Source organism: Budorcas taxicolor, chromosome 25, assembly GCF_023091745.1.
Source record: "Budorcas taxicolor isolate Tak-1 chromosome 25, Takin1.1, whole genome shotgun sequence".
In the NCBI taxonomy this organism is placed as follows: domain Eukaryota; kingdom Metazoa; phylum Chordata; class Mammalia; order Artiodactyla; family Bovidae; genus Budorcas; species Budorcas taxicolor.
Window position 1 is genome coordinate 28181797 of NC_068934.1, and position 72089 is coordinate 28253885.

The window sequence follows — 72089 nt, forward strand, 5'->3', positions numbered from 1 at the left end:
CCCTGTCCTTTACTATCTCCAGAAGTTTGCTCATTCCCATGTTCATTGAGTCAGTGATGTCATCCAACCATCTCATCCTCTGCTGCTCCCTTCTCCTCCTGCCCTCAATATTTTTCAGCAATAATGTGTTTTTCAATGAGTTGATTCTTCACATAAGATGGCCAAAGTATTAGAGCTTCAGCTTCAACATCAGTCCTTCCAATGAATATTCAGGGCTGATTTCCTTTATGATTGACTGGTTTGATCTCCTTGCAGTCCAAGGGACTCTCAAGAGTCTTCTCCAACACCACAATTCAGAAGCATCAATCCTTCATCTCTCAGTCTCCTTTATGGTCCAGCTCTGACACCTATACACGACTACTGGGAAAACCATAGCTTTGGCTAGACGGACCTTTGTTGGCAAAGTAATGTCTCTGCTTTTTAATATACTGTCTATGTTTGTCATAGTTTTTCTTCTGAGGAGCAAGTGTCTTTTAATTTCAAGGCTGCAGTCACTATCTCAGTGATTTTTGGAGCTCAAGGAAATGAAGTCTGTCACTGTTTCCATTGTTTCTCCATCTACTTGCCATGAAGTGATGGGACCGGATGCCTATTAGTCAGCTATAAAAGAAACAAAATTGTGTCAGTTGTAGTGATGTGGATGAACCTAAAGTCTGTCAAACAGAGTGAAGTAAGCCAAAAAGAGAAAATACATATACTATATTAATGCATATGTATATATGGAATCTAGAAAATGGTACTGATGAACCTATTTGTAGGGCAAGAATAGACCCAGATGTAGAGTGTGGACTTATTGAACAGTGAGGGAAGGAGAGGGTGGGATGAACTGAGAGAGTGGCACTGACATGTGTACACTACTATGTGTAACAGACAGCTAATGGGAGGCTCCTGCAGAGCACAAGGGGCTCAGCTCAGTGCTCTGTGATGACCTAGAGGGGTTGATGGGGGATGTGGGAGCCCATTGGGAGGGGATATATGTATACATATGGCTGATTCATGTTGTTGTATAGCAGAAATTAACACAGCATTGTAGCACAATTATCCTTCAATTTAAAATTAAAGAAAAGAAACTTACCACAGAAATAATGAAAGAATTTGGTTATGGAGCTTCCTCAGGGCTCATCTTTGTTACAAGTAATGCCTCAAAGGTCTTCAAAACAAATTTTTATCTTAAGCTTTACATTTCAGGAACAAATGTACTATCTTAAAAGGAAAATCTGCCTGTACAATACTATAAAATCTGCAATTTCCCAAGGATGAAAGATAAATCAAGATTATGAGGTGAACTGACATAAAAAGGGGATTAATTAGGGAAAAAACTAACATCATCTCAAGTCCAAAGTGTGTGGCTTAATATGCTGGAGCAGGGAAATGATTCTTAACACAAAAAAAATCTCCATGAACAAGAAAAAGTGTTTCTAAAAACAGAAGTATTAGACAAATAGAAAACAAAGATTGAAGGGATTAAATGCAATTTATAGACCATTACTGAAAATGAAAGCCACACTTTTTCTCTAAAAAGTGTTTCAGAACTTTACAAAGCCTTTTCCCAACAACTTTATTCTGGTGGCTAGCTCACATCTAGAAGGGATGTGTTGCTGTGGAAGGAGCCAAATCTAATTGTACTGACTGTACTGCCTTGAACTAATCCTGACTGTACTACCTTGAACAAGATGCTAAGTTCTCTTTTCTGGTGTTCCCCTCTCTACAGCATAGCAACAATTAAAACTGACTTGTCTGTGTCACAATATCATTCATGAATTGCATCAGATGTTTTAAACCAAGTGGATATTCTGATGTCCTGTTTACTTGATACCATTGACAACTTCATTTTCAAGACACCTTAACTTTCCACCTTTCCTTCAACTTCTGGCCACTTATTTTCATTCTCCTTCAAGGTTCCTTATTCACCTGCCCATAAATGTTAATGACAACAGATGCTCAACTTCTTTCCTCTTGTCCTACTCACTTTTTCTGAGCCATCTCATCCACTTGCTCACACTGAATGAATTGAAAGTCCAATCTATATTTCTAGGTGGGATTTTACACCTATAACACCAGCAACCCACTGCACATCTCCACCTGAATGCCCCATAGACACTTACAATTCAACACACTGAAAACTTATTATTTTCCCTCTAAAGTGGCTCCTGCCGCATTACCCTGATCAGAATATGGCGCCATTTTTCTGCTTGCTTCCTCCTCTCCATCATAATTAAATCATGTCAATTATGTCTTTTAAATGACTTATGCCAGTTGCCTGAAAATCAGTTACTGAAAATAATTTACCAACTGGACAGTTTGCTGGAAGCTAATTCACTGAATAGCCAGTTTGTAAAATGGCCAATTTAGTAAGTGTAGTTTTACTTTCAGGTTTTTTTTTATGCAGTATGTATTCATTTCATAAAATTAAGAACTATAGGTAAAGTGAAAGCTTAAATTACTGTAAGCTGTTATCTTTTTTAAGCAGCTTAAAAGAAGAAAACAAGCTTTTTTTATATTTAAACACATATTTACTATTCCCAGCAATCTTCATTCCTTTCTGTAGACTCAAGTATCCATCTGGTGTCATTTTCCTTTAACATTTCTTATAGGGAAGATGTGAATTCTCTGGCAATGAATTCTCTAAGCTCTTACTTTTCTGAAGGAAAATAAAATTTACTTCACTTTAATTTTGAAGAATAGTTTCTCTGTGTATAGTTCTTGATAGACAGGTTTTTATTTCAGCATTTTAAACTTATTGTTTCATTGTCCTTTGGTGTGTATTCTTTATGACAAGAAGTCAACAACAATCTTCATTTTTGGTCCTCTATGAAATTTGTCTTTATAATCTGGTTGGTATAACATTTTTTTAAAAAACACTGATTCTAAGCAATTTGATTATGGTGATAACTTGATGCAGTTTTCTTTGTGTTTATTCAGCTTGAGGTTCATTGAGCCTATCCTGTGGGTTTATAGTTTTCTTCAAAGTTGGACATTTTCAGCCATCTTTGATTCTAATATTTTCTCTAACCTATGCACTCTTTGGTTCCAGTTAAACTGCATTAGACCACTTGATATTGTACCACAAGGCACTGAGTCTGTTTATTTTTGAATCCTCTCTCTCTCTCTCTCTCTATTTCAGCACTTTCTCTTGCCAAGTATTCAAGTTTTTAAATTATTTCTTCAATAGTGTCTACTGATCTGTTAAGGTCATCCACCAAATTTTCTTTTCATATAAAGCATTTTCGGTTCTACGTGTTTCATTCGGTTTTCTTTTGTAGTTTCCTTTTTTTTCACTCTGCTATATTATTATTTTCCTTAACACCCTTGAGTGTGGGTATAAGGCCTTTTTAAAATCCTTGTTGACTAATTCCAATATTTATATAATTTCTGGTATGTTTCTACTGGCTGACTTTTGCCCTGGTTGATTTGCAATTTTTCTTTTTTTTTTTTTTTTTTTTTTGCTTTTTGTACTATCTACTGATTTTTATTGGATTTGAAACATTATGACTATAACATTGTTGAGCTTCTAAATTATCTTGCTCTCCTTTAAAAATTTTAATGGCTTATTTTATGGCCATTAAGTATATAAGCTTAATTTTTTTTGAAGTTTCTTTCTAAGACTTGTTAAAGCAGGTCTAATTTAGAGTTAGACAAATTTAGTACTACTCCTTGGAGAAGGCAATGGCACCCCACTCCAGTACTCTTGCCTGGAAAATCCCATGGATGGAGGAGCCTGGTGGGCTACAGTCCATGGGGTCGCTAAGAGTCGGACATGACTGAGCGACTTCACTTTCACTTTTCACTTTCATGCATTGGAGAAGGAAACGGCAACCCACTCCAGTGTTCTTGCCTGCCAGGGTAATGGGGGAGCCTGGTGTGCTGCCATCTATGGGGTCACACAGAGTCAGACACGACTGAAGCGACTTAGCAGCAGCAGCAGCAGCAGCAGTACTACTCCTAAACTATTACTTTTCATGGGCCTGTACTTAATTTTCCTTCAGGTTTCAGTAAGCTGAATAGTGTGAGTTCAGACATCTCCAGGCTTTCTGTGAGTTCTCGGAATCGTTCAGCTTCCAAATCAACAGTAATTATTAACTTGGCCTCATGGAACTTCACCATATATATACACAGTTCAGTATTAGCCAAAGAAAAAAGAGGACTGTATTCATGTTTCTGGAGCTCTTTCTCTACCTAGCTCATGTCCTCTTCCTCATAAACATGAAGTGAGAAGAAGGCTGAGCGCTGAAGAATTGATGCTTTTGAACTGTGGTGTTGGAGAAGACTCTTGAGAGTCCCTTGGACTGCAAGGAGATCCAACCAGTCCATTCTGAAGGAGATCAGCCCTGGGATTTCTTTGGAAGGAATGATGCTAAAGCTGAAACTCCAGTACATTGGCCACCTCATGTGAAGAGTTGACTCATTGGAAAAGACTCTGATGCTGGGAGGGATTGGGGGCAGGAGGAGAAGGGGACGACAGAGGATGAGATGGCTGGATGGCATCACTGACTCGATGGACATGAATCTGAGTGAACTCCAGGAGTTGGTGGTGGACAGGGAGGCCTGGTGTGCTGCGATTCACGGGGTCGCAAAGAGTCGGACACGACTGAGTGACTGAACTGAACTGAACTGAAGCCCCCTGTGTTCTGATCTCTTGATTCTACAACTAGTAGCAATTTTGTGCTTTGCTTGGGCAACCCCTCTAGTGGCAGGGTGTGATTAGACCACCAAATTGAAAGCTTGGGCAGTTATAAGACTTACCTGATTTGTTTTCCTTCCATCACAGATACCAGTCCAGAGATGCCTGTTGTCAGACATCTAAAGAATTATCATATCTACTTTACCAGTCTGGTTTTACAGTAGGAAGTTGAGTCTGGTATGAGTTACTCAGTCATGGCTGCATTAAGACTTCATTTAATTTTGACTGGATTTTAGTGACTACTAAATATTGGAGACAAACAAAAAGAAAGACCTAGAACAGTCAAAGAAAAATATGTGCATGAGAAGATATGGCTGCAACAGAGTAAGCACTTGGTGTTATGAATACTTAAATAATATCTTTTAATGTAGTAATTTACTTCCTGAATGTATTTTTCCTGTGTGTATACATAATAATATATGTGTGTATGCAAAAATAAACTCAAAATTAATTAAAGATCTAAATGTAAGACCAGAAACTATAAAACTCCTAGAGGAAAACATAGGCAAGTCACCTCTCTGACACAAATCACAGCAAGATCCTCTATGACCCACCTCCCAGAGTAATAGAAATAAAAGAAAAAATAAACAAATGGAACCTAATTAAGCTTAAAAGTTTTTGCACAATGAAAGAAACTCTAAGCAAGGTGAAAAGACAGCCTTCAGAATGGGAGAAAATAATAGCAAACGAAACAACTGACAAAGAATTAATCTCAAAAATATACAAGCAACTCCTGCAGCTCAATTCCAGAAAAATAAACGACCCAATCAAAAAATGGGCCAAAGAACTAAATAGACATTTCTCCAAAGAAGACATACAGATGGCTAACAAAAACATGAAAAGATGCTCAACATCACTCATTATCAGAGAAATGCAAATCAAAACTACAAATCAAATCAAAATGCAAATCAAAAGCAGTCAGAATGGCTGCTATCAAAAAGTCTACAAACAATAAATGCTGGAGAGGGTGTGGAGAAAAGGGAATCTCTTACGCTGTTGGTGGGAATGCAAACTTGTACAGCCACTATGGAGAAACGTGTGGAGATTCCTTTAAAAACTGGACATAGAACTGCCATACAACCCAGAAATCCCACTGCTGGGCATACACACCAACGAAACCAGAATTGAAAGAGACATGTGTACCCCAGTGTTCATCACAACACTGTTTACAATAGCTAGGATGTGGAAGCAGCCTAGCTGTCCATCGGCAGACGAATGGATAAGAAAGCTGTGGTACTCAGCTATTAAAAAGAATGCATTTGAGTCAGTTCTAATGAGGTGGATGCAACTAGAGCCTATTATACAGAGTGAATTAAGTCAGAAAGAAAAACACCAATACAGTATATTAACAGATATATATGGAATTTAGAAAGATGGTAACGACAACCCTATATGTAAGACAGCAAAAAGAGACAAAGACATAAAGAACAGACTTTGGGACTCTGTGGGAGAAGACGAGGGCGGGATGATTTGAGAAAATAGCATTGAAACATGTATATTACCATATGTGAAATAGATAACCAGTCCAGGTTCGACGCATGAAACAGGACACTCAAAGCCAGTGTACTGGGACAATCCAGAGGGATGGGATGGGGAGGGAGGTGAACGGGGTTTCCGGGTGAGGGGACACATGTACACCCGTGGCTGATTCATGTCAGTGTATGGCAAAAACTGCTACAATATTGTAAAGTAATTAGCCTCCAAATAAAACAAATAAACTAATTTAAAATATAAACCAAAAAAAAAGAAATTCTATGTGGAAACTTACAGTGATAATAGTGAAAAATAATTTGATTGTACCACTCCCTCAGGACTCATCCTTGTTACAAATATACCCTCAAAGCTCTTCGAAACGAATTTTTATCTTAAGCACTATATTTCAGGAACATATGTACTATTTCATAAAGGAAATATCCCTGTGCAAAACTATAAAATTTATACTTTCCCCAGGATGAAAGATAAATCAAGATTATGACGTGGACTGAAATTTTCCACTGTGGAAACAGTGGCTGACTTTATTTTCCTGGCCTCCAAAATCAGTGCAGATGGTAACTGCAGCCATGAAATTAAAAGACACTTACTCCTTGGAAGAAAAGTTATGACCAACCTAGATAGCATATTCAAAAGCAGAGACATTACTTTGCCAACAAAGATCCATCTAGTCAAAGCTATGGTTTTTCCAGTAGACATGTTTGGATGTGAGAGTTGGACTATAAAGAAAGCTGAGCACCAAAGAATTTATGCTTTCGAACTGTGGTGTTGGAGAAGACTCTTGAGAGTCCCCAGGACTGCAAGGAGATCAATCCAGTCCATCCTAAAGGAAATCAGTTCTGAATATACATTGAAAGGATGCTGAAGCTGAAACTCCAATACGTTGGCCACCTGACATGAAGAATTGACTCATTGGAAAAGACCCTGATGCTGGGAAAGATTGAAGATGGAAGGAGAAGGGGACAACAGTGGATGAGATGGTTGGATGGCATCACCGACTCAATGGACATGAGTTTGAGTAAACTCTGGGATTTGGTGATGGACAGGGAGTCCTGGCATGCTGCAATCCATGGGGTCTCAAAGAGTCGGATATGACTGATTGAACTGATGACAAGAAGAAATGTTTTTAAAAACAAAAGTATTAGACAGATAGAAAACAAAGACTGAAGAGATTCTTTGCAATTTATAGACCTTCATTGGAAACAAAAGTCACACACTTTCTCTATGAAATGTTTTAGAATTTTATGAAGACTTTTCCCAGTGACTTTATTCTGGTGGCTAGTTCACATCAAGAAGCAGTGTTACTGTGGAAGGAGGCAGATCTAAATATTATAAAGTAATTAACCTCCAGTTAAAATAAATACATTTATATTTAAAAAATAATAATAAAGATCTGTTCTGGATTTTACTGCTTTGAACAAGATGCCAAGTACTCTTTGTATGGTATTCCCCCATCTACAGAATTACAGCAATTAAACCTGATTTGTCTGGGTCTCATTGTTGTTGAATTAACTCAGGTTTTCTCAAACTCAGCAGGTATTTTTCAGTCCTCTTTTACTTGATACTGTTGACAGCTTCTCTTTCAGAACAAAACTTTCTGGTTTTCCTCCAACTTCTGGCCCCTTATTTTCATTCTCCTTCATGGGTCCTTATTCACTTGCCCATAAACATTGATGACAGCAGATCCTCGACTCTTTTTTCTTGTCCTATTTAGTAATACTTTCTCTGAACCATCTCATCCACTTGCTCACACTGAATGAATTGAAAGTAAAATCTACATTTCTAGGTGAGATTTACACCTCTAATACCAGCAACCCACTGCACACCTGCACCTGAATGCCCCACAGATACCTATGACTCAATACACTGAAAACTTATTTTCCCTCTAAAGTGGCTCTTGCCCCTTATCTTAATCAGAATATGGCACCATTTTCTGGCTTGCTCCCTCCTTTCTATCAGTAATTAAATCATGTTGATTATGTCTTTTAAAATAATTTATGCCAGTTGCCTGAAAATCAGTTATGAAAGACTAATTTACCAACAGGTCACTTTGCTGAAATCTAGTTCACTGAATAGCCAATTTGTGAAATGGCCAATCTACTATGTTTAGCTTTACTTTCAGGTTTTTTATGCAGTATGTGTTCATTTCAAAGTTAGGAATTATTGGTAAACTGAAAACTTAAATTACTGTAAACTGTCATCATTTTTAAACAGTTTAAAAGGGGAAAACAAGATTTTTTTAATATTTAAACACGTATTTAATATTCCCAGCAATCTTCATTCCTTTGTGAATATCCAAGTATCCATCTGGTGTCATTTTCTTTAGTTTCAGGAACTGGCTTCAATATTTTTTATAGGGCAGACATGCTTGCAATGAATTCTCTAAGCTCTTATTTCTCTGGAGGAAAAAAATTATTTCACTTTAATTTTGAAGCCTATCTTCTTTGGATATAGTTCTGGATAGAAACAGATTTTTTTCAACATTTTAAACAGTGTCTCATTATTCCTTGGTTTATATTTTTATCACAAGAAGTCAACAGTGATCTTCATTTTTGGTCCTCTATGAAATTTACCTTATCATCTGGTTAGTTCAGCATTTTTTACAAATCAATTCTAAGTAATCTGATTATGGTAATATTTGACATGGGTTTCTTTGTGTTTATTGAGCTTGAAGTTCATTGAGCTTATCCTGTGATTTTATTTTTTTTCTTCGAATTTGGAAATTTTCAGCCATCATTAATTCTAACATTTTTTCTGACATATCCCACTGTTCCCTCTTTGGGTTCAGTTAAGCTACATTAGACCACCTGATATTGTACCACAAGACACTGAGGCTGTGTTTATTTTTTTAATCCCCTCTCTCTCTCTCTCTCTCTCTCTCTCTCTCTCTCTCTCTCTATCTCTTACTAGAGATACAAGTTTTCTGGTTATTTTCCCATAATATCTATTCTTCTGGTAAGTTCACCTTGTAAATTTTCATTTTAGATAAAGCATTTTCATTCTACTGTTCCATTTGGGGTTTTTTTAATATTATCCATTTTTTCACTCTATTATATTCGTATTTTTTTCTCAGTTCATATAATCTATTACAGTTAGCCAGTCTAGGTTCAATGCAGGATACAGGATGCTTGGGGCTGGTGCACTGGGATGACCCACAGAGACGGTATGGGGAGGGAAATGGGAGGGGGGTTCAGAATTGGGAACTCATGTACACCCATGGTGGATTCATGTTGATATATGGCAAAACCAATACAGTATTGTAAAGTAAAATAAAGTAAAATTAAAAAAATAAAATAAAATAAAGTAAGGAATGGTAAAATATATATATAAATAAAAATTTTAAAAATCAAAAAAAAATTCACCAACACACCAATAGTACAAAACTAAACAGCATTATAAGTTATTCCCCCCTCAGGAAAATAAAACATACTGATTGTCAAAGCTAGACGTCAGTCTAAGTTTTAGAACAAAGGAAGAATGTGAAACTAATAACAGGAAAAAGCAATCACTCACAATGACCACGAAAAGAAAATCCAAAAGAAAGTCCATTTTCTCACAGACATTGATTGTCTTCTCTAAATTAGTAAAAATTATCTTAACATAAACTGTACTTTAAAAAAACTAGAAACTCTTCAAGTAACTAAAGATAACCCTCCAAGGCCATTTTCACAGCTTTTTTTGTTTGTTTGCTTTAAATGCCATTACAGCCAAATTAACACACATTTGACCTTAGTTTTCTTAATACCTATGAGCATATATATAATGCCTTTTTAAAGTTCCTTTTAATATATATATATATATACATAATATATATAATACATTTTAAAGTCGACTAATCTCAACATTTTTATAATTACTGGAATGTTGCTTTAGTCCTGGTTGTGAGTTACATTCTTTGACTTTTTGGAATCTCTACTAATTTTTATTGGATTCCGAACATTGTGACTATAACATTGTTGAGTTTCTGGATTATCTTCTCATTTAAAATTCTTAAGGATTTTTTATGGCAATTAAGGCAAGCATATAAGCTTAATCTTTTTGAAATTTGTTTCTAAGGTTTGTTAAAGCAGGTCTAATTTAGAGTTGGGCAAATTTAGTACTACTCCTAAACTATTACCTTTTGTCAACCTGTACTGAATGTCCTGAATATTCCTTGAGATTTCACTAAGATGGATGGTGCAGGTTCAGACATCTCCAGGCCTTGTGTGAGTTCTGGCAATTGTTCCAAACCAGCTTCCAAACCACCAGCAGTTATAATTAATTTAGCTTCATGGAACATCACCCTGTACATACACAGCTTAGTACTTAGCTGAAGGAAAAGGGGGACTGTATTTGTGTTTCTGGAGCTCTTTCTCTACCTAACTCAGGTCCTCTTCCCTATCAATTTGAAGTGACTAAGCTTCCTTGTTCTGATCTCTGATTCTACAACTAGTAACAATTTTGTGCTTTGCTTGGGCAACACCTCTGGTGCCAGGGTCTGACTAGACTGCAAATGAAAGCTTGGGCAATTATAAGACTTACCTGATTTGTTTTCCTTCCATCACAGATACCAGTCCAGAGATGCCTGTTGTCACATGTCTAAAGAGTAATTACATATACTTTTCCAGTTTACAGTTTACAGTAGGAAGGTGAGTCTGGTATGAATTTTTCAGTCAGTTCAGTTCGGTCACTCAGTCACAACTAAGAAAACATTCAGAAGTCTTTATCAATTTAGTTTTGACTGGATTTTCAGTTCAGTTCATTTCAGTTCAGTTGCTCAGTCATGTCCAACTCTTTGTGACTCCATGGATTGCAGCATGCCAGGCCTCCCTGTCCATCACCAACTCCCGGAGTTTACTCAAACTCATGTCCATTGAGTCGGTGATGCCATCCAGCCATCTCATCCTCTGTCGTCCCCTTCTCCTCCCACCTTAGGAACAGGGTCTTTTAAATTTTTTATGTTCTATTTTTTTACTTTACAATATTGTATTGGTTTTGCCACACATCAACATGAATCCACCACGGATGTATACGTGCACTCAATCCTGAACCCCCCTCCCACCTCCCTCCCCGTACCATCCCTCTGGGTCATCCCAGTGCACCAGCCCCAAGCATCCTGTACCCTGCATCAAACCTGGACTAGCGATTCGTTTCTTATATGATATTATACATGTTTCAATGCCGTTCTCCCAAATCATCCCACCCTCTCCCTCTCCCACAGACTCCAAACGACTGTTCTATACATCTGTGTCTCTTTTGCTGTCTCGCATACAGGGTTATTGTTACCATCTTTCTAAATTCCATATATATGCATTAATATACTGAATTGGTGTTTTTTCTTTCTGGCTTACTTCACTCTGTATAATCCGCTCCAGTTTCATCCACCTCATTAGAACTGATTCACATGTATTCTTTTTAATGGCTGAGTAATACTCCATTGTGTATATGTACCACAGCTTTCTTATCCATTCATCTGCTGATGGACTTCTAGGTTGCTTCCATGTCCTGGCTATGATAAAGAGTGCTGCGATGAACATTGGGGTACATGTCTCTCTTTCAATTCTGGTTTCCTCAGTGTGTATGCCCAGTAGTGGGATTGCTGGGTCATAAGGCAGTTCTATTTCCAGTTTTTTAAGGAATCTCCACACTGTTCTCCATAGTGGCTGTTCTAGCTTGCCACCAACAGTGTAGGAGGGTTCCTTTTCTCCACACCCTCTCCAGCATTTATTGCTTGAAGACTTTTGGATCACATCCATTCTGACTGGTGTGAAATGGTACCTCATTGTGGTTTTGATTTGCATTTCTCTGATAATGAGTGATGTTGAGCATCTTTTCATGTGTTTGTTAGCCATCTGTATGTCTTCTTTGGAGAAATGTCTATTTAGTTCTTTAGCCCATTTTTTGATTGGGTGGTTTATTTTTCTGGAATTGAGCTGCAGGAGTTGGTTATATATTTTTGAGATTAGTTGTGTGTGTATATTGCTTTTATGCTCAGTAGCTAAGTCGTGTCCAATTCTTTGGGACCCCATAAACTATAGCCAGAATACTGGAGTGAGTTGCTATCTCCTTTTTCGGGTGACTTTCCTGACCCAGGAATCAAACCCACATCTGCACTGGCAGGCAGATTCTTTACCAATGAGCCACCAGGAAAGCCAAAAATTGCTTACAGAAAAGCTCATCAGGTGATATTGAGAATAGCAGCAGAAACTGGGAGGAGTTTAACTCACTCCAACAGCAGGTGAATTTAAGAATGCTAAAATAATGTCTGGAGGGGGTGCCTCGTTCTGTGGATCTAGAATCTCAAATCTAATCACGTAGAACTCTTCTACAGAACAAACACCCATGTTGCTAAGAAAGAGAAATCTTAGGAGAAACCTATTTGGGAAAGGAGGAACAATTTAAGATCAAAAAGAAAAGAAGGAGAATTCAAGAGAAATTTTTAATGTCAAAGCTAGACAAAAATGATTTGATATACACAGAAAAGAACAGAAACCCAGAAATATAATGAAAGCAAGGGAACAAAACAAATACTAAAATTTAGAGTTTATAAAAATTCTCATTATGTTAACAAATAATAAAGGACTGAAACTTGTTCTGAAAAGGAACACACCATGTCAAAGAATACTGACTCAGAATGAAAAACTGCCAATCGCATTCTAGCAAAATTATTGGGCATTAAGGAAAATGAAAAGATCTTTTGAGTACCCAGACATGGATAGTGTTAAGTATTTATTTACCTTTAAATATAAGAAGGGTGGTTAACAGGGGTTGGGCATGGGGGAAATGGGGAGATGTTGGTCAAGGGTACAAATTTCCAATGCTCAAGAAAGAGTATTGGAAATAAATTTATATTTTTAAAAAAAGATCTTATGTGTGTGTATATTGCTTTTATGTAACAGAACACAATAAGAACTCAATAAGTCTGTGGAATATAATGTACAATACGATGCCTATAGTTAACACTACTGTATTGAACACCTAAAGTTTGCTAAGAGAGTATATTTTAAGTGTTCTTGGCTCACACATAAAGGTAACTATGTGAGATACGGGATATGTTTATTATTTTGATTTCAGTAATCATTTCACAATATGTATGTATGTCAAATCACATAGTATACTTACAAAAATCACATGTGCAACTGAGATGTATATAATTTTTTTGTCAGTCATATTGCAGTAAAGCTAAAAAATATAAAATAAAAACAAAAGTAATCAAGGTTAATTACTAAAGATTAAATAAAATTCATTCTATTTCAATGAAAAAAGCAGTTAACTAAAATTAAACAAGTAAGTAAACTTACTTTTTTAAGTAAGCTTAGGGAATTTGTTTTTGGAGAAATGCCAAATATAAAAGATATAAAATAAAGCATTTTTATAATAAAGACTATAAATGCAGTTCATTGTACATGTAGGTGAAAAACTAATGGTGCATACCAAACCAGGATGGCAGTGACTAACAACAATGGCAATGATATTGGTAAAAGTATGATGATATTCATGGTAATGACTGAAGTGGTCATGGTGAAGATAATGATAATGAAGCTAAAAACGTCCAGCTTCTGGGATTAGGTACCAGACTTACCAGGCAGGATAACTCTCCCAGAAAAATTAACACACCTGGGAGTTAACACAGCTTTCATAGAGCAAATGGAAACACACACTAATTGTTCATTGAGGACCCAGTCTCTGGAGCAGGCATTCCAGGAGAGTGTCTACCTAAACATAAAAATATCCAGTGCCCCAGTCTCTATGACCCATTTCTATGACTGGTTCGTCCCTTTAACTGAAAATAGATGTAAATCTTGTAGCTTTCTATTTTCTGATATTTATTTCTTGAGCACTGGAAAGCCGAGTACCTCCTAAGACTTCCAGGTAACAATGTTCCAGTTTTCCTCAACACAGATATTCAGTTATGGTTTTAAGGCAGTTGTGTAAGATGAGAACAAGGTATCTTCCATGAATTCCCATTTCGACTACAGACCTTTTATACACACCATTTTCAATCATATGTCTCCCTTCTCAGAGCTTTTCCCCTCACTTGGAAAGGAAATATATTTGCTTTTATAATTCTGATTGTTTTCATTAGCAGCAGTTCTTTGCTTCTGGTGAGCTGATAAAACTACTAGTAAGATTTTTAGTAACTAACAAGAAATTTAGGGGTCATTTATAAATTAGCTAGAAGATTACAGGAAAATATCACTGTTGCTCATGATTTTGTATTCAGTAGAAAAGGTGTTTACATTAAAAGACAGGAAATAAAATCTCTACTTCATAACAATATTCTGTTTTCTGGAACTTTGATTCCTAGTAATGAGATGTGTGTGAATTTTCTGTTTCTCATCATTTTAGGAGACTCTGATTTGAGGGAAGAAGATACATAAGATATGTTTCAAATCTCCTGTAATTATCTAGATGAAAATTGCTTATATCTTTTTCAAAAAATTGAAATACAATTCAAAATTATGTTCAGTTCAGTACTATTATTGAAAATTTAAATACCTCACTGCCAATAATTTAAGGTATAAAATTAAAATAAATAAATTTAAATTAAAATTTTAAAAAAGTTTATTATAATGCAGATTTCCTTATCTTCAGTATCAAAATGAACAGAAGTGATATTACAAGTCAGTCAGTGTCTTTTAATGCTACAGAACAAAGCAGGTTACAAACCAACATGTATAGTATGCTCACTTTGACTAAAAACTAAAAAACCTGTATATTAATGCACACATTTATAAATACATATATGCATAGAAGAAGATCTAGTAGAACATACATAGAAATTTTAGATTCTCAGTTGGTAGAATATGACAATTTGATTTTTGTCTGTGTGTTTACTTGTCTACAATACAGATATATTGCTTTTGTACTCTTAAAAAAAGTTTCTGGAGATACAGCAATGAGATCTTTCATTGGCCTTAATGTATGACATTGTTTACCTAAAATATAAAAATAAAGTTTCACAAAGAGACAAGTTATAGCCAGACAGCACAGTATGGTAAAGGCAAAACAGACTCATGGTTACAACTCCTGGGTTCTGGGTTCAGTTCTATTTTTCATAGCCATATGACTTTGGGTGAATTTGAGTATCAGTTTCCTAGAACAGGAGTTTGCTAATGATTCAGAAAGGATCAGACAGTAAATACTTTAGGCTCTGCAATCCGTAAGATCTCTGTTGCTACTCCTTAACTTCTACCATTCTATCAGGAAAGCAGTTTTGTGAGCTTTGTGTGCATGCTCAGTCACATCAAACTCTTCGCCACCGTATGGGCTATAGCCCACCCGACTCCTCTGTCCATGGGACTCTCCAGGCAAGAATGGGTTGCTATGCTCTCCTCCAGGGCATCTTCCCAACCCAGAAATCGAACCTGCATCACCTGTGTCTCCTAAATTCCAAGGGGATTCTTTACCATCTGGGCCATCAGGGAAGCCCCCTGTGACTTTTAAGGAAGGCTTAAAATCTCAGCCCTTCAACCTGAACTAACATAGTGCTGTAGGTCAATGATATATTAATAAAAATAAATAAATAAGTCAGAGAAAAGCAGTTTGATTCTAATCTTGTCTCTTTGCTATCTAATACCTCAATTCTTAAAATTTATAGTTTATCAAATGAGTAAAAGAAAATCTCAGCACTTAATTTTCAAATAGCTGATGATTTTCTAGATATCACTCTATAAATTATTTATAGTTTGTTTTGGTATGGATAAATGGTGTATGTGATTTCAGCTTTACAAAGGTATGGCGGTTTTAGTGCCCAGAATAGGTTTTATCATGAATGGGCTTTTCCACATGTAACTAACATTGCATATTTTGCTGTTCCTGTGTGGAGAGTTCCAAAAATGTCAGTTTGTGGGTATTTTCTCTGTCATTGCTAAGCTTTCTACTAGTTCTTTTAATTAATTAGAAGAGTATTGCAGTCTCTAATGGTGGACCTTATATTCTTTCTTTCTGTCAGTTTGGTTCATGTGTTTTGAAACACTGTTGATAAATGAACTCATTTAGGAGTCTCATGTCGCCTTAATCAAGTGACTTCTTTATCATTCTGAAATGTTCCTCCTTATTTCTAGTAACATTTCCTGCTTTGAAATCTACTTTGCTCACTGCTGATATAGTCTAGCTTTCTCTGCCTTGATATTTACATGGTATCTTTTTTTCTGTACTTATAATTTTAGCTATTAATGTCTTTATATTCAAAGTAGATTTCTTGGAAAACCATACAATTGGGTAATGGCATTTATCCACTGTGACAATCTCTGCATTTTCCTTAGACTATTTAAACTATTTGTATCTAAATCAGTCATCAAAATGTTTGTTAAATCTGCCATCTTGCAACTGTCCTTTATTCTACTTTTTCTTTTTCCTTCCCTTCTTTTAGACTGACAGTTTTGATGATTATATTTTATCTCCTATTATATTTTATCTCCTACTATTAGCTTATTAGCTATAGGCTTTTTATTATTTACTTGTTGTCCTACATTTTATAATATTCATTCTTTCTAGATCTGTTCACCTGGAATGTGGCTTGGAATCACTGGTACAATCATTGGGTTTATGATATATTTCTCCCTCCGCTCAGGAATCAGTTTGGTACTGCCTGTTGTCAGATGTCAGGAAATGATTGTTCATTGTGCCTTGTCTGGTTTTCTGGTTGTTTATGGTATAAATACAATTCCAGTATGAGTTCACCCTTCACGGGTGGAAGTAAGAAGCCCACTCACTAATTTTTAAGTACTTTAAATATGTTGTGAAATTTTCAGATTAAAAAAATGGAGCCGATTATACAGAGTGAAGTAAGCCAGAAAGAAAAACACCAATACAGTATACTAACACATATATATGGAATTTAGAAAGATGGCAATGACGACCCTGTATGCAAGACAGGAAAAAAGACGCAGCTGTCTATAACAGACTTTTGGACTCAGAGGGAGAGGGAGAGGGTGGGATGATATGGGAGAATGGCATTCTATCATGTATACTATCATGTAAGAATTGAATCGCTAGTCTATGTCTGACGCAGGATACAGCATGCTTGGGGCTGGTGCATGGGGATGACCCACAGAGATGTTATGGGGAGGGAGGTGGGAGGGGGGTTCATGTTTGGGAACACATGTAAGAATTAAAGATTTTAAAATTAGAAAAATAAAATAAAAAAATAATAATAAAAAAAAATAAATAAAGTGAGCTACTAAGCAAAAAAAAAAAAAAAAAAGAGAGATTAGAAGCAACTATTTCAGGGATGAGTCACTTATAGAATCAGTAACAGTTTTGTCACTCTTTAGATAACATTGATTAGCTGAAATTTCCCCAAAGTTCTTAACCATAATACAGAAAGAATTTCTTCCAGTTACTACAGTCTCAGCTCTCCTCAGGCTGAAGTTGCTTAAGAACTAGGAGGGCAAGAAATACGAACAGCTCTTAAGATCATGAGTTTTCAAATCAAAGGGCCAGAAAGAAGCCAGAGCCCAATAAACCTCGGTCCATCATTCTTTTTTAACTTGACACTGTGGAAACCACATGGTGAGCATTTAACTGGGTTACCTATTCTTAGTAGCAAGTTCTGTCTTCCATATTTAGCATATTTATTAAATCAGTACAGACCAGAAGACAAGCAGTATATCCAGAATAGTCAACATATAGTTCCGTGGGATAATGAGAACAATTGCTGGAATTTCAACAGAAATAGTCTTTTAATTGTCATTATAAATAATAATAATAATATAGGTAATTTTCTAACCAGCTAGGATGAAATCACTCAACACTGAAATTGACACATAATCTCAGTTAGAATTATAGGATCAACTTCTTAGCTGCTTGGGAATCTAACAATTTTCTTACCACTTTCAGGACATGAGCTTGAGGATTTAGAAAATTTGGTTCATAATGAGTCATAGAATTCCAGAGTCTCAAAAGGTCAAAACCAAGAAAAGCATCTATATTCAATTTCTTTATAAGACATTGATGTGTATAAGCATGAAAATGTTGAAAGTATACTGTCAATGAAAACAATAAACTACAAAACAATATAAAAAATAAATAAATAAAAAAAATAAAAAAATGTGTATCTTTTTCACTCACATGCTCATCCCTAAATTGAAATAACAAAAGCTAAGATATGGAGTAGTTTTAAATGGTTATTTCATCCAATGACCAATCATGTTTAGAATTTGGGAAACTTTAACTGGAGTCAGAGAGGTGATCTTCCAGGGGCTTACATTTACCACTGACAATTTCTCAATAGAATTTACCAAATTACTTCCAGAAGTCAGTTTACCAGAAGAAAAATACTCTAAGCTCTAATAAATTATGTTTCCTTCAGTTTTTTCTCTTTGAGTAAAAAGGAAAATTGAAGAAAAGCCATCACACGGAGATATGATATCCAGGAAATGCTTCTCAAGACCAACTTTAAACTGCCATTTTGACTTAGATGCACCAAGATTCCTTCCAAGGAGCCTCTTGGTCATCTGCATATAATGGCCATGGCTAAAAATCTTCTCTGCGTTGATCACAGGTTGACTCTAAAAACAGAAAAACCATGAGTAGTCATTTTGAAATCAACACAAGGTATAGAAAAATGATGAAGCAACAAGAGAGACTGGTTATCCTAGAGGATACATTTGGTGTGAGGAAAGAAAGTGGCCGTGGATCAGCTGGCCGCTAAGGACAGCAGGGTTTAGCAAAAAAGAAGATGAGGGAAAATGTCCATGTACCACTCAAAAACCCTTGCTCTTGATCTGGGAGGTGCACTGTATTCTGTTTCTACTTCCATCTACTCCTAAGCATGATCCAATTTTTCCTGAGTCTTTTGATGCAATGGAGAGCAATCAATCTCAACCTCTTCCTTGGGAGCTTTATGTTACTCAGGATAAACTGCTTTCAGTGCCACAGTTTCAAGCTACAAAACCATCTGATTGCAATAAACAAAAAGTTAAAGAAAAAATCTTTAGTACCTTCAGGTGAATTTTGCCACCTGCCCATAAACAGAGCCCTCAGTGTCTAGCAAATGCCAGTTGGTCAGAATGACTGTAACTCAGAACCTGACATATTGTCTTTTAAATCTCACCAGGTGACTTCTACGTGTAACCAAAACTAAAAATAAGTATCCCAGGACCTCAGGTTCAATAAAAAATTAGGACAAACTCCAGATGCCTAATGAAATTTTATATTTGTATAACAATTGAGTATTTGGAAAATATTTCATACACATTATTCCATTACATTTTTTAATTTTGGAAATTGATAATGTAACTCCATTTAATTCTCAACTGTGGAAACTCATTTGTCACTCAGTGATTGAAAGGGCTCTAACTACCAGCCCACACTATCTCAGCTTAGGATAAGGTAACCACATGTTTTCATTTTATGGGCAAGATTTTGAGACTCCATAGATACCAACAGACTTTCTCTTTCTGGAGCAACATTCAACTGTAAACCTAGAAATAAAAGAGGTTTACAGGAGAAACAGGAGGGTGTCAAAGTCTCCAGAGGTCGCTGTTTTATCCCCACCTTCATATTCTTCAAGTCATGAAGAAATTATCTGAATCCTAAAAAATATTACGAGTAAGTAGCATTCATCACTCAGTCGTGTCTAACGCTTTGCAACCCCAAGGACTGTAGCCCACCAGGCTCCTCTGGATTCTCCAGGCAAGAATACTGGAGTGGGTTGCCATTCTCTTCACCAAGGAATCTTTTCTACCCAAGGATAGAACTTGGGTCTCCTGCACTGCAGGCAGATTCTTTACCATCTGAGCCACCAGGAAAGAAGGAGTAAAGATACAAAACAATTAGGAAAATGTGAGTTCAAGATCACTCACTCAGGAACAGAAGCTGATACCTCCCCTTACCAGAAAGTCTCCTACACAGTCATTTCCCAGTATCTGCAGGAGCTGCTGTGCCATGCTCAACTTTCTTATAAGTTTGGGGGAGAGTGTTACATGTATATGTATGGCTGGATCCCTTTGCTGTCCTCCTAAAACTATCACAGCATTGTTAATTGACTATACTTCAATATAACATTTTTAGAATTTTTAAATGCCATAATACAATGAAGATAGCCTTTCGTGCCCTAGATACTGTTGATTGAATCCTCAGATGTGTCTCCAACTGATACCAAGGGCTGACTCTATACAACCTTTCACAAGCTCTTCTTTCTTATCGCCACAGGGTCCTCAAACAGAGGATAATGGTTGCAGAAAACCAATCCACAGTGACAGAGTTCATTCTCAGAGGTTTAACAAGTCAGCCAGAGCTCCAGCTCCCCCTCTTCTTCCTCTTCCTTGGGATTTACTTGGTCACCATGATAGGGAACCTGGGCATGATAACCCTGATCTGTCTGAACTCTCAGCTTCACACCCCCATGTACTATTTCCTCAGCAACCTGTCCTTTGTGGATCTCTGCTACTCCTCTGTCATTACCCCTAAGATGCTGGTGAACTTTGTGTCAGAGAAGAACACCATCTCCTACGCAGGGTGCATGTCCCAGCTCTACTTGTTCCTGGTGTTTGTCATTGCTGAGTGTTACATGCTGACAGTGATGGCCTATGACCGCTGTGTTGCCATCTGCAGGCCTTTGCTTTACAACATCATCATGTCTCATGGAGTCTGCTCCCTGCTGGTGGCTGGGGTCTATATCATGGGGCTCATTGGCTCAACTATAGAGACTGGCCTCATGTTGAAGCTGCCCTATTGTGATTTTCTCATCAGTCATTATTTCTGTGACATCATCGCCCTCATGAAGCTCTCTTGCTCTAGCACCTATGACATCGAGGTGACAACTTTCTTTTTGGCTGGATTCAACATTGTAGTCACCAGCCTAACGGTCCTTATTTCCTATGCCTTCATCATCTCCAGCATTCTCCACATCACCTCCAGAGAGGGACAATCCAAAGCCTTCAGCACGTGCAGCTCCCATCTTGCAGCTGTGGGATTATTTTATGGGTCTGCTTCCTTTATGTACTTAAAACCCTCCACAGCCAGTTCCCTGGCCCAGGAGAATGTGGCCTCCGTGTTCTACACCACAGTGATCCCCATGCTGAACCCTCTGATCTACAGCTTGAGGAATAAGGAGGTACAGGCTGCCATCCAGAAAACTCTGAGGTGGAAACACTTTGAATGTAAATGTCATTATTTCTCAGGTTGAAAGTGGAATAGAAATATAGGGGAGAAACCCTCTAAAATTCATACACACACGAATGGAGAACAACTGCTTCTCAACATGTCTGAATTTTTTTCATCTTCCCTTTCTCCCTTTCACATCTCTCATGCCTCTTGTGTCAGCTTGCTGGTTTTGAATTCATATTTTCTTCCTTTAGGGATAGTTTGGTTTTGGTTTTCATTTTTTGTTTGGTTTTTTTTTTTTTTTTTTGCTTGTCCTTGGCCCTCTGATAAACAGGCATCCATCTTGACTGGAACATAAGATAAATTAGAACTTTCAGCAATGAGTTTAAGAGGGTTGTTCATTGATTTATCCTCCTCTATAAAGAATATATTATCCAAACTAATACTAATTTAAGCCTGTAGTACACAGGACAAATGGAGGTGAATTTGAAAGTCACCAAGAAGTAGCAAATACTGTTTCTCAACCAGATTTGTCCATTTTCTCTCTTATTATGCTGCTACTGTCTACTTACTACTGCCAAAGTTATTTAAATATTCCTTCACTCAATTAATGCCATAATCACCATCATAACCATAGTATCATCATCACTACATCTAACACTTCTGGATGCTAGTCAATTGTTTGAGTGTTTTGCTAAATTATCTCATTTATTCAGATGAGGAAACTTTGATTTAGAGAGGTTAAATAACTTTCTCCAGATGACACAGCTGGTAAACAATTAACACTGATATTCAGACCAAAACCTCATCATACCCCGCCCCCATCTATTGGCCAAAGGTCTCTATGTACCCTATCAGTCTTGGCATAATCATAACCTCTCTGCTGCTGCTGCTAAGTCACTTCAGTCATGTCCGACTCTGTGTGACTCCATAGACAGCAGCCCAGCAGGCACCCCCATCCCTGGGATTCTCCAGGCAAGAACACTGGAGTGGGTTGCCATTTCCTTCTCCAATGCATGAAAGTGAAAAGTGAAAGTGAAGCTGCTCAATCGTGTCCAATTCTTAGTGACCCCATGGACTGCAGCCCACCAGGCTCCTCTGTCCATGGGATTTTCCAGGCAAGAGTACTGAAGTGGGTTGCCATTTCCTTCTAAACTCTCAGTTTCAAACTTTTCCTGACAATACCTTTTGTGCAACTATTTTCCCACTTCTCCCAGACAACCAAGGAATATTCGACATTCCTGTACTCTTTTCTCCTTCATCAATAATTGACATTCTGTAACACCAGTCAACCTGACTCAGTAAATCCAATCAGCATGAGATAAAATGTCTTCCACCATTTGATCAAAACAATATCAGGGATTCATGTTAAAGAATTAATTCTCTTGCACAGCAAAAGATTTGTGGGCATTATTTTAATTGTAACTCATAATTATTTTAAGGTAATAATAAAATAATGATTAGTTTTTTGTCATTTTATTTTAGGTGCAATACCTCATTCCTCACTCAGACATGAAAAAATGAATTCTGAGTTTCTCTGAGATTTAACAGTCTGAGATTAAAATGCTCATAGTAATTTTTTTGCTTTGTTTAGATTTTCTATATTAGGTGCACAGAAAAACTGAGCAAATGATACAGAGATTTCCCATATACCCTCTGACCCCGTGCATGCACAGCTTCCTCCATTAACAACATCCTCCATGAAAGCGGTATATTTGTTACAATAGATGAACACACATTGACACATCATTATCATCCAAAGACCATAGTTTACATTAGGGTTCACTCTTGGTGTTGTGCATTGTGAGTTTGGACAATTATGTAACGACATATATTCATTATATGTATGAACACTATATACTGGTCATTACTAGAGTTTCACTGTTCTAAAAACTCTCTGTGCTCTACCTGTTCATCCCTCCCTCTGCAGAATCCATGACAACCTTTGATCTCTTTACTGTTTCCTTGATTCCTTGGTTTTGCCTCCTCCAGATTGCTGTAGATTTGACTTATATCACTTTGTACTATGCATTTAAGTTTCCTCCGTGTCTTTTTATGGCTTGATAGCTTATTTCTTTTGAGCACTGAGTAATATTTTATTGCCTGGATATACCACAGTTTATTTTCCATTTACCAACTGAAGGACATCTTGATTATTTCCAAGTTTTGACACTTAAGAACACAGCATGAGGAGACAATTGTGCAGACATAGGTTTCAGATCCTTTGGTTAAATACCAAAGAGCACAGTTTCTGGATTGTGTGATAAGAGTTTGTTTAGTTTGATAAGAAACTGCCAAACTGTCTTCCAAAGTGACTGTGCCATTTTCCATTCTCACCAGCAGTGGATGAATTCATGTTACTCTGCATCCTTACCAGCACATTCTAATAGGTGTGTAGTAGTATCCCACTCTTGTTTCAACTTGCATTTCCTGATGACAAATGATGTGGAGTATCTTTTCATATGCTTATTTGCCATCTGTATATCTTCTGTGTTAGGTGTCTCCTAAGATCTCGGGCCCATTTTTTAATCAGGTTGTTTCCTTACTTTCCATATTTTTGTTGAAATATATTTGACATACAACATTGTGTGAATTTAAAGTGTACACATGTTAGTCTGATATATTTTATATGATTGCCATTACAGCAATAATTAGCACCTCTCTCAAGGAAGCCTGGTGTGCTACAGTCCATAGGGTCACAAACAGTCAGACACCACTGAGTAACTGAACAACAACAGCAGCACATTGTATAGTTATCAGTTCGTTTTAGTGCTTTAAATGATTGCGTTTTAGTCTCTCAGCAAGTCTGAGGACTGTAATACAACATTGTTGCCTATTTTCACTGTGTTGTACATCAGATCTCTAGGACTTATTTACCACTTACTGCAAGTTTGTACCTTAAACATCTGTCCTATATCCCTACACACCACCCCCCAAGTAACCACCATTTTACTTCTACAAGTTTGATGTTTTTAGATTCCACCTGTAAGTGATATGCAGTATTTGTCTTTCTTTGGCTGACTTACTTATTTAGCATAATATACTCAAGGTTCATCCAAACTCTGTATTAAATATTTTAGATAACAGTTCTTTATCAGACACATCTTTTTTTAATTTATTTATTTTTTATTTTATTTTATTTTTTTTACTTTATAATACTGTATTGGTTTTGCCATACATTGACATGAATCCACCACAGGTGTACATGAGTTCCCAACCCTTATCCCCGCTCCCACCACCCTTCCCATATCATCTCTCTGGGTCATCCCAGTGCACCAGCCCCAAGCATCCTGTATCCTGTGTCAAACCTAGACTAGCAATTCATTTCTTACATGATAGTATACATGTTTCAGTGCCATTCTCCCAAATCATCCCACCCTCGCCCTCTCCCACAGAGTCCAAAAGACTGTTCTTTACATCTGTGTCTCTTTTGCTGTCTCGAATACAGGGTTATCATTACCATCTTTCTAAATTCCATATATATGTGTTAGTATACTGTATTGGTGTTTTTCTTTCTGGCTTACTTCACTCTGTATAATCGGCTCCAGCTTCATCCACCTCATTAGAACGGATTCAAATGTATTCTTTTTAATGGCTGAGTAATACTCCATTGTGTATATGTACCACAGCTTTCTTATCCATTCATACACTCTCCGACATAAATCAGATATATCTTTTGCAAATATTTTCATGTAAACTACAGCCTGTCTTTTCATTCTCTTGACAATGTCCTTCTACAGAGTAGAAATTTTTAATTTTATTGAAGTCCAGCTTCTCAATTCCTTGTTTTATAAATCATTCTTTTTGTCTTGTACCTAAAAGGTCATTGCCACACCCAAGGTCATCTAGATTTTTCCAGTTACCTTCTAGGAATTTTACAGTTTTGTATTTTACATTTAAGCTTGAGATATTTTAAGTTAGTTTTTGTGAGCAATGTGAACTCTTGTGTGATTCATTTTCTTACATGTTGTATGGAACCATTCTTTAATAACATTATCTTGGCTCCATTGTTTGTTTGTTTGTTTTCTTTACAAAGGTCAGTTGTCAATGACCAATTGTCTATATTTATGTGAGTCTATTTCTAGGATCTCTATTCCATTGATCTCTTTGTCTAGCCTGCCTACAGTACATGATTACTATCACTTTAGATCAATAGTAAGTCATGATATTGAGTAGTATCAGTCCTCCAACTTTTAATTCAGTTCTACTTCTTCAGTGTGCATTGGCAATTCTGAGTCTTTTGCCTCTCTGTATAAACTTTGGAATCAGTTTGTCATTATCCACAAAATAACCTGCTGGGACTTTGACTGGAATTGTGTAGAATCTATAGATCAAGTTCAGAAGTGAAATTGTGACAATATCAAGTCTTCAGGTTCACACACATGGAGTAACTCCATTAATTTTGTTATTCTTTCAGTTATTTCATCAGCATTTTGTAGTTTTCCTCATAAAGAGTTTGTATATACCTTGTTAGATTTATTTAAAGTATCATTTTATGGGCTGCTAATGTAAATGGGATTGTGTTTGTAACTTTAAATTCCACATGGTCTTTGCTGATACAGGAAAGCAATTGACTTCTGTATGTTAACTTACATCCTTCCACCTTGTTATAATCACTTGTGGTTTCAGGAGTTTTCTTGTTGATTCTTTTAGATTTTCTGCATGACATCTATGCCATCTATGAAGAAAAACAGTTTTATGTCTCTCTTCTTGATCTGTATACATTTTATTTCCTTTTCTTGTCTTACTGACTACCTAGGGCCAACACTATATTGAAAAGCAGTCATGAGAGAGTGACATCCTTGCCTTGCTCCTAATCTTAGTGGGGAAGTTTCAAGTTTTTCATCATTAAGTATGATGTTAACTTTAGGTTTTGTGTAGGTATTCTTTTTCAAGTAGAGAAAGTTCCTCTTTACTGTTAGTTTACAGAGAGTTTTTATCATGCATGAGTTTTGGACTTTGTCAAATGCCTTTTCTGCAACCATTGGTGTGATCATGTGATTTTTCCTCCTTAAACCATTTATCAGTTGAATTACATCAACTGATTTTTAAATGTTGAAACAATCTTGCACAACTGGAAAAAATACCACTTAGTCATACTGTATATTTTTTTCATATATTGTTGGATTCTACTTGCTGATATTTTGTTGAAGATTTTTGCATCTGTGTTTATGAGAGAGATTAGTCTATAGTTTTTGTTAGTTTTTCTCATATACTGTCTTTGTCTACTTTTAGATGTAAGGTAATGTTGACTTCAAAGAATGTTCTTAAAAGTAATTACTCTGCTTATATCATCCAAGAGAAATTTTAGAGAATGCATATCATTTCTTTTTAAAATATTTGATAGAATTCACCACTGAACATATGTAAGCCTGGAAAGGATGGCTAGAGTGGGCTGGTGCTAAGGTGCTTAGTTGCTCAGTTATGTCCAACACTCTATGACCTCATGGACTGCAGCCTGCCAGGCTCCTCTGTCCATGAGATTCTCTAGGCAAGAATACTGGAGTGAGTAGCCATTTCCTTCTCTAGGGGATCTTCCCAACCCAGGGATCGAACTCACGTCTCCTGCATTGCAGGAAGATTCTTTACCATCTGAGCCACCAGGAAAGCCATCAGAGTTGGCTGGAGTAGAGTATTTCCTTTTCTCTACATGGAAGGTTAAACCCAGCTGGAGCTTTCCCCTGTAGCCTGCCAGGCCTGCGAGGAAAAGTCTTGTAATCGTTAATGCTCCAGTTCAAAAGATCACACATAGATATTTGCTTGGAGCATGACTCTTCAGCTTCAAGGGTCTATTCAGGCCTCCTCTATGAGTCCATTCTTCCAGCAGCAGACACAACTATACTGTTGATGTGTTCACTCCAAGGGGAGATCAGGCAGAAACTGTATGCAGGGGATGAGGATGAGAACTGGGCACATGGACTGGAGGTGTTTATGCTGTGTATGTGTTGGCCCCTCACATTTTAAGAAGAGTGGAAATAAGGAGCAGTGAGAGTAAGCCGTGGCCCATGGGCAGGTGCCTAAGAACAGGGTGGCTCTCCATGAGCAACTGCCTTTGGCTTGGAACTTCAAAGCATCTTAGGATTCAAATCAGGCCTTCCAAGGTTGTTAAAGTAGTTTGTCCAGGTAGGAAATGAGAACATAATTTATTTAACACCATATTAGGTTTATTTTTTATTTACTTTTAATTGTGGTTAAAAAAACACACACATAACATAAAATTTACTACCTTAACTATTTTAAGTGCATAGTTCGGTTCATCAGTGTTAGCTATGTGTACACTGTTGTGAAAAAGATCTCTGGAAATTTTTCATCTTGTGAGTCTGAATCTCTATTCGCATTACACAATGACTCTCCTTTTCTTCCTCCCTGAAGCCCCTGGTAACCACCATTCTACTTCTCTTCTTAAGAATTTGACTATTTCAAATAGCTTATATAAGTGGAATCATACAATATTTGTCTTTTTGTGACTGGCTTACTTCACTTAGCATAATATTCTCAGGTTCATCCATTGTAGCATTATGGCAGGATTTCCTTACTTTTTAAGGAGGAATATATATTTCATTGTATGTATGTATCAAATTTTCTTTATTCATTCATCATTGATGGACATATGGGTTGCTCCTACCTCTTGGCTATTGTGCATACTGCTGCATGAACACTGGCATGCAAATCCTACTTTCAATTTTCTTAGATATATTGCAGAAGTACGATACTGGATCCTATAGTAGTTCTATTTTTATTCTTTTAGGAAACTTCATATTGTTTTCCATAGTGATTGCTCCATTTTACAGACTCACCAGTAGCACACAAGTGTTCCAATTTTTCTATATCTTCACTTATACTTGCTGTTTTCTGGATTTTTTTCTAATAGTAGCCATTATAGTAAGTTTGAGATTATACCTCATTGTGACTTACTTTTGACTTACATTGTCTGGTGTTTAGTAATATTGAACATTTTTTCAGTTGCTTGTTGACTATTTATATGTCATCTTTGGAGAAAGGTCTATTTAAATCTATCTTAGTTCATTGCAGTTGCTATAGCAAAATACAATAGCTTGGAAGCAACCTAAACCTCCAGCAAAAGAGGAATACATAAAGAAGATGTGGTATATATACACAATGGAGTATTATTCGGCCATAAAAAGGAATGAAATTGGGTCATTTGTGAAGACATAGATGGACCTATGAACTGTAACAGAGTAAATAAAGTAAGTCAGAAAGAGAAAAACAAATATCATACATTAATGCACACATGGAATCTAGAAAAACGGTACAGGTGATCATACTTGCAAAGCAGAAGTGAAGACACAGATGTAGAGAATGATGTATAGATAATAAGGAGGAAGGTGGCGATGAGAGGAATTGAGAGATTGGAAATGACACATATACACTGTTGATACTCTGTAAATACATAACTAAGGAGAACTGATTGTGTAATACAGGTAACTCAGTGCTCTGAGGTGACCTAGATGGGAAGAAAATCCAAAAAGGAGAAGGATATATGTATATGTAGCTGATTCACTTTGCTGTACTGTAGAAACTAACATAACATTGGAAAGCAAGTATACTACAATAAAAATTAATTATAAAACTAAATAAAATAGATAGCCAACAAGAAACTACTATATAGCACAGGGAATCTCCTCAATACTCTGTAATAGTCTAAACAGATACAGAATTTGAAAAAGAATAGATAGATGTGTACATGTTACTGAGTCACTTTGCTCTACACCTGAAATTAATGCAAAACTGTTAGTCATCTCTACTCCAATATAAAATTAAAATTGAAAAATAAACTGATTTTCTATTAATACAAAAAGTAAAATAAAATAAAAATTTTTGTGTGATAATTACACAACTGTGATTCTATTAAAAGTCACTAAATTGGAAAAAAAAAATCTACTCCACTTGTGTTTGTTGTGAGAATCAGTTAGAAACAGTAGCAATTACCTAAGAGAAGCTCTTCTCAAAGCAGAAGCATGAGAGGTAAGTCCAACCTTGCAAACGCATCCCTTGCACACACATCCCTTGCACCTGCTTACATCGCATCTGTTAATGTCTGATTGACCAAAATGGCTCATGTGTCCTAGCTGATCATCAGTGAGGCACAGAAATATATGCTACCTAAAGATGCTTACTCGTTGGAAGGAAAGTTATAACCAACCTAGATAGCATATTCAAAAGCAGAGACATTACTTTGCCAACAAAGGTCCATCTAGTCAAGGCTATTGTTTTTCCAGTGGTCATGTATGGATGTGAGAGTTGAACTCTGAAGAAAGTTGAGCGCCGAAGAATTGATGCTTTTGAACTGTGGTGTTGGAGAAGGCTGTTGAGAGTCCGTTGAACTGCAAGGAGATCCAACCAGTCCATTCTTTTTTTTGGGGGGGGGGGGTTGCAAAGAGTCAGACACAACTGGTATTTATTTATATGTGTTGATTTATTTTTAGAAATCCAAACAAGCACGAAATATTGGTTTTTTTTTTACCCCAAGCATACTTGAATTATTAATTAACCTCCACATTCAAAATTAATGACAAATAGAAATTTACAATATCCAAATATATATATAAGGTAACTTTGGCTTTGGACGAAAAGAAAAGTTTTTTTATGCTTAAGTAACTTAAATCATTCCATTAAAACAATTAAAATGCCATCATTTGCGTCATTTGCTCCTTCTCTTTGTTGACAAGTCTGGGTGAATTTTGTTTTATTCAAAGTGCACAGTCAGGGGTTCTGAGTGCAGTGAAGTGTTTTTTCAGGCATTCTCACAACTTTGTACTTTGATCCTTTCCTTCTGTTCTCTTGGCCAAATCCTTTTCTTCCTTTCATATTTCACAATATTTGTTTCATATATGAGTCCTTTGAAGTCAGAGGCAAAACAAGATTAAAACAACTTATTTTTATTTTTTTTATTTTTTTTAATTTTAAAATCTTTAATTCTTACATGCTTTCCCAAACATGAACCCCCCTCCCACCTCCCTCCCCATAACATCTCTCTGGGTCATCCCCATGCACCAGCCCCAAGCATGCTGTATCCTGCGTCAGACATAGACTAGCGATTCAATTCTTACATGATAGTATACATGTTAGAATGCCATTCTCCCAAATCATCCCACCCTCTCCCTCTCCCTCTGAGTCCAAAAGTCCGTTATATACATCTGTGTCTTTTTTGCTGTCTTGCATACAGGGTCGTCATTGCCATCTTTCTAAATTCCATATATATGTGTTAGTATACTGTATTGGTGTTTTTCTTTCTGGCTTACTTCACTCTGGATAATCGGCTCCAGTTTCATCCATCTCATCAGAACTGATTCAAATGAATTCTTTTTAATGGCTGAGTAATACTCCATTGTGTATATGTACCACAGCTTTCTTATCCATTCATCTGCTGATGGACATCTAGGTTATTTCCATGTCCTGGCTATTATAAACAGTGCTGCGATGAACATTGGGGTACATGTGTCTCTTTCAATTCTGGTTTCCTCGGTGTGTATGCCCAGCAGTGGGATTGCTGGGTCATAAGGTAGTTCTATTTGCAATTTTTTAAGGAATCTCCACACTGTTCTCCAAAGTGGCTGTACTAGTTTGCATTCCCACCAACAGTGTAGGAGGGTTCCCTTTTCTCCACACCCTCTCCAGCATTGGTGGTTCAGTGGTAGAATTCTCGCCTCCCAACCAGTCCATTCTGAAGGAGATCAGTCCTGGGTGTTCTTTGGAAGGACTGATGCTGAAGCTGAAACTCCAATACTTTGGCCACCTCATGAGAAGAGTGACTCATTGGAAAAGACCCTGATGCTGGGAGGGATTGGGAGCAGGAGGAGAAGGGGATGATAGAGGATGAGATGGCTGGATGGCATCACCGCCTCGATGGACATGAGTTTGGGTGAAGTATGGGAGTTGGTGATGGACAGGGAGGCCTGGCGTGCTGTAATTCATGGGTTGCAAAGTGTTGGACATGACTGCGTGACTGAACTGAACTGAACTGAACTGAAAATGAAACCATGGCAAGGTGTAGATCCATAATACTACTAACTGAGTGACAGAATTCTGACCAATAATGCAAACTTCCACACTGAAGCATAGTCATCCCTCAGCATCTGCAGAGGATTGGTCACAGGACCCACCTTGGATAATGAAATATGCAGGTGCTCGGGTCCCATAATCAGTGTTTCAACACTCTCGGTTTTATAACTTCACCTTTGATGTGTGTCAAATAAATGGCAAAGCCCGTCACTCATCCAAAGTTTCCTTTTTCCCAAAAGAGAATCTTTCCAAAGAAAAACTCACAAGACAGAGATTGACTCCTCAGCTCTTAGCATGCTAACACTTTTCCAAAAAACCTTCCTTTATCACTAATATGTCATGGAGATCAAAGTGTTCTGATGTATTCTAGACACCTTTACTCAATGTTGTAGATATATAAACCAGTAGAGAGGAACGCTCTGATTCCCACACATGCCTGAATGAAAAGATCAGTGTAATCTATAGTGCCTTAAAATTCTATGGAAATGGCCTCTTCTAATAATCTTCTGCTTTTAGTACTTCCTTGATAACTAACTAGATCCCCAAATTATTTACTTCTTCATTAGAACTTACACTTAGTTGAGTATCTTGAGCCACAGTTTTCCATCATAGCTAAAACGCCCAAAATAATCCTTGGGAAAAACTTATGAAATCTGACTCTACTAGTCTTGAAATAATGTCTGAAACTTTCCACTCAGCATCTTTCTAACCGTTAAACCTACAGTTGTTCATAATCATTAGGACAGTTCTTGCAGCTGCCATGCATAACCAGGAATTACCATACTTCACATAGTATCTCAGACTTACATACTTGCCACCCCCACACCACAATTTTAACTAGCTCTACTGTCATTGGTCAAAATGCAATATTCAAAAATGACTTATTGTGAAGTAAATTAAATTACTATAAGCAGAATCAGGCTTTAATATGCTGATCAGTTCAGTTCAATTCAGTTCAGTCGCTCAGGCATGTCCGACTCTTTGCAACCCCATGAATCACAGCATGCCAGGCCTCCCTGTCAGTCACCAACTCCTGGAGTTCACCCAAACTCATATCCATCGAGTCAGTGATGCCATCCAGCCATCTCATCCTCTGTCGTCCCCTTCTCCTCCTGCCCCCAATCCCTCCCAGCATCAGGGTCTTTTCCAATGAGTCAACTCTTTGCATGATGTAGCCGAAGTATTGGAGTTTCAGCTTCAGCATCAGTCCTTCCAATGAACATCCAGGACTGATCTCCTTCAGAATGGACTGGTTGGATCTCCTTGCAGTCCAAGGGACTCTCAAGAGTCTTTTCCAACACCACAGTTCAAAAGCATCAATTCTGCGGCACTCAGCTTTCTTCACAGTCCAACTCTCACATCCATACATGACCACTGGAAAAACCACAGCCTTGACTAGACGGACCTTTGTTGGCAAAGTAATGTCTCTGCTTTTGAATATGCTATCTAGGTTGGTCATAACTTTCTTTCCAAGGAGTAAGTGTCTTTTAATTTCATGGCTGCAATCACCATCTGCAGTGATTTTGGAGCCCAAAAAAATAGATTGACACTGTTTCCACTGTTTCCCCAACTATTTCCCATGAAGCGATGGGACCAGATGCCATGATCTCCGTTTTCTGAATGTTGAGCTTTAAGCCAACTTTTTCACTCTCCTCTCACTTTCATCAAGAGGCTTTTTACTTCCTCTCCACTTTCTGCCATAAGGGTGGTGTCATCTGCATATCTGAGGTGATTAATATTTCTCCTGGCAATCTTGATTCCAGCTTGTGCTTCTTCCAGCCCAGTGTTTCTCATGATGTACTCTGAATATAAGTTAAATAAGCAGGGTGACAGTATACAGCCTTGACGTTCTCCTTTTCCTATTTGGAACCAGTCTGTTGTTATCATACTTTAAAATGAAATCTGCAAAGGCAGCAACAAAATGAAGCAAGAAAGCATAGCATAAAGGAAAACAAAGTAAATTGGTATTCAAGGAACTTGATTCCAGTCCCAACTGTGGCACCAGTTAGCTGTGTGGGCCTGGAAAACATATATAATACTTCTAAGTCTCCAACATCTGTTATTGAGGAGATTAGGTTAAATTATATATAAATTATAGATTTAATGGGTTACATATAGTTTAACCCATTCAAAATTAAATTATCAATGATTGCAGAAAATTTGCTTGGAAAATAGTCTTGGAACTCTAAAGGTGGGTCAAGGGACATGACAAATAGGTCTGTTCTAAACATAGATCTAAACATAAAGACTTAAAGCTCTCCTTCTATATAAAAGGGAAAAAAACCTGGAATTTGCATTTTTCATTGAAAACACTGAGAAACAAAGCGTTGTATCTTTTTCTTCAAATATTACTCCTTTCTCAAGAAATTAATTTTCCTCAAGGTTTTCCTCAGGGCAGCTTTGACATCCTTGTTCCTCAAACTATATATCAGTGGATTTAACATGGGCGCCACAATGGTATAGAACAGGGAGGACACTTTCCCTTGGTCAAGGGGCAAAACAGAAGGTGGTTTGAGATACACAAAAGCCCCAGAACCAAAGAAAAGGAAAACCACAATTATGTGGGAGCTGCATGTACTGAAAGCTTTGGACCTGCCCTCAGTGGAGTGAATGCGGAGAATGCTGGAGAGGATTACAGCATAAGAGATGGAGATGGTGACAATGGGCATTCCAATGTCAATAGCCACAAATATGAAGACCACCAGCTCATGCATATAAGAGCTATTACAGGAGAGCTCAAGGAGAGGTGGGATGTCACACATGAAATGATTGATGAGGTTGTCAGCACAGAAGATCAGACTTGCTATGCTTCCTGTGTGGGCCATGGCCCCTGAAAACCCCATCACATACACACCCAACAAAAGCAGTAAACAGACCTTAGGAGACATCGTGACTGTGTACACCAGTGGCTTACAGATGGCAACATAGCGGTCATATGCCATTGCTGACAGGACAAAGGACTCAGAGATGACAAAGAAGCAGAAGAAAAACAGTTGAGTCAAACACCCGGCATGCAAGATGGTGTTCTTCCTTGAGACGAAACTCATCAGCATTTTGGGGGTGATGGTAGTGGAGTAACAGAAGTCTATTAAGGAGAGGTTGAAGAGGAAGAAGTACATGGGGGTGTGCAGGCACGAGTTCAACCCAATCAGCGTTATCAAGCCCAGGTTCCCCACTATGGTGACCACATAGAAACCTAGAAACAGGAGGAAGAGGGGGATCTGCAGTCCTGGCTGGTCTGTTAAGCCTGCGAGGATTAATTCTGTCACCGAAGTGTTGTCAGCTCCCATTCTCCCCTGGAGATAAACTGGTCCATGGGGAAAAGAAAAGAGAACCACTTAAAAACAAGACCACCAACCTCCCAGTCCCCTCCCAGTCCCCAGAGATATTTGAGCTTTAGTGTGGAAGGAGGGTTTCTTCTGTTTGCTATGGATCTATCTTCATAACCCTAGTGTCTTTAACTTCCAGAGAACAATAAAGAGGCTAGATTAGGCCTCCAGAGTGAGAACTGGCACTACTTGAGAAAGCAAAAAGCAGAAAACTCATTCACAAGTAAGATAGATATCTTTTAGATCTCTAAGTCAGTCCGTTTTCTGAGTCCCCTCTCTCCTACCTTTGTTTCAGTTGCTGATGCTTGGGGACTTTCCCTGGAAAGAATCCTGACCGGCGGAAGACACTCTGACTTCTCAGAGCTCCCACCTCTGGGCCACTGCTATCACATCAAAAAAGTGAGGTGACATTTTTTCCAAAATCTCCTAACTCTAGTGGCCTTAGGTTTAATAATAATGTTTTAAGCTAGCACTTATTAAGTGGTTACTTATGTGTACTAAGAGCTATGTGACTATATCTTTATCCCCATTTTGTAGATGAGACAACTGAGTTAAGTAACTCATCCAAGTCCCAAAACTGCTGAGTAGCAGCCAGAAGGTGAACTTGGGCAGTCTGACTCTCACAGTTTGCACTGGTAACCACCATGTTACATGACTGACCAGAGCCAGGCACACACTCACCTTCCTTTAGTGTAGAGCTGTAATGCTATACTTCGGTGTCTCTTGTCCACAATGGTCCTGGGAAGAAAATGACCACATCAGTAGAAGAGGACAGCTTTGAGTTCAGAATTCTCTCCTCCCAGTCTGCTCCGGAGAACCATAACTTCTCATTTATCTTGTATCTCTCTGCCTCGAAGAGCTTGATTTCCAATTACTAACTTCCCAAAACACCCTCCAGCTACAAGGAAGAATACGGTGCCCTTTCCTGTCTCGTGGATAACAGGAGAATAGGCAGTTTTATTAGGATTGTAGATCTCAGTGACTTGATTATTCAGAAACTCCCTCAAGACCATTTTCTGAGAGATTACTTTCCCAGGGGAAGAAATGTTTGCTTATACCCTTGATATTTTTTAATTTGGCTTCTACAGACAGTTTCTTTCAACAAACACTGATCTGGTACAATTAAGAGAAAAATCATTGTGATAAAAATGACTGTCATCACCATTTCTTGAATATCCAATACTGTGCATAACACAAATCCTTTACACTGAGTTCTGGCTGCCAAGATCAAAAACACCATACACATATATTATTTATTTCTCACAATAATGATATTCATTTTAAAGGTAAGTTACTCAGAGAGACATTGTGTTTCAGAGCCCACATGCCTGGGTCTATCTAACTCCAGGTACTTATTTCATAATCACTAGCCCAAACTTCCTTCTGGTGAGAGCTGCTGAAATCCATAAAGCAATGTCCCTGCCTTCACAAATCTGGCAATCTGTTGGAAAGTAACAAATATGCAATGACTTTAATAAAAACAAGAAGTGTATCAAGGAATAGTAACACCAAGGGCTATTTATACTCATAAAATTTAGAGTGGGACACTCAATAATGTATTCATATTCCAATTTATTCCAGGAAGAACTGTACTGTATCTAGTTTTAACAAGGAAATTTTTGTGATTCCCTGCCCTTATCCTCTCAAGGGGTGTAAATTTAGTGGTAACAAAGAATCTCTATCAGGTAACTGCTTTCAACTTCTGCCAGGAGCAGCCTTTCTCTGAATTAAAACTCCCTTTGGCTGTCCCTGCCTTCCATCCACTTTTTTTTTAATATAATTATTTTTTTCTGTTTATTTATTTTGCTTTACAATATTGTATTGGTTTGCCATACATTGACTTGAATCTGCCATGGGTGTACATGTGTTCCCCATCCTGAACACCCCCCCCCTCCCACCTCCCTACTCATCCCATCCCTCTGGGTCATCCCAGTGCACCACCCACTATTCATTGAGTGCTCCTCTCTATTGACTTTCTAGCTTCTCAGGCTCACAGACTGAATCCTGGTGGATAAGATTCCCCAGGGCAGTGATACATCCAAATTTGTTCTTCCTCTTTGGTTTGCTTCTGTCTTTATCTTCTCCCCAGCACAAACTTCTGCCTTGTCAAAAATTGTTTATCCTTTGTCTTGATCTTTCAATCTTTTCTTACTTTCTTTAATATCAAGCCTACATACTCAGAATTTTGACCTGAAAAGACTCAGGAAATTACCAAATCCAGTGTTTCACAAACATGGCTAAGCACTAAAATTTCCTAGAGTGTTTATTAAAAAGAAATTCTGAGACAAGTGAGGAGAAATTAAGAGATATAAATTTCCAGTTGCAAAATAAATGAGTCATGAGTATAAAATGTACAGTCTGGGGAATATAGATGATAACTATAGAATATAGACAATAACTATAGTATCTTTGTATGGTGACATATTGTAGCTCGACTTACTATAGTGATCACTTTGAAACATACAGAAATATCAAATCACTATGTGGTGTAACAGGAGCTAACATAGCGTTGTAGGTCAGTTACTCTTCCAAAATCAACAAACTCATAGAAAAAGAGATCAGATTTATGGTCCCCAGAGGCAGGGGCTGGGACAAGGAGTGGGGGTAGAGTTGGATGAAGACAGTCAAAAGGTACAAAGTTCCAATTATAAGATGAATAAGTATTAGGAATATAATGTACAGTATGATAAAATTAACACAGCTGAATGTTATATATGAAAGTTGAAAGTAAATTCTGGGTGCTCATCACAAAAAAAATTTTTCCTATTTCTTTAATGTCATATCTCTATGAGATGATAATCATCTATCTATAAGTGATGATAATTTATCACTAAACTTATAATAATAATCTTTTCATAATGTAAGTCAAATATGTATTCTGTACACCTTAAATATATACAATGCTGTATGTTAGTTATAGCTCAATAAAACTAAAAGAAGGAAAAAGGAAAAATTCTGGGCTCCACCCACATCCTCTGAATCAGCATGTCTGTGGGTATAAATGGCAGCCATATTTTTAAACCTTCTCTAGCGGTTCCAATGCCAGAAACTTGCATATCCACAGAACTGATACTTATCTACATCTTAGAGACACAGAGAAGACCCAAGGGAATAAAGTCAGTTGCCCAGTGTCACAGATCTAGTTCACATCTCCAGGTTTCCAGCCTCTCCTGGTCCATGTTGCCATACGACCTTCAGCTTGGCAGGCACACAGAGAACAAGCTATAGTAATCAGACTTCTGATTTCAAGTATAACAGAACAGCTATTATCACACTTACCCTGTGACCATAAGCAACTATCAGACTGGAAATAATATAAAGCAACTATCTGCAAGCATTGGGAAGCAGACAGCACAGAGATGAAATTCTTGAGAGAAGGCAAGAATGTAAGGTGACTAACACATTCATCCTAACTTTCTCCCTAATGACAATTTCCAAACAGAGCATAGTGAAGTGGAACCCAAACAAATGACAACAGTCTCTACAAGTAGAATAAATAAAGATCAATGCTCGAGGATGCTAAGACAGCTGAAATTTGTGGGGCAAAGTATAGAGAGGAAGAAGCCAAAGATAAAGACCTTCAGGCATTTGGATACCAGGAATTAGGATGAGGTCTGAAACTGATACCTTCGAAGTAAGAGCTAGTCTTCAGACTAAGGGCAAAACTGAACTGGATCCATCTTAGCAAAGCCTGAATTCAGATCTCAACAGGATCAAGGTGATCTAGTAAATTATCTGCATCCAAAGACAAACTCCTACATTCTGTAAAGAAGAATAACATAATCTACAGTCTCTACAGTATATTCATGATGTCCATCATTATAAAATGAAAAATTACTATAAATACAAAGAAGCAGGAAATTATGACCCATTATCAAGAAATAAAAATAAGGCTGCTATATGATTCCAGAAATCCTACTCCTGGGCATATATCCAAAGAAAACCATAATTTGAAAAGATACATGCACCCTAATGTTCATTGCAGCACTATTTACAATAGCCAGAACATAGAAACAACCTAAACGTCCATCAACAGAGGAATGGATAAAGAAGATTTGGTATATACAAACAATGGAATATTATTCAGCCATGAAAAGAATGAAATAATGACATTTGCAACAACATGGATGGACTTAGAGATTGTCATACTGAGGAAAATACATCAGACAGAGAATTATAAGTATCATATGATGCTTTCTATGCATGGAACCCTCAGTTCAGTTCAGTTCAGTCGCTCAGTCGTGTCCGACTCTTTGCAACCCTTAAAAAATGGTAAAATGAACTTATTTACAAAGCAGAAATAAAGTCACAGATGTAGAAAACAAGCTTCTGGTTACTGGGGGGAAGCAGGATGGGGGGAAATAAACTGGGAGATTGGGATTGACATATATACACACTACTACATATAAAAGAGATAACTAATAAGGACCTGCTATATAGCATGGGGAACAATACTCAACACTTTGTAATGACCTATATGGGAAAAGAATCTTAAAAAGAGTGCTATACATATACATTGTATTTCCTTTGCTGTACACCTGAATCTAACACGACATTGTAAATCAACTATGCTCCAATAAAAATTTTTAAAGAAACGGGAAAATATGACTCACAATCAAGAAGAAAAAATATTCAGTAAAATCAGATCCACATGTGACCTGAATGTTGCTATTAGCAAAGACTTTAAAGTAGCTTCTCTAATTATTTAGTTTTTAAATTTAGTTGAAAGAAATACAAAATTGACTAACAGATGGCAAATTCCAACAGATCTATTAAAACAGTAAAAATAAAGGAGATTTTCCCAAAAAATTCAAAACTGAAAAATACAGTATTAGAAATTAAAAATTCATTAGGTTGACTTAATAGCAGGCTCAGCACAGCCAAAGAAAGTTTTGCTAAAAGCAAAACAGAAAAATGGAAATTATCATACTAAAATGCAGATAGAAAAACAATAAAGACCACAGCAACCACAGACTTCAAAACAATGCCAACATATGTGTAATCAGAGTTTCAAAAGGTTGGTTAGGTGAGAACTGGAGTAAACAGAATATTTTTAAAGATTATAGATGAAAGTTTTCCCGATTTGATGAAATAATGAACCCACAGAATTTAAAAAAAAAAAAAAAGCCCAGAATTGGTGTTAGATTATCTTATTTACAAAGCAGAAACAGAGATACAGACATAGAAATATGTCTGAATGTATGGATACCAAAGGGAGTGGTGGGATGAATTGGGATTTGGGATATATACATTATTGACACTATGTCTAAAATAGATAACTAATGATAACCTAACTGTGTAGCACAGGGAACTCTATTCTGTGCTCTGTGGAGACCTAAATGGGAAGGAACTACAAAAAAGAAGGGATATATAATATAACACAGAGCTGGTTTACTTTGCTGTACAGTACGAACTAAAACAATGTTGTAAAACAACTGTACCTCAATAAAATTTTTTAAAATGGTAAAATGTATACTATATGTTTTTAGCACAACAAAAACTGAAGCAGTTTCTGTTCTTTCCTAGAAAAAAACAGCCCAGGAAACCATAAGCAATATGAATATAAAATATACCACACCTAAGCTTATCATACTTATACTAATGAAAACCAAAGAAAAAAGAAAAAGTCTAAAAGCAATCATGATAGAAGGGACACTGTTTTTAAAGGAGCAAAAAATATAACTGACCTGTTACTTAAAAACAGAAGTCAAAGAACATTGAAATTACATCTTTAAAACTGAAAGAGAAAAATGTTTCATATTCTATTTGTGGTAGCATATTCTTCCAAAATAAAAAAGAGAGAAAAAATTCAAACAAATTAAAGGTGAAAGAAATTGTCCCCAGTAAAGTCTACACTACCAAAAAAAAAAAAAAATGAGGGGCAGGAGGGATCAGTTCAGTTCGGTCACTCAGTAGTGTCTGACTTTGCAACCCCATGGACTGCAGCATGCCAGGCCTCCCTATCCATCACCAACTCCCAGAGTTTACTCAAACTCATGTCCATTGAGTCAGTGATGCCATCCAACCATTTCATCCTCTGTTACCGCCTTCTCGTCTCCCTTCAATCATTGCCAGCATCAGGGTTTTTTCCAATGAGTTACTTCTTCACATCAGGTGGCCAAAGTATTGGAGTTTCAGCTTCAGCATCAGTCCTTCCAATGAACATTCAGGACTGATTTCCTTTAGGATGGACTGGTTGGATCTCCTTGCAGTCCAAGGGACTCTCAAGAGTCTTCTCCAACACCACAGTTCAAAGACATCAATTCTTTGGCACTCAGCTTTCTTTACAGTCCAACTCTCACATCCGTACATGACTACTGGAAAAACCATAGCCTTGACTAGATCGACCTTTGCTGGCAAAGTAATGTCTCTGCTTTTGAATATGCTATCTAGGTTGGTCATAACTTTTCTTCCAAAGAGTAAGCATCTTTTTATTTCATGGCTACAGACAACATCTGCAGTGATTTTGGAGCCCAGAAAAATAGTCTGCCACTGTATCCACTGTTTCTCCATCTATTTGCCATGAAGTGATGGGACCAGATGCCATGATCTTTGTTTTCTGAATGTTGAGCTTTAAGCCAACTTTTCCACTCTCCTCTTTCACTTTCATCAAGAGGCTCTTTAGTTCTTCCTCACTTTCTGCCATAAGCGTGGTGTCATCTGAATATCTGAGGTGATTGATATTTCTCCTGGCAATCTTGATTCCAGCTTGTGCTTCCTCCAGCCCAGCATTTCTCATGATGTACTCTGCATATAAGTTAAATAAGTAGGGTGACAATATACAGCCTTTTCTTACTTGGAACCAGTCTGTTGTTCCATGTCCAGTTCTAGCAATTGCTTCCTGACCTGCATACAGATTTCTCAAGAGGCAGGTCAAGTGGTCTGGCATTCCCATCTCTTCAAGAATTTTCCACAGTTTATTGTGATCCACATAGTCAAAGGTTTTGGCATAGTCAATAAAGCAGAAATAGATGTTTTCCTGGGACTCTCTTGCTTTTTCGATGATTCAACGGATGTTGTCAATTTGATCTCTGGTTCCTCTTCCTTTTCTAAAACCAGCTTGACCATCTGGAAGTTCACGGTTCACATATTGTTGAAGCCTGGCTTGGAGAATTTTAGGCATTACTTTACTAGCATGTGAGATGAGTGCAATTGTGCAGTAGTTTGAACATTCTTTGGCAGTGCCTTTCTTCGGGATTGAAATGAAAACTGACCTTTTCCAGTCTTCTGGCCACTGCTGACTTTTCCAAATTTGCTGGCATATTGAGTGCAGCACTTTCACAGCATCATTTTTTAGGATTTGAAACAGCTCAATTACTTTGAAAGAAAAAGTTAATTTAAAAATCTCATTATAGTCATTTTCATAGGTGACATATTGCTGAATGCATCTTTGAGAAGTGCATATTCTTATAAACATATTTCCCTTATGTAGGAGATTTCTGGAGATTACGAGTGAAATGACATAAAAAAACAAGACACACATACAAGAGACAGACACACTCTGGCCAGAGGGAAAATAACTGTGCAAGCAAGCAAGCTCGCGGTTTATTTTTATGTAGCCCCCCCTGGGCAGAATTCCAGACTGTATGACCAAACTTGTTCAGTACAGCGCATGTGCATAAATGTTGTTGTACAGCAAAAGGGAGTGAAATTCCAGCTTATGGCAGAGTCTGTCCAGAGCCCTTATCACAAGAAGGGAATGTTCCCTTATTAGCAAGGGACCGTTAATCTCAAGGCTGTGTCCGTCTCCTTGGCAGAACATCCTGTTTGCAAGCAGCACATCTCCACTTTCCCTATTGTGGCTGCATTAACCCTTCATCTCCCCCTTTTTTATTCTATTTAAGCCCTCGAGACATTTGTATTGATGTTCTGTAGAGCAAGGCGTAAAGCTGTAGACGGCCAGCCTCCAGCCTCGCCAGCCCCTCTCGCGGCTGTGCCTGTCTTAGATTGCCCTCCTCTGAGGGTCTTACCCGTCATTGGCTATCCAGCCACCTTTTGGGGGCTAGGCGGAATCTCTCTAGATGATGGGCATCTAGAACTCTTTTTATTTATATGTCTCAGTTAATTTCTTGAAAGGCTCATGTTAAATGGTACAGGTGTTATACAAAACTGAGAAGAATTCCAATCACATTTCAACACACTTCATGTAGATAAAACAGCTAATTGATCTCCAAGCCAGGAAACGGTGTGTTGAAGATTGAGCACATTGGTAGCAAGTTGTGCATCCAAATCTCACTGTTGTTGCCATAACAAATGAGAGTCTTTATGCCAGTCCCGAACAAAATCAGCTGTTTGAATACCTTGGTATAATGCAAGGCTTGCCATCACCGCTGTTGCAGTTACTGACGCAATTGCTGGAATCGAAGCAATGACCACACCAAACATACGTCGAGATCGATGCAGCAAAGTCTGTAGAGTGGTTACTAGATGAGAGACAGCAAAAGAATCTGACCATGGCCTAGTCAGATTTATAGGCAGCCATACTTCTGTCCAAGCTTTAACAATTACTAACAAAAAATTGGAGTTACAGGCTCGTTTTTCAAATTCTTTCCACCAAGACTGATTTACACATTACAATAATCACATGACATAGACCACACAGTATCATTCCAGGTCCAATTCCCATATAACAATGCAAAAGGATATTTTACACATGCCATTGCAGAATAAGATTTATTAACGTGTAAATTAACATGAAATGGACCCGAAGAGTCACCACTATCCAAAGTAGAGTTTCCTGACCAGATAGTGAGATTACCAGAAACTGCCCATAGTTTCCAAATATCCGCTTGAATGTGCGGATATCCCTGCAATTGTAATTGAGGAGGGACAAGTGCAAATTGCTGCCATTTAATTGTTTCATTACCATTGCCCATCAAAGTGCTATTTGCACGATGCCACTTAAGAGATTTATTTGACCATTTTTATAAGAACTGTCCATAATCTGGACTCCAATCTACAATGATAGACCCAGAATAATTCATGACTTTATTTTTTTTTTTAATCCATGACTTTAAAGGGTCGATGACCTCGGCAACGTTCCCATTCCAAAGATTCTAGAGAAGGAGCAAAAAAGTTAACTCTTTTGAACAAAAGGATCAGCCATTGTTGATTTTGATCAATCTCGCTGGGGTCCAAAACTTGTAATTATTAACAGAAATGAAAGCATACCCTCATCCCAGATATATTAATGATGCTGGGATCCAATCTTTCTCTTTATCTTTATACCAAATAGGCATATTCAAGATCTTCTTGTCTTCTTTTTTTCCTTGAAAATGCAACTCTGCTGCTGATAGATTTCCTTTGCTCCAAATATTCAAAAAATTTAGGGTAAGTAAGGTTTTATTCAAAATGTCTTTAGGTTTCATAAATCTCTCCTGTTCCCCCTTTTTTACTTTTTCAAGATATTCATGCAAGGTACGATTAGCTCTTTCAATGATAGCTTGCCCTTGACTATTAAAGGGAATACCAAAAGTATGAGTTATATGATATTGGGATAAAAAGTGAGCTAATTTCGTGGATTGGTAGGCAGATGCATTATCAGTTTTCAATTCAATTGGTAATCCCATAACTGCAAAACGAGATAACAAATTAATAACAGCATCAGCCTTTTCAGAATGTAATGCAGTGGCCCATTGAAAATGTGTACACGTATCTATAGTATGATGCACATATTTTTGTTGTCCGAAAGAAGAAATGTAAATTACATCCATTTGTTATATCTGATTTGTTTGTTGTCCTCTCATGTTGACACCTGGTGGGGTAAACGGTAAAGCAAAGGGGGCACATATGGAACAAGAACGAACAATATTTTGAGCTTGTTTTCGCGTAATGGCATGAGATTTTTGTAACCTTCTGGAGTTGGTATGCTGTAAGAGATGTTCTTGTTTTGCTGCTTCTATAGGATAAAGTAAGGCATCAATTGTAGCATTTCCGAATGATAAGGGTCCAGGAAGGGCAGAATGTGCATGAATGTGAGTAAAGAAAATTAATTCTGAACGTTGCAAGAGCAGTTGTTGTACTTGGTAAAACAATTTATCAATAGCTGTTTTAAGGGTCAGTGGAAGGGAGACATGCAGAAGCTGTAGGCAAGAGAGAACAGCATATCGAGAATCTGAAATAATGTTAATAGGAATTTGGGGAAAATCTTGTAAAACTAAATAGATAGCCCACAACTCAGCGGGCTGTACAGAAGAAAATGAGTGGGAGAGAACCTTAGAACTTTCCGGGGTCCAATATCCAGCAGTATTTTTATTTGCATCTGTAAAAATAGTGGGTCCCTTAACTGGAACATCTGAAATTGGGGGTTGAGATATCTTAGAGTTAGTCTGGAGAAAATCAATCAATTTAGAAGACGGATAATGATTAGAAAACGAACCAGGAAATGAGGCAAGAGAAATTTGCCAGTTTTCATTAAATTGTAAACATCGAGATATTTGAGCAGTTGTTAATTGAGTAACAATCTGGTATGGTTCATATCCTGATAATTGTACAATACGATGGCGACCTTTCTGTATGAGGAAGGCTAATTTATCCATATATGTAGTCAATTTTTTGGAAAAGCTGTTAGGTAAGAAAACCTATTCTATTAATCCTTTTTCTTGAGCAATTACACCAGATGGGGAATAAGGGGTATGAAATATTATAAATGAAATAGGTTTAGACGCATGTAAGTAAGTCAAAAAACCGTCATTTAGTCGTTGCTCAACAAATTGAAGTTCCTGTAAAGCCAATGGGGTTAAAGTTCGGGGGCTATCCAGAGCTGTATCTCCCTCTAAAGTAGAAAACAAATGTTGTAATTGATAAGTAGGAATCCCAAGTACCAGGCGTAGCCAATTGATATCTCCCAATAACCTTTGAAAATCATTTAAAGTTTTGAGGTGGTCTCTTCTAATTTGCAACTTTTGTGGCCTTATTCTATGTTGTTCCAATATCGTTCCTAAATACGAAATAGGAAAGTCTTTTTGAATTTTTTCTGGGGCTATTTGCAAATTGTATAGTTTTAAAGCCTCCTGTACTTTTAGAAAGAATTCATCACGTTCAGCAATACTAGGACCTGCTAATCGGAGATCATCCATATACTGATATAGAATATAATTGGGGTATTCTTGACAGAGGGATTGTAAAGAGCAAGCTATGAATTCTTGACATAAAGTAGGACTATTTGTCATTCCCTGTGGTAAGACTGTCCATTGATAACGCTTAACAGGCTGAGCATGATTAAGAATAGGAATTGTAAAAGCAAATTTATCTCTATCTTGTAATTGTAGGGGAATGGCAAAAAAACAGTCCTTAAGATCTAGCACCATTAAGGACCAATTCTGAGGAATAAGAGCTGGAGAGGGGAGTCCCAGTTGTAATGCTCCCATAGGTTGAATACATTTATTAACTTCTCGTAAATCAGTTAACATTCTCCATTTTCCAGATTTCTTTTTTATAACAAAAACAGAATTCCAGGTAGAAGTAGAGGGCTCTATATGACCAAGTTGGAGTTGTTCTTGTACTAATTGTTCTAACGCCTCGAGGTTCATTTGTGGTAATGGCCACTGCTCAACCCATTTTGGAGTATTAGTTAACCATTTTAATGGGAGTGCTCGAGGAATTTGAGCAGTGGCTACTAGTTTTCCGGGGGAATGGTTACAAAAGCCCCCAAAGGAGAGAGAAGATCTCTTCCCCAAATATTAATAGATATGTTTACAATATAAAAGGTAACAAACATTGATCTTCCGTTATAGAATTGGCATTGTAAGGGATGGGTACTCTTCCAGACATCTGCAATAGAGCCCAGTCCCCGTCAACATTAGAGGGCTTTTTTCTTTTTTCCAATCTTGGGGCCATTGTTGAGAAGAAATAACTGAAACATCTGCCCCTGTGTCTAATAGTCCCTCAGAGTTTTTTCCTTGTATAATCAAGGAGAGAACAGGGCAAGAATCTTTGATAAGCATTTCCCAAAATATATGTCGCCCAGTACTTCCTCCTGTTCGTTCATTAGGAAGAGCCAAACAGGGATGATAAGGTAGGACAAGCATTTGAGCAATACGTTCCCCAGCTAATAATGAAAGCGTGGTAGAAGTAGAAACCATAATCAAAATTTCCCCAATATAGTCAGGGTCTATTACCCCAGGAATTATGGTTAGACCTCTCAAAGCCGCACTGCTATGGCCTAATATTAAGCCAAAGGTGCCTTTAGGCAGTGGTCCGAATACATTTGTTTTTAATTTGTAAATGCCTCCTCCTGGTGACAAAAGAACATTCTCAGCTAGTGGCAAATCAGCAGCAGCACTCCCTGAAGTAGCAGACCGCAAGTCTGAAATCATCATTTGAGGTCCTTTTAATGAGGCATTGACTGGTAACTGTTGCTGGGAGGGAACAGGGTTGGGGTATGTGGGACGACAGAAGGACAGGGAGGAAAAGTCCCCAGTATTGTTCCTGGGCCCCAAGGACTCAGGCCCGCAAGATAGTTTCCCGGTATCGGGTTGCCCATTTTCTCTGTTTTAGATCTGCACTCATTAGCCCAATGAAGCCCCTTCCCACATCGACGGCAAGGTCCAGGAGGAGTCTTATTCCTCCTAGCAAAAGATCTGTCTTTAGGAATTGCACCTTGATCAGCTTTTAATTTCTGACATTCTCTTCTCATATGACCAGGTTTTCCACAATGGAAGCAGTTACCTCCCTTTTGTGGTTTCATAGCTTTGACTAAGGCTGCAGCAAAGACACTAGCCTGATGATCTGTTCCTCCTACTCCCGAGCAGGCTCTGATATATTCAGCTATAGATGCACCCTGTCCTTTTAATGGTCCCAGTATACGTTTGCATTCAGTATTTGCATTTTCAAATGCTAAAGTTTGTAATAATATCCCTGCAATTTCATCCCTCCCTACAGCTCGTTCCACAGCTACTCTCAATCTTGCTAGAAAATCAGTATATGGCTCATTGGAGCCTTGTATTGTCTTAACAAAGGAGGGTTGGGCATGGCCAGTAGGCACCACACGATGCCATGCTTGTAAAAAGACCTGGCGGACTTGTTGTAAGTCCTGATCAGAGTACTGAGCCTGTTCTCTTAAAGCCTGATAACGGCCCTCTCCCATTAATTTATCATCGAGAGGACCAGGGGGATTCTGTCCTTCATTAATCCGAGCCTGCTTTCTAGCTTCTTCTTCCCACCAGCTACGAAGTTGCAACCATTGAGAGCCCTCCAAGACAGCTTGGGCAATAGATTCCCAATCTAATGGAATGATTAATTTGCCTTTTCCCAATGATTCCAGCATAGCCAAAACAAAGGGAGATTGAGGACCGTATTGCGCTACTGCAGTTTTAGATCTTTTAAAAATTTATATTCCAAAGGAGTGTATTGAGTATTTATCACGTTGTCATCTTGCTATCTCTGGATGGGAAATAATTGTGGAGGATCGATAAAACCACTAGGGGGAGCAGGCAAGTCATCATCATGAAGCATACACAAAGGAAAGGAGAACCGACAATGTTCCCACATCCGGTGGACCAACCGCAGTGGGGAAAAGAGAAGCATAAGGAGGAGCAGAAGGTGCAGATTTCCTCTCCTCCCTACGGGATCTCCACCATTCCTGAATTAGATGGGTCATTTCTTTAATCTCTTTACCCCCCTCTGATGAAACCAAAGAAGCCTCTGAATCTGATTCTGAACTATCAGATGTTTCACCATTTCCAGAAGGAGGCTTACTTGTATCCTTACCTTCAGGCAATGCAGAAACCCCACCACCGTTTCGCACATCCTCATAAATTGCCTGTTCCTTCATTGAAGCATTAGATTTAGTCTCATTATCAGTAGATAGCAAGGTCAAAGCCTGTGTTATAGCATTACATAAAGTCCATAACTTCAAAGGGATCACATTACCCTTCTGATGTTGCTTTCTCAATTCTTTTTGAATTATTTTCCATTCCTTCAAGTTTAACTGTAGCTTAGTTTGATATTGAAACCAATGACAATATTGCTCCACCAAGCGAAAGAGCTCACTCAATCGACGAGTCGAGGCCTTAACGCCTATGGAGTGGAGAAGTCCTTTGACTAACTCCATGTATTGTGTCCGTAATGATGATGATGAATTCCCCATGATTTTGTACGTGAATTCCCCTAGTAATTCTCCATGATTTTCTGAAAGTTCCCCTGCTAGGCTGAGGAATTCCCCATGATTTTCTCTAAAGTTCCCCTGCTATGGTTTTAAAATCCCCCCGGGGTTACTCACCCTTTCGGTTTCACTCGAGCCCCACGTTGGGCACCAGATGTAGGAGATTTCTGGAGATTACGAGTGAAATGACATAAAACAACAAGACACACATACAAGAGACAGACACACTCTGGCCAGAGGGAAAATAATAACTGCACAAGCAAGCAAGCTCGTTGTTTATTTTTATATAGCCCCCCTGGGCAGAATTCCAGACTGTATGACCAAACTTGTTCAGTACAGCTCATGTGCATAAATGTTATCGTATAGCAAAAGGGAGTGAAATTCCGGCTTACTGCAGAGTCTGTCCAGAGCCCTTATCACAAGAAGGGAATGTTCCCTTATTAGCAAGGGACCATTAATCTCAAGGCTGTGTCCGTCTCCTTGGCAGAACATCCTGTTTGCAAGCAGCACATCTCAACTTTCCCTATTATGGCTGCATTAACCCTTCACCCTTATAAATGAGAATATATGGGGAAAGAGTTCTCATTAATTTAGCACAAAAGTAATAGCAGTGTGCATTGTTGAAATTTGTTGTTTGACATTGGAATGCATTCTTATTAATATGGTCTACATTCTTGTGCCCTTCAACCTCCTACCATTCTACACTGTCAGGCTACAGATGCTAAAGCAGGGTGACAAATTTAGCATTCCTTATCAATTAACATTTCTTTACTGAAATTATAGTTTTTAACACAAATATTCCCATATGTTTTTTAAATGTTTTAAAATAAACATTTCAAGTCTAGTTGATTATACCTTAATGGTGAATAACTAATAGTGAGTAATTTTCCTAATGATAGTGACTGATGATGAAGGCAATGACTGAGACGGTTGTGGCTGTGGTGGTAGTGGTGGTGGTGATGATGATGATGGAGTTCTTGGTGGTAAATTATTGAAATAGAAGCACTAAGCACTGTTTCTCAAGCAGCAAGTTGACTTCCCCAATAAAAGGAAAATTAACACATCGTTGGGGGGGGGGGTGAAACATGGTTCCCAGCACAGCTGTAAACCAAGACCCTAATTGCTCTTTACTGAGAACTCCAGTCTCTGAAGTGACTACATCCCAGGAGAAGTTCCACCTATATATATAAACAGACTTCCCCCAAGTTTCCCAGCCCCAGGGACCTATTCTTCATGATAGTGCTGGCCCCTTTGAATAAATTTAGGACTAGATATAAATCTATATGGTCCTCTCCTTTCCTAATATTTATTTCCTGACTAGTGAAACCAAGTCATTCACTAATATTTCCAGGAAATTATCTTTTATTTTTCCTTAGCACAGGTAGTTAATAATGATTTAAAGGAACTATATCAGAAAAATATTTCTTTCATAAACTCCTATCTCTAATGAGGCTATTTTCAACCATATGTTTACCTTCATCTCTAAGTAATTCTTCCTTGTGTGCCGTGTTCTTATGGGCAGCAATCCTGAGCCTCTGTGGTCTGCTAGAACTGGAGGTAATAATTGTGGTGACTGATATTAAATATGGGGTCATATTTTCCTATTTTACATTATTAGATGATATGGGAATCAATAACTAAGTCAGTGCTGTCTAGGATTTTCCCATCTGCACTACACTCAATGAAAGCTGTTTACTGCTCTGTGAAGCACTTTGATTTCTGATAATGGTATATTCTAGGGCGATTTTCTATGCTTCTTAATATTTTAAGAGGTAGAAACTGAACAGAAGGGGATATATAGATACGATATTTTTAATCTGTTGTTGCTACCTAGGGGAATATTTCTTCTTTGTTATAAATGAAAATAATATCTAAAAATCTTAGGTACCTCTGAAATAGTTGTTATGAAGTTAACAATTGAACCACCAATAAATAACATTTAAAGTTTTCAGTGCAATGCAGCTTTTCTTGTCTTTATCCCACATCTTAAGGATTTAAAGACTCTTATACCTCTTGAGAAATCTATATGCAGGTCAGGAAGTAACAGTTAGAACTGGACATGGAACAACAGACTGGTTACAAATAGGAAAAGGAGTATTTCAAGACTGTATACTGTCACCCTGCTTATTTAACTTATATGTAGAGTACGTCATGAGAAACACTGGGCTGGAAGAAGCACAAGCGGGAATCAAGATTGCTGGAAGAAATATCAATGACCTCAGATATGCAGATGAGACCACCCTTATGGCAGAAAGTGAAGAGGAACTAAAAAGCCTCTTGATGAGCCTCTTGATGAAGTGAAAGAGGAGAGTGAAAAAGTTGGCTTAAACTCAACATTCATAAAACTAAGATCATGGCTTCTGATCCCATCACTTCATGGGAAATAGATGAGGAAACAGTGGCAGACTTTATTTTGGGGGGCTCCAAAATCACTGTAGATGGTGATTGCAGCGATGAAATTAAAAGATGCTTACTCCTTGGAAGGAAAGTTATGACCAACCTAGATAGCATATTAAAAAGTACAGACATTACTTTGCCAACAAAGGTCTGTCTAATCCAGGCTCTGGTTTATCCAGTAGTCATGTATGGATGTGAGAGTTGGACTGTGAAGAAGGCTGAGCGCCGAAGAATTGATGCTTTTGAAGTGTGGTGTTGGAGAAGACTCTTGAGAGTCCCTTGGACTGCAAGGAGATCCAACCAGTCCATTCTAAAGGAGATCACTCTTGGATGTTCTTTGGAAGGAATGATGCTAAAGCTGAAACTCCAATATTTTGGCCACCTCATGTGAAGAGTTGGCTCACTGGAAAAGACCCTGATGCTGGGAGGGATTGGGGGCAGGAGGAGAAGAGGACAACAGAGGATGAGATAGCTGGATGGCATGACTGACTCAATGGACATGAATTTGAGTGATATCCGGGAGTTGGTGATGGACATGGAGGCCTGGTGTGCTGTGATTCATGGGGTCACAAAGAGTCGGACACGACTGAGTGACTGAACTGAACTGAACTGACTGATAGCTACGAAAGGACATCCAGTGGTTCAATGGTAAAGAACCCACCTGCAGTTCAGGAGCTTCAGGCAACACGGGTTTGATCCCTGGGTCAAGAATATGCCTGGAAGAGGGCATGGCTACCTGCTCCAATATTCTTGCATGGAGAATTCCATGGACAGAGGAGCCTGGCTGGCTATAGTCCATAGTATCACAAAGAGTCGGACACAACTGAAGTGACTGAGCACGCACTCATATACCTGCTGCTGCTGCTGCTAAGTCGCTTCAGTCGTGTCCAACTCTGTGTGACCCCATAAATGGAAGCCCACCAGATTCCCCCATCCCTCACATTCTCCAGGCAAGAACACTGGAGTGGGTTGCCATTTCCTTCTCCAATGCATGAAAGTGAAAAGTGAAAGGGAAGTTGCTCATATTCCTAGAGAAACATATATAGCTAGTGCCAGAGTTATTACTGTTATAGGAATCAAATGAGACAGTTATTTAAAGCACTTACATTAGAGGCAGGTTAAAAATGCTTTTTAAAATATATATATATGCTTATACATGTGTATAATATATATATGTATGTGTATGTGTATGTATATATATATACACTTTATATACATGTATGGAGTAGGAAATGGCGACCCACTCCAGTATTCTTGCCTGAGAATTTCTGGAACAGAGAAGCCTGGCAGCCCACAGTTCATGCAGTTGCAAAGAGCTGGACAAAACTGAGTGACTGAGCACAATACACATGTAAGTACATATATGCATCAGAAAATCTAAACTGATAGTCATGACTGCTGCTCGCCTCCAAGGAGCAAGGAAGTGGTATTGCATTTTTGCTTATTTGTGTTTCTGATTTTCTACAATGCACATATACTGCCTTGATAACTTTTTTAAATGCATCTGAAACTGACAATAAAATCTATCCTCTATGTCCAAAACTCAATATATTGTTTACTAAGTAATAATAAAGTGCTACATACAAAATAACCTTCAGCAAAGTGACACAGTTCACTGATAATGAAACACACTGGTGGTCAGAAGTCTGAGGTTTTAGACCCAGTCCTGTGTCTTGCTTGGCTTTATGACTTAGGGTAGTTGAATTTTTAGGCTTCATTGTCCTAGAGAAGAGGGAAATAATAGCATTCATACTTTTTATATGCTGTGCACAAGCTAACACATCCAGTGTAAAGCACATTCCACCACAACATTGCTCTGAACTGTAGGTGTGCAGATTTCTAAGGCTACACACTTGGGCCAGGGGAAGAGCTCAAGATCAGAGGAAAGCAAGTCCTTCATAATTAGGAAGCCTCAGGAAAGTCACTTTTGTCTGGCACTGTGGTTTTCTCAATGTGAACGTGGGTTTAAAACTTCAGCTCTTGGATATATTTATTCACATACCCAAGACTTGTGGGACAAGTTAATGAGACTCACCTCTGAAGAGCATTATACAAAATATAGTAACTGTATAAGTAAACAATTAAAACAGCGCAAGTTGAAGGATTTTAGCTTAAGAAAGACCTGTCAGAGAAGGGATATCTATAGATATACTCAGCAATGATAATCCATGCTTCTTACAGAAGCATGTCTATAATTTCAGTACTTTGTCATTAAGGAGATAATGGGGCCATGGTTTGATATTATGATCTGAAAATAGACCTAAAAATAATAATAATAATATTGATATCTTACTCTAGACTATAGTAGGTACTTACATAGGTATGCCATCAGGCTTCATGATAGATGAGTTTTAATGAGAACGTCTAAAAAAAAAGAAAAACTGAGTGGAAAACAGCCATCAATACTTTTTAATGCTCCAGGTGATTATAAATACAAGAAATGGAATTGCCCTGGGCATGGTTTGATAAAAATCTAAGAACAAATTCCAGATACCCAATGACAACTCACATTTTTATAGGAACTGACTTCTACTTCCTGAAAAAAATATTTCTAACTATGCAATATCCCATATTACTTTTACAGCCAACTTTGGAATTAATATTACTATTATTAATATCTTCATCATTCAGTTATAGAAATTTAATTAAAAGATACTGATATGGTAACCCTTTCACCCTACTACTGCATCAATTTGAGATAAGTATTCATAGGTTCAAAATAAATGAATATTTAAGACTTGGGTAGACCACAGGGAAATTTCATTTCTGAAGTAAATACATCTCCAACTACAAAATGTGAATTCTACTGCTTATTTATTACCTACAGGATTGAAGTTTTCAGACTTCAGCCTGCATCAGCCTTTCCTGGAGACAGTATGATACACAGATCACTGCATCCCATTCCAGAGTTCCTGACCTGGTAGGTCTGGAGTAAGGCCCTCTTGATGTGGGCTTTCACAGAGATCTTCATTTCTGTGCCCAGAGCATTTCACCCAACCAGAGGAGAATGGCTGCAGAAAATCAATCCACAGTGACAGAGTTCATTCTTGGAGGTTTAACAAATCGGCCAGAGCGCCAGCTCCCACTCTTATTCCTTTTCCTTGGGATCTACTCAGTCACCATGATAGGAAACCTGGGCATGATAACCCTGATTTGTCTGAACGCTCAGCTTCACACCCCCATGTACTATTTCCTCAGCAACCTGTCCTTTGTGGATCTCTGCTACTCCTCTGTCATTACCCCTAAGATGCTGGTGAACTTTGTGTCAAAGAAGAACACCATCTCCTATGCAGGGTGCATGTCCCAGCTCTACTTCTTCCTGGTGTTTGTCATTGCTGAGTGTTACATGCTGACAGTGATGGCCTATGACCGCTATGTTGCCATCTGCAGACCTTTGCTTTACAACATCATCATGTCTCATCGAGTCTGCTCCCTGCTGGTGGCTGGAGTCTATGCCATAGGATTCATTGGTTCAACCATAGAGACTGGCCTCATGTTGAAACTGTCCTATTGTGATTTCCTTATCAGTCATTACTTCTGTGACATCCTCCCCCTCATGATGCTCTCTTGCTCTAGCACCTATGACACTGAGATGACAGTCTTTGTTTTGGCTGGATTTGACATTGTAGTCACCAGCTTAACAGTCCTAATCTCCTATGCCTTCATCCTGTCCAGTATCCTCCGCATCAGCACCACAGGGGGAAGGGCCAAAGCCTTCAGCACGTGCAGCTCCCATCTTGCCGCTGTGGGGATGTTTTATGGAACAACTGCCTTCATGTACTTGAAACCCTCCACGGCCAGTTCGCTGGCCCAGGAGAACGTGGCCTCCGTGTTCTACACCACAGTGATCCCCATGCTGAACCCCCTGATCTACAGCTTGAGGAATAAGGAGGTGAAGACTGCCATGCAGAAAACTCTGAAAGGAAAAATGTTTTGATACAAATGTTATTATTCTTTTTTAATTTTAAAAATAAGTTGTTGGGGTCCCAGAGGGAAGCCCCTGTATGCTCGCCCACCCGGGATGGGAAACTCTCCCTTCTCTGCATGGCTGGGTGACTGCACCTGCGTCTTTCCCTCTTCCTTCACCCCTCCTCTTTCTCTACTCTCATTTCTATATGAAGCTAGCTGATATCAAGTTCTTTTTTTTATTATTTGGGATCTATTTTCTTTCTTCTGTTCCTTTGATAAACGCTATTATCTTAATTGTAATTTTACACAAATTTTAAATTTTCACAGGCTCACAGATATAGAGAACAAACTAGTGATTACTATCATGGAGAGGACAGGAGGGAAGGCAAGAAAAGGTTAGAGGATTAACAGACATAGACTGCTACATGCAAAATGAACAGGTAACAAGGATGTATAGTACAGCACAGGGAGATATAGCCATTAGTTTACAGTAACTTTAAATGCAATAAAGTATAAAAATCTTGAATCACTTTGTTGTACATCTGAAACTAATATAATATTGTAAATCAGTCACACCTCAATAAAAATTAAACTTTCAGCATTGAGTCTGAAAGTCAACCACTTTGTTGTTATCTTCTATGTAGAAAATATTACTCAATTTAGTTCCTCCTTTTTGCACTTGGGAGTATACAAGGCAAAAAGAGGTGGATTGAAAGTCACCAAGTGATGCCCAGAGCATTTCTCATCTAGACTTCCTCCCCTCCACTGTCTCACTCCTTTCTCCCAATCTCAACCAAAGGACTTGTACTTGATTCCTTTATGTGACTTTCTTAGTAACAATAATAATAATGCCAACATGTTTGGGGAGGCTTACTCTGAGCTACACAACTCTCCTAAATGCTTTGCATGCATGGTTTCAATTACACCTCACAGCAGTTCAGTTCTGTTGTTTTCCCTGTGTCATGTGGAAAGTGGAAACTTGGTTTAGTAACATTCTCAAGATCACTCAGCTGGTAAACAAAGACACTGAGATTCAAACCCAGGTTTAAGCGACTTCAGAACTCATACTCTTAGCTCTCAAATATCCCCTTTGCTTTAGGCTGGCACATCGCCTTCTGAACAACCTATTAAGCCTGCCCTTTCAATTTCATGTGACCCCTAAAACCAGTTCCTCAGATCCCCTCCTTTCGTCATCTGCCCTAGCCTCTTCCTATTTGTAGACAGCTTCTTCGGTAGAACTAAGGGAAGATTATACTAGAGTAACACTCTAGTTTGCCTGGCACTTCACCACTTTAGCACTGGAAGCCCCACATCCTGGAAAATCCCTTGGTCCCACACAAACCAAGATGGTTGGTCACCCAGATTATCCATTGCTGCAAACCCTCTTGCCCTGCTTAGTTAACTCAGGATCTACTGCCAACCTCACCCAGTAAATCCAGTGGCAATGAGACAGTTTCTCCCCACTCTCCTTGCTTTATACCAATATCAAGGATACATGTTTTAGACTCAGCAGCCTGATATAATGCAAACACCTGTACAGTGTAGATATCTTCTTGTCATTTCTAGCTAGTTTTGGTATTCTATTGTTTATATCAGTGGTTTATTATGGGAAACTGGGATAACTCTAGTTTTCTCAAGCAGAAATGGCATTAACAGAGGAAATGACTTGGTAAGTTTTTTTGAATGACTACAGAAAGAGTGAGGATGCCCCTCAAAGTGACTTCACAGCAGATGTGATCTACTCGTCAAGATGTTCCGGCTTCCACTGTGATCAATGCCACCCTAACAAGTGGCCCTCATACTCACAAAATCAGTAAACAGTAACTGAACCCAGGGATTGAACATCACCTGGCAACTTGTTAGAGACACAAATTCGGGGTTCCTGCTCCACACCTACAGAATTACGGGGTGGGCCCCAGCAATGTATACTTTAATAGATCTCCTGTTGATTCTGATATACACTAAAAAGTGGGGTCCTCATCACTCCCACCCTTAAAATTTCACACACACAAAAAAAAACATTTAATTAGTGAGAACTAATTTACTTTGGCCACCTGATACAAAGAGCCGACTCACTGGAAAAGACCGTGATGCCAGGAAAGATTGAGGGCAGGAGGAGAAGGGGACGACAGAGGATGAGGTGATTGGATGGCATCACTGACGCAATGGACATGAGTTTGAGCAAATTCCAGATTTGCTCCTGGTGTGCAGCAGTCCATGGGGTCACAAAGAATTAGACGTGACTTAGCAACTGAACAACAAGAAAATTCACATCCATGACTATAGCTACAACGACATCTGGAATATGTAATTTTCAGCTTTTTAACCTGACTAGAAGGTGAGTAGAATGGATATTGAGAGAGCCATTCCAAAGTGTCTACTCTACTTATTATTCATGGGGAGGAGGGCACCCCAGGCTGGGGTGCAGTGTTATAATAACCTGTTTTGAATCTTATGCCCCTGCACCATCTTCCTACTGAAATGAAATAGCACTTCTTTTTCCTGCTTTTCTTACACATTTTCCTGTTTATCTGAATAGATAATAATTTTTTATATGATGCTATAGGTTTGTTGACTTTCTTAACTGTTTTTTATTTCTTTAAAATGTCTTTAAGTTTATTTTGGCAGCCAGTTAAGCTACTTGAGTGTCTTGATGTTTCTGAGGCTTAATATTTAAGCTTTGTTAGTACATATCAAGTATAACTTTTATTCTAGAACAAATTTAGCACTAATGTTAAGATATAAAACTTCTGAGCACTCCAGGGAATGCTACAGGTTTTAAAGTTGATCTCCTTACTGGCCTATTCTTATTCAGTAAATCTTGTCTGACTCTTTGCAACCCCACAGACTACAGCATGCCAGGCTTCCCTGTCCATCATTAACATTATCTCCCAGAGTTTGCTCAAACTCATGTCCATGGAGTCAGTGATGTCATCCAACCATCTCATCCTCTGTTGTCCCCTTCTCCTACTGACCTCAACCTTTCCCAGCATCAAGATCTTTTCCAGTGTGTTGGGTCTTCTCATCATGTGGCCAAACTATTGGAGCTTCAGCTTCAGCATCAGTCCTTTCAATGAATATTAAGGGTTCCCAGACCTGTGTAACTCTGATAATCAATTATTAGCTTAAAGTTTCCAGGTATTTATTCTTTGCCCAGCTTCATGGAGATCTGTCTTAGAAACATATGGCCTAGATAAAGCTCAAACAAAGACACAATAACTCATTTCTGTCCTTCTTTCCCTGTGGCTTCCTATGCTTCACTGCCCATTCCATCTACTTCAGCCTCTCAACATTTTGCTCCACTCTTCTCAACTCTTCAAAAATGTTGTCCTTTGTTTTCATATGCCTTCCTTGGGCCATGATCTAGAAAGTGTCCCCAGATAAATAGGGTAAATATAAAGCTCCTGTCATTTGTTCCTCTTCTGTATTGGGTCATAATTCAGCATCAATGTTGTCCAATGTCTGAAAGCACTTATTTTATATATATCATCCAGTTTTTAATTGCTTATGGTGGATGGCTTATGGAAAGAATACAATTCAGTCCATAGCACACACCCACAAGTGAAGGCATATTATTACACTCTACAAAAATGAGTTAAGACACATTTCAAAAATGATACAAGGTGTGAAAAAGTAACAAAACTCAGAAAAATGCAATAATCATACAATAGCTCAAGAAATTACTAGCAATAAAAGGAAGAATAATTTAGGAAACTAAACTGAATTAAAAGTAATAGAAGAGCCAATAAACACAACAGATGATACTTTAGGAGAACCAGAAGATGGAAAGAGGGGATTAAAAGAAAAAAGAAAAAGAAATGAAGAAATTTATGGGAAGAAACAAATGTGAATACCAGGCAAAGGAGATCTAATCTTTGGTGAGTAGAAGCCACAAAGAAGAAAAGTAGAGCAAAGGACAGAACAAATAATGAAAACTATAATTCAAGGAAATTTTCCCAGTTTTAAATAGAGATACATAAAGATATAGAGAAAGAGATGGAGATGGATATTTGAAGGACATATTGAAAAGAAACATCACACATAAGAGAACTGCTGAAGAATGAATATCAGAACATATCCTCAAAAAATTACTGAAAACCAAACAGTACAAATTTTTGAGTTCTTGTTGAAAGACCTATAAACAATAACTAACCCAGAAGCAGTGAACCCCTTTGGCACCTAATTTGTAGCCTTGAAACACCATTGCATGTCTGAGTGCTCAGTTGCCCAGTAGTGCCAGACTCTGCTGCCCCATGGGCTATAGCCCACCAGGCTCCTCTGTCCATGGGATTTCCCAGGCAAGAACACTGGAGCGGCTTGCCATTTCCTCCTCCAGGGGATTTTCCCAAGCCAGAGGTCAAACCTGTGTCTCTTGTATCTCCTGCACTGTAGGTATATCCTTTACCACCGCACCACCTGGAAAGCCCTTGAAATACCATATCAGGACTAAAAGTAACCAAGTTTCTTGGAGAAATGGTTGATTTCTACTCTGAAATTTATGAGAAAAGTTCAGAACATTTGTCATATCAGCTAGTAATTAATATTAGAGACTAACTGTACTATGTCCAAAAGACTTAAGAGACAAACTGAAAAGAACTCCACAGGCCAAAGACTGAAAATTTTGAGCAACAAAAGGATAACAATTTCAAAAAAAAAAAAAGGATAACAATTTCAATGGACTGAAACACATAAAATATGATTAAATCAGTGAGATTATAAAGACACTACAAAAAAAACAACCAATCATCTTTAGAAGATAATAAGAAACCAAGTTATTTTAAAATTTAAAAATAAAGGTGATGTGTTTTTATATGAACTGTGGTGGTGGATACTCAAATTTGTGCAAGTAAAAAATGTGCAGTGAAGTAAATGTACACATCAAGAAACAATTATAAATAAAACTGAGGAAATCAGAATAAGATCAGTGGGTTGTCTATGGCAATGTGCGATATTCCACATATGATAATTTGGAAAATGTTACCATGGCAGAAAACTGCATAAAGGATACACAGGATCCCTCTATATTATTTCTCAACCTACATGAGAATCTACAATTATCTCAAGAGGAAAAGTTTAATTTGAAAATCATCATTAGTAACGTTTTCATAAATGATGTATGCCTGAATGTATTCTTGACAACTGCATATTCCTATAAACATATTTCTGTTATGAATGATAATATATGAGTGAAGGGTTCTTATGTCTACCTACTTATACACCTCAACTCCTGCCATTCGAACACTGTTGGTCTACAGGTGCAGCAGGGTGACAAATTTAGCATTCCTTATAAATTCATATTCCTTTACTGAAATTATACAGTGTGTTTTATTAAAAACTTTGAGTTTATATTAAATGCTTTAAAATAAACATTTTAAGCCTATTGATTATGCTTGACGGTAAATAACTAATGATGAGTAACAAGCTTAATGGTAGTGATTGGTAATGGTAATAATAATTGGTAATGACAGAGGTGGTTGTGGTGGTGGTGCAGTGTTGGTTCTGGTAGTGGCGATGATGATGATATAGTTGTTGGATATTTAATATTTGAAAGGAAGCATTAGACTATAGTTTCTCAAGCAGAAAGATGACCCTCCCAATAGAAGGAAAATTAACACACCTGGGAGACAAAAGCATAATTCCCAGCACAGGTGCAAACCAAGACTCTAATCGCTCCTTTACTAAGGTCTCCAGTCTCTGAAGTGACTGCCTCCCAGGAGAAGCCCTGCCCATATGGCACTTCTTGTTTCTTCTCTTTATATATATATAAAAAGACTCCCAAGTCTCCTAAGCTCAGGGACCCATTTTTCATGACAGTGCTGATCCCTTTGAGTAAATTTAGGACTAAATGTAAATCCAAATGATCCTCTCATTTTCTGATATTTACTTCCCAACTGTTGAAACCAAGGCATCCTTTATAATTTTCAGAGGACTCTGATCCATTTTTCCTCAGCACAGGTACTTAATTATGACTTACAGCAATTGTATGAGAAATTTATTTCTTCCATAAACTCCTGTTTCTAATGCATTCTATTTGCAACTCTGTGTTTATCTTCATGTTTAAGTGGTTTTTCTTCATGTGCTGTGTTCTTACAGGCAATAATCCTGAGCCTCTGATGCTCTGGTAGAACTGGAGGTAGTAACTGTAGTGACTGATATCAAATATGGGGTCATGTTTTCCTATTTTATATTATTAGATGATTATGGGAATCAATAACTAAGTCAATGCTGTCTAGGATTTTCCTATCAGCACTCCACTAAGTAAATGGCATTCACTCTGTACTGCCCTGTAAAGCACTTTGATTCCTGGTAATGGTATATTCCAGATGGATTTTCTCTTAATGTGTTTCTTATTGTTTTCAGAGGTGGAAATTGAGTAAAAGAGAATATGTTAAGGTATTTTAATCTATTGTTTCTACCTAAAGGAAATTTTCTGCTTCATAGTAAATGGAAATGATATTCAAAAGTCTTAGCTATCTCTAATTCTCTCTCTTCATTAGTTATTATGAAGTTAACAATTTAAACAGTAACTTAAAATGTAAAGCTTAGAGGAGCATAAAGATGGCGGAGGAATAGGACGGGAAGACCACTTTCTCCCTCACAAATTCCTCAAAAGAACATTTCAACACCGAGCAAACTCCACAAAACAACTTCTGTAGGCTGGCAGAGGACATCAGGCAACCAGAAAAGCAGACCATTGTCTTCAAAAACAGATTTTTAATCTTTGCTCTTAGGTTTTTGTTGTCAATTTTGTACATTTAAAAACCCAAACTTCACTACCCAAGTTTACCTGAGAGCGAGATTACTGGCTTGACCACTCTCTCCTCCTTTGGACTCTCCTTTTTCTCCACCAGGTGGCCTCTGTCTCTTTTCTCCCCCATCTCTTCTCTATCCAACTCTGTGAATCTCTGTGTGTTCCAGACGGTGGAGAACACCTAAGGAACTGGTTACTGGCAGGATTTGTCTCTCTCCTTCTCATTCCTCTCTCTTATCCTCCTGGTCACCTCTGTCTACTTCCTCCCTTTCCTCTTCCCCGTATAACTCCGTAAATACCTCTGAGCGGTCCAGACTATAGAGCACACATTAGGAAGTGACTACTGGCTAGCTTGCTCTCTCCTCTTTTGATCTCACCGCATCTCATTCCAGTTACCTCTAACTACCCCCTCCATCTTCTCTTCTCCTTGTAACTCAGTGAACCTCTCTGAGTGTCCCTCAATGTGGAGAAACTTTTCATCTTTAACCTAGATGTTTTATCATCGGTGCTGTATAGATGGAGAAGTCTAGAGGCTACTGTAAAAATAAAACCGAAAACCAGAAGCAGGAGGCTTAAATCCAAAGCCTGAAAACATTAGAGAACTCTTGAATTCAGGGAACATTAAGCAATAGGAGCTCATCAAATGCCTTCATACCTACACTGAAACCAAGCTCCACCCAAGGGCCAACAAGTTCCAAAACAAGACATACCACTCAAATTCTCCAGCAACACAGGAACACTCCCCTGAGCTTCAATATACAGGCAGCTCAAAATTATTCCAAAGCCTTTGATGTCTCATAACCCATTACTGGTCACTCCACTGCACTCCAGAGAGAAGAAACCCAGCTCCACCCACCAGAACTCCAACACAAGCCTCCCTAACCAGGAAACCTTGACAAGCCACTAATGGAACCCCACCCACAGTGAGGAAGCTCCATAATAAAGAGAACTCCACAAATTACCAGAATATAAAAAGGCCACCCCAAACGCAGCAATATAACCAAGATGAAGAGACAGAGGAATACTCAGCAGGTAAAGGAACAGGAGAGTTGCCCACCAAACCAAACAAAAGAGGAAGAGGTAGGGAATCTACCTGAGAAGGAATTCCGAATATTGATAGTGAAAATGATCCAAAATCTTGAAATCAAAATGGAATCACAGATAAATAGCCTAGAGACAAGGATTGAGAAGATGCAAGAAAGGTTTAACGAGGACCTAGAAGAAATAAAAAAGAGTCAATTTATAATGAATAACGCAATAAATGAGATCAGAAACACTCTGGAGGCAACAAATAGTAGAATAACGGAGGCAGAAGATAGAATTAGTGAAATAGAAGATAGAATGGTAGAAATAAAGGAATCAGAGAGGAAACAAGAAAAACGAATTAAAAGAAACGAGGACAATCTCAGAGACCTCCAGGACAATATGAAATGCTCCAACATTCGAATTATAGGAGTCCCAGAAGAAGAAGACAGAAAGAAAGATCATGAGAAAATCCTTGAGGAGATAATAGTTGAAAACTTCCCTAAAATGGGGAAGGAAATAATCACCCAAGTCCAAGAAACATAGAGAGTTCCAAATAGGATAAACCCAAGGCGAAACACCCCAAGACACATATTAATCAAATTAACAAAGATCAAACACAAAGAACAAATATTAAAAGCAGCAAGGGAAAAACAACAAATAACACACAAGGGGATTCCCATAAGGATAACAGCTGATCTTTCAATAGAAACTCTTCAGGCCAGGAGGGAATGGCAAGACATACTTAAAGTGATGAAAGACAATAACCTACAGCCCAGATTACTGTACCCAGCAAGGATCTCATTCAAATATGAAGGAGAAATCAAAAGCTTTATAGACAAGCAAAAGCTGAGAGAATTCAGCACCACCAAACCAGCTCTCCAACAAATTCTAAAGGATAATCTCTAGACAGGAAACACGAAAAGGGTGTATAAACCCGAACCCAAAGCAATAAAGTAAATGGTAACGGGATCATACTTATCAATAATTACCTTAAACGTAAATGGGTTGAACGCCCCAACCAAAAGGCAAAGACTGGCCGAATGGATAGAAAAACAAGACCCCTCTATATGCTGCTTACAAGAGACCCACCTCAAAACAAGGGACACATACAGACTGAAAGTGAAGGGCTGGAAAAAGATATACCACGCAAATAGAGACCAAAAGAAAGCAGGAGTGGCAATACTCATATCCGATAAAATAGACTTTAAAACAAAGGCTGTGAAAAGAGACAAAGAAGGCCACTACATAATGATCAAAGGATCAATCCAAGAAGAAGATATAACAATTATAAATATATATGCACCCAATATAGGAGCACCGCAATATGTAAGACAAATGCTAACAAGTATGAAAGGGGAAATCAACAATAACACAATAATAGTGGGAGACTTTAATACCCCACTCACACCTATGGACAGATCAACTAAACAGAAAATTAACAAAGAAATGCAAACTTTAAATGATACATTAGATCAATTAGACCTAATTGATATCTATAGGACATTTCACCACAAAACAATGAATTTCACCTTTTTTTCAAGTGCTCATGGAACCTTCTCCAGGATAGATCACATCCTGGGCCATAAATCTAAACTTGATAAATTCAAAAAAATCGAAATCATTCCAAGCATCTTTTCTGACCATAATGCATTAAGATTAGATCTCAATTACAGGAGAAAAACTACTAAAAATTCCAACATATGGAGGTTGAACAACACACTTCTGAATAACCAACAAATCACAGAAGAAATCAAAAAAGAAATCAAAATATGCATAGAAACTAATGAAAATGAAAACACAACAACCCAAAACCTGTGGGACACTATAAAAGCAGTGCTAAGAGGAAAGTTCATAGCAATACAGGCATACCTCAAGAAACAAGAAAAAAGTCAAATAAATAACCTAACTCTACAACTAAAGCAACTAGAAAAGGAAGAATTGGAGAACCCCAGAGTTAGTAGAAGGAAAGAAATCTTAAAAATTAGGGCAGAAATAAATGCAAAAGAAACAAAAGAGACCATAGCAAAAATCAACAAAGCCAAAAGCTGGTTCTTTGAAAGGATAAATAAAATTGACAAACCACTAGCCAGACTCATCAAGAAGCAAAGAGAGAAAAATCAAATCAATAAAATTAGAAATGAAAATGGAGAGATCACAACAGACAACACAGAAATACAAAGGATCATAAGAGACTACTATCAGCAGTTGTATGCCAATAAAATGGACAAAGTGGAAGAAATGGACAAATTCTTAGAAAAGTACAATTTTCCAAAACTGAACCAGGAAGAAATAGAAAATCTTAACAGAACCATCACAAGCACGGAAATTGAAACTGTAATCAGAAATCTTCCAGCAAACAAAAGCCCAGGTCCAGACGGCTTCACAGCTGAATTCTATCAAAAATTTAGAGAAGAGCTAACACCTGTCCTACTCAAACTCTTCCAGAAAATTGCAGAGGAAGGTAAACTGCCAAACTCATTCTATGAGGCCACCATCAGCCTAATACCAAAACCTGACAAAGATGTCACAAAAAAAGAAAACTACAGGCCAATATCACTGATGAACATAGATGCAAAAATCCTCAACAAAATTCTAGCAATCAGAATCCAACAACACATTAAAAAGATCATACACCATGACCAAGTGGGCTTTATCCCAGGGATGCAAGGATTCTTCAATATCTGCAAATCAATCAATGTAATTCACCACATTAACAAAATGAAAAATAAAAAACATATGATTATCTCAATAGATGCAGAGAAGGCCTTTGACAAAATTCAACATCCATTTATGATAAAAACTCTCCAGAAAGCAGGAATAGAAGGAACATACATCAACATAATAAAAGCTATCTATGACAAACCCACAGCAAACATTATCCTCAATGGTGAAAAATTGAAAGCATTTCCCCTAAAGTCAGGAACAAGACAAGGGTGTCCACTTTCACTGCTACTATTCAACATAGTTCTGGAAGTTTTGGCCACAGCAATCAGAGCAGAAAAAGAAATAAAAAAGTAAAACTCTCACTGTTTGCAGATGACATGATCCTCTACATGGAAAACCCTAAAGACTCCACCAGAAAATTACTAGAGCTCATCAATGAATATAGTAAAGTTGCAGGATATAAAATCAACACACAGAAATCCCTTGCATTCCTATACACTAATAATGAGAAAGTAGAAAAAGAAATTAAGGAAACAATTCCATTCACCATTGCAACGAAAAGAATAAAATACTTAGGAATATATCTACCCAAAGAAACTAAAGACCTATATATAGAAAACTATAAAACACTGATGAAAGAAATCAAAGAGGACACTAATAGATGGAGAAATATACCGTGTTCATGGATCGGAAGAATCAATATAGTGAAAATGAATATACTACTCAAAGCAGTTTACAAATTCAATGCAATCCCTATCAAGCTACCAGCCATATTTTTCACAGAACTAGAACAAATAATTTCAAGATTTGTATGGAAATACAAAAAACCTCGAATTGCCAAAGCAATCTTGAGAATGAAGAATGGAACTGGAGGAATCAACTTCCCTGACTTCAGGCTCTACTACAAAGCCACAGTCATCAAGACAGTATGGTACTGGCACAAAGACAGACATATAGATCAATGGAACAAAATAGAAAGCCCAGAGATAAATCCACACACATATGGACACAAAGGAGGCAAGAATATACAATGGAGTAAAGACAATCTCTTTAACAAGTGGTGCTGGGAAAACTGGCCAACCACTTGTAAAAGAATGAAACTAGATCACTTTCTAACACCGCACACAAAAATAAACTAAAAATGGATTAAAGATCTAAATGTAAGACCAGAAACTATAAAACTCCTAGAGGAGAACATAGGCAAAACACTCTCCGACATAAATCACAGCAGGATCCTCTATGATCCACCTCCCAGAATTCTGGAAATAAAAGCAAAAATAAACAAATGGGATCTAATTAAAATTAAAAGCTTCTGCACAACAAAGGAAAATATAAGCAAGGTGAAAAGACAGCCTTCTGAATGGGAGAAAATAATAGCAAATGAAGCAACTGACAAACAACTAATCTCAAAAATATACAAGCAACTTATGCAGCTCAATTCCAGAAAAATAAACGACCCAATCAAAAAATGGGCCAAAGAACTAAATAGACATTTCTCCAAAGAAGACATACAGATGGCTAACAAACACATGAAAAGATGCTCAACATCACTCATTATCAGAGAAATGCAAATCAAATCCACAATGAGGTACCACTTCACACCAGTCAGAATGGCTGCGATCCAAAAATCTGCAAGCAATAAATGCTGGAGAGGGTGTGGAGAAAAGGGAACCCTCCTACACTGTTGGTGGGAATGCAAACTAGTACAGCCACTTTGGAGAACAGTGTGGAGATTCCTTAAAAAATTGCAAATAGAACTACCTTATGACCCAGCAATCCCACTGCTGGGCATACACACTGAGGAAACCAGAACTGAAAGAGACACATGTACCCCAATGTTCATCGCAGCACTGATTATAATAGCCAGGACATGGAAACAACCTAGATGTCCATCAGCAGATGAATGGATAAGAAAGCTGTGGTACATATACACAATGGAGTATCACTCAGCCGTTAAAAAGAATTCATTTGAATCAGTTCTGATGAGATGGATGAAACTGGAGCCGATTATCCAGAGTGAAGTAAGCCAGAAAGAAAAACACCAATACAGTATACTAACACATATATATGGAATTTAGAAAGATGGCAATGACGACCCTGTATGCAAGACAGCAAAAAAGACACAGCTGTGTATAACGGACTTTTGGACTCAGAGGGAGAGGGAGAGGGTGGGATGATTTGGGAGAATGGCATTCTAACATGTATACTATCATGTAAGAATTGAATCGCCAGTCTATGTCTGACGCAGGATACAGCATGCTTGGGGCTGGTGCATGGGGATGACCCACAGAGATGTTATGGCAAGGGAGGTGGGAGGGGGGTTCATGTTTGGGAACGCATGTAAGAATTAAAGATTTTAAAATTAAAAAAATAAAAAACTAAAAAAAAAGAAAAAGAGAGTCAAAAAAAATAATAATGTAAAGCTTATAAATGCAATGCAGGTTTTCTTGTCTTCACACCATATCCTTAGGATTTAAAGATTCTTACCCCTAGATAAGAAATATAGTTACTGCCAGAGTTATTATTATTATTACAGGAATCAAATGACACAACATATTTTAAAATGCTGCAGTTAAAAAAGTAGGTTACAACATTTTTTAAATACACATGTGCTTACACATAGGTACATGTATGTATTGAAAAAATGTAAAAAGATAGTCTAGACTATTGTTATTTTCCAAGGAGCAAGAAAATGGCACTGTATTTTTGCTTATTTGTATTTCTGATTTCGTACGATGCACATGTACTGCCTATGGCAAAACCAATACAATACTGTAAAGTAATTACTGAAAACAAAAGCAGACTGATAGTCAGAAGTTCTGGGTTTTAGACCCAGTTCTGCATCTGTAACTTATTTACCTTTTAGAGCTTCTGTTTCCTAGAGAACAGGAAAATAATACAACATTCCTCTTTTTTATATGCTGTGCACAATCTAAGACATCAAGAATAAAGCATGTTCAACCACAACATTGCTTAGAGATGTAGGTGTGCAGATTGTAAGGCTACATGCTTGGGCCAAGGCAAGAGCTTATGATCAAAGAAAGCACTTTCAGTTCCCAGACCTTGGTTATTAGGAAGTGTCTGAAAAGTCACTTCTTGTCTGGCACTTCAGTTTTCTCAATATGAAAGTGGAATGAAAATTCTGTGCTAAACACATTTGTCTTTCTACTCAAAACTTTTCAGAGGAGTTAATGAGATTGACCTTTGATGAGCATTACACAAAAGCTGAAAGTGGAAGTCACTCAGTCATATCCAACTCTTTGCAACCCCATGGACTGTAGCCCACCATGTTCCTCTATCCTTTTGATTTTTCAGACAAGAATACTGGAGTGGGTTGCCATGTCCTCCTCCAGGGGATCTTCCAGACCAAGGATGGAACCTATGTCTCCTGTGTTGTCTGCACTGCTGGCAGATTATTTACCATCTCAGCCACCAGTGGAGGTCTTCCCTCAATGGGTCAGCTGGAAACGAATCAACCTGCAATGCCCGAGACACAAGACATGTGGGTTCCATCCCTGGTTGGGAAGATCCCTTTGAGGAGGAAATGGCAACCCACTCCAGTATTCTTGCCTGAAAAATCCCATGAAGAGAGGAAGCCTGGCAGGCTACAGTCCAGTGGATGGCAAAGAGGCAGATATGACTGAGCAATTAAGCACATCAGCACACACAAGTTAGTAGCTATTTAATGAGCAATGAAAATAGAGCAAACTTAGGGCTTTAGCTTAAAACATAGATAATTAGATACAGATATCAGGAAAGGGATATCTATAAGTATCATATCCTGCAATGATGATCCATGTTTTCTTACAGCCATGTCTATAATGTCAATACTTGGTCATTAAAGAGAAAATGACTTCATATTATGATCCTTAAATAAAAACAACAGCAATAGTGAGAATATTGATTACTTCCTCTAGACCAGCAGTCCCCAGTAATTTTGGCACCAGGGACTTGTTTCATGAAAGACAATTTTTCCAGAGATGAGTCATGGCGGGGAAGGGGATGGTATGGGGATGATTCAAGTGCATTGCATTTATTGTCCACTTTATTTCTATTATTAAAACATCAGCTCCACCTGAGATCATCAGGCATTAGATCTCAGAGGTTGAGGACCCCTGCTGTAGACAATAATAAGTGTCAGGACCAAGGCTTTACCACAGACAGATTAAATGAGAACTTCTGTGGACCAAACACAGCCATCAGTACATTTTAAATGCTCCAGTTGATTATAATTATACAGAGTTGAGAATGATTGCTTTAGAGCCTGAAGTCTAGGAAAAAACTAAGAAAGAATTTTTGACACCTAATGACAACTCACATTTTTTATAGGAACTGACTTCTTGGAAAAAAATTTTCTAACTATGCATTATCCCACATTATTTTTACAACTGCCATAGCTCTTGATATCACTAATTTCTTCATTTTTAGATGCAGAACTTAACTTGTAACTCAGTGATACTGTTGTATCTACTATATCCACCTAAAACTGCATCAATTTGAGATAGGTTATCATATGTTCACATTCTGTCAATATTTGGGCTTTGCACTGATGACAGGGGAATTTCATTTCTGAAGCAAAGTACATCTCCAACTACAAAATATGAATGCTAGTGCTTATTACCTACAGGATTGAGGTTCTCAGGCTTGAACCTGCCTCAGCCTCACCTGGAGACAGTATGGTAACAGATCACTGGGCCCCATCCCAGAGTTCCTCACTTGGTAGGTCTGGGGTGAGGCCTGAGAATCTGCATCTCCAATGTCTTCAGGTGATACAAGCAATGCTGGTACAGGGACTAGACTTTAAGACCCACTGCTCTAGGATATTTCAGAGACATGAATGTGGTAAACGTTTTCGATCTTGCCTCATTTTTCTTCTCATCTCTATGACCTTTGAAATACCCAGTGTCTGATCTTCCTCCCAATATAATGGACTGTAGCCTACAATGCTCCTCCGTCCGCTGGGTTTTTCCATGCAAGAGTACTGGAGTGGGGTGCCATTTCCTTCTCCAGAGTATCTTCCCAACCCAGGGATCAAACCTGGGTCTCCTGCATCATAGGCAGATCCTTTACCATCTGAGCCACCAGGGAAGTCCATAAGGGATCATTCATCCCAAAGGGTCCCAGAATCACTTAGCTGGCCCTAGATGCTCAAAACTAACTTCACCAAAGAGTGCAAAAAGCAGCCTTTTATGCAGTTTTCTCTCATCCACACAGGACCCCCAAACAGAGGGGAATGGCTACAGAAAATCACTCTACAGTGACAGAGTTCATTCTTCAGGGTTTGACAGAGCGACCAGAGTTCCAACTCCCACTCTTATTCCTCTTCCTTGGGATCTACTTGGTCACCATGATAGGGAACCTGGGCGTGATAACACTGATTTGTCTAAATGCTCACCTTCACACCCCCATGTACTATTTCCTCAGCAACCTGTCCTTTGTGGATCTCTGCTACTCCTCTGTCATTACCCCTAAGATGCTGGTGAACTTTGTGTCAGAGAAGAACATCATCTCTTATGCAGGGTGCATGTCGCAGCTCTACTTCTTCCTGGTGTTTGTCATTGCTGAGTGTTACGTGCTGACAGTGATGGCCTATGACCGCTATGTTGCCATCTGCAGGCCTTTGTTTTACAACATCATCATGTCTCATCGAGTCTGCTCCCTGCTGATGGTTGGGGTTTATGCCATGGGATTCATTGGCTCAACTATAGAGACTGGCTTCATGTCGAAACAGTCCTACTGTAAGCACCTCATCAGTTATTACTTCTGTGAAATCCTCCCCATGATGAAGCTAACCTGCTCTAGCACCTACCATGTTGAGATGACAGTCTTCTTGTTGGCTGGATTCAACATCATAGTCACCAGCTTAACAGTCCTAATTTCATATGCCTTCATCCTATCCAGTATCCTTCACATCAGCACCACAGGGGGAAGGGCCAAAGCCTTCAATACGTGCAGCTCCCACTTTGCAGCTGTGGGGATTTTTTATGGAACAACCGCCTTCATGTACTTGAAACCCTCCACAGCCAGCTCCCTGGCCCAGGAGAATGTGGCCTCCGTGTTCTACACCACAGTGATCCCCATGCTGAACCCCCTGATCTACAGCTTGAGGAATAAGGAGGTAAAGGCTGCTGTGCAGAAAACTCTGAGAGGAAAACTGTTTTAAGGCAAATGTTATTATTATTCTTTCTCAGTTTTAGAAATAAGTTGTTTGGGATCCCAGAGGGAAGACCTGTGAATGTTCACCCAGCTGGGATGGGAAACTGTCCCTTCTCTGGGTGACTGGGTGACTACTCCTGCCTCCTTCCCTCTTTCTTCCCACCCTCTCTTTCCTCTCATTTATGTTTGAAGCCAGATGATGTTGAGTTCAAGTTTTCTCTCATTGAGAAACATTTTCTCTATTCCGACACTGAAAGATGAACTCCCCAGGTCGGTAGCTGCCCAATATGCTTCTGCAAATCAGTGGAGAAATAACTCCAGAAAGAATGAAGAGATGGAATCAAAGCAAAAACAACACCCAGTTGTGGATGTGACTGGTGATGGAAGCAAGGTCTAATGCTGTTAAGAGCAATACTGCGTAGGAACCTGGAGAGTTAGGCCCATGAATCAAAGCAAATTGAAAGTGATTAAAAAGGAGTACGTCAAGGCTGTATACTGTCACCCTGATTATTGAACTTATATGCA

The 72089-nt window shown here is 38.2% G+C and overlaps 4 protein-coding genes across 4 annotated transcripts; 3 read left to right on the forward strand and 1 right to left on the reverse strand.

Moving 5' to 3' along the window:
* The first annotated feature begins 20327 nt into the window (after positions 1-20327).
* LOC128069134 (olfactory receptor 151-like) lies at positions 20328-21287 on the forward strand. The gene has a single exon (XM_052662408.1). It carries the CDS (start codon positions 20331-20333, stop codon positions 21285-21287), a length of 957 nt encoding a protein of 318 aa, XP_052518368.1. The 5' UTR covers positions 20328-20330.
* A 12289-nt stretch (positions 21288-33576) lies between these two features.
* On the reverse strand, positions 33577-34518 carry LOC128068755 (olfactory receptor 8B12-like). The gene has a single exon (XM_052661958.1). It carries the CDS (start codon positions 34516-34518, stop codon positions 33577-33579), a length of 942 nt encoding a protein of 313 aa, XP_052517918.1.
* A 19544-nt stretch (positions 34519-54062) lies between these two features.
* Positions 54063-54995, forward strand: LOC128068754 (olfactory receptor 151). The gene has a single exon (XM_052661957.1). The coding sequence runs from the start codon at positions 54066-54068 to the stop codon at positions 54993-54995; it is 930 nt and encodes a 309-aa protein (XP_052517917.1). The 5' UTR covers positions 54063-54065.
* Positions 54996-70617: 15622 nt separating this feature from the next.
* On the forward strand, positions 70618-71571 carry LOC128068821 (olfactory receptor 8A1-like). Its single transcript, XM_052662045.1, has one exon. The coding sequence runs from the start codon at positions 70642-70644 to the stop codon at positions 71569-71571; it is 930 nt and encodes a 309-aa protein (XP_052518005.1). The 5' UTR covers positions 70618-70641.
* Positions 71572-72089: the final 518 nt, after the last annotated feature.

Excerpts from the sequence above, each read along its gene's own strand:
- LOC128068754 (XM_052661957.1), top strand. The coding sequence starts at position 54,066 with ATGGCTGCAGAAAATCAATCCACAGTGACAGAGTTCATTCTTGGAGGT.
- LOC128068821 (XM_052662045.1), top strand. The coding sequence starts at position 70,642 with ATGGCTACAGAAAATCACTCTACAGTGACAGAGTTCATTCTTCAGGGT.
- LOC128069134 (XM_052662408.1), top strand. The coding sequence starts at position 20,331 with ATGGTTGCAGAAAACCAATCCACAGTGACAGAGTTCATTCTCAGAGGT.
- LOC128068755 (XM_052661958.1), bottom strand. The coding sequence starts at position 34,518 with ATGGGAGCTGACAACACTTCGGTGACAGAATTAATCCTCGCAGGCTTA.